Source organism: Varanus komodoensis, unplaced genomic scaffold, assembly GCF_004798865.1.
Source record: "Varanus komodoensis strain SLA01 unplaced genomic scaffold, ASM479886v1 scaffold14_3, whole genome shotgun sequence".
Classification (NCBI taxonomy): domain Eukaryota; kingdom Metazoa; phylum Chordata; class Lepidosauria; order Squamata; family Varanidae; genus Varanus; species Varanus komodoensis.
The window spans coordinates 202,412-274,500 of NW_025335439.1; the positions used below are offsets into that span (position 1 = coordinate 202,412).

General features: G+C 43.8%; 1 protein-coding gene across 1 annotated transcript; it reads right to left on the reverse strand.

Annotated features, from left to right (window-relative positions):
* Positions 1–8,666: 8,666 nt before the first annotated feature.
* WRNIP1 (WRN helicase interacting protein 1) lies at positions 8,667–58,936 on the reverse strand. Its single transcript, XM_044424565.1, has 7 exons — positions 58,158–58,936; positions 37,035–37,226; positions 35,490–35,734; positions 21,496–21,719; positions 14,558–14,713; positions 13,002–13,081; positions 8,667–9,525 (listed from the first exon to the last, which is right to left on the reverse strand). Exons 1-7 carry the CDS (start codon positions 58,779–58,781, stop codon positions 9,250–9,252), a joined length of 1,797 nt encoding a protein of 598 aa, XP_044280500.1. The 5' UTR covers positions 58,782–58,936; the 3' UTR covers positions 8,667–9,249.
* Positions 58,937–72,089: the final 13,153 nt, after the last annotated feature.

A 72,089-nucleotide genomic window follows, 5' to 3' on the forward strand; every position in this document is an offset into this window, starting at 1 on the left:
TGCTGCTCTTCAAATTTGACCCTGACCTCTTGACTCTACTTCGATAAGGGTGTTCAGGGAGTATACTTCCTTTAGCTCTAGAGCCATGACTAGCTGAATATCCTTCTATATTTATAAGCTGCACTTTTGTGCAACAACTGGAGCTATAGTGCACCATTGAGCCTTCAGACATGAGTCCATACATTAGCATGAGAACCAGAGATGGTTAGACCCATTTGGAAAACCCTTTCCACTGAAGTTCTAACTTGAGTGGGCAACATGGTGGCAACCCTACAAGACCTGAGTGACAGAAGAGTGCATTTTCCTGGTCTTTTCATGTTGATCGATAATATTTCCTTCGTCTGTGTTATTTTGTCCGCACTCCCTGCACATGAAATATGAACATTTTATGAACACCATAAAACCACATGGTGCTTCTGGATGAAAGTATGGACTCTCTTGTGGGTGCTAGGAACAGGAGCTAGTTTTGGTTCCCCAGCCTCCCAGTTCCATCTGCTACTGGCTTATGCCACCTGCCTGCATATTGCAGAACTTGGGCCTTGTTTGGTAATATGGGCAAATAAAAATACATCAATATCACATTCTGTCTGGTTTGATGCTGAATGGAGAGCAGCAAAGAAAGTGTGACCAAAAGAATAAAGAAATCATCTGAGCAATCATTAGGAATGCTTGCTAAATGCAGGTCAGAGTATACAAGACTGTTCAAATATATGAAAGAAAAATATACAGGATGGCACAGAAGGAATTAGATTAAAACATAATGCAGATACATTTTGGGAATTTGTTTCTAGGGGTTTAGATGAGGTGATCTCCATTCAGCATGTGCAATTTCAGCTCAGCTTGGGTTGATGGCTTCTCTGATACGTTTGGTGCCTAGTTTTGGCAACTATGTGAAGTAGGTGGTAAATGTGATCTCTCTAATTTTGAAGAGCATCAACCAGTCACTTGTGAGAAAAAGTCTCTTACCACATGTCCACATGTTAAAGAGAGCTCCTGGAGCAGATATACTTCCTTCCAAGCTGCCCAAAGAATATTTGGAAGAGTTAATTTCAATTGTAGCTGTTTTGTTCACGGACATAAATACCGGGAGTATTTCCCCAGATAAAAAGAGATCATTATCACCCAAATGTGTAAGAAAGGTGTCAGGAATGACCCTCAACACTGTCAGCCAATTAACTGGTAACAATTAGCTCCTTAGTTGTTTCTTCAAAGTTATATGCATGATATCTACTTCAAAAATTATTAGATTGGCTACATATGAATCAAATTATACAAAGAACACCTGGCTTACAGTACTGTAAATCTGTGCTTTATTCTAAATTACTTAATAAGGAAATATACAAAAAATGAAGAAATATTTTTATAGCTTTTGTTAATCTCTCTACTGCTATTGATTCTATTAAAGGAAATAGATTGTGGGAAAGTTACTAAGATTTAAGATTGACTGTAGACTTCTGGCACTGATAAAGGAATTATATACTAACACTTGAATCTTTAAAAACAATGCATGGGTTAAAACAAGGATGCCTTTTAGCTTCCATTCTTTTCAATATTTATGTTAATGATCTGATGCCACATATAGCACAAATAAACTGTCCTTTCCCAGTAATCATGAATAGAAAGCTTTTTATGTTGATGTACACAGATGAAACAGTACTAGTCTATCTGCCCTGCTTGGGTCTGAAAAATTGTCTTGATATACAGAGGATTTATTGTAAACATGCAGATTTGCCAATAAACTATTCTAAGACACAATTCAGTGAATTTTGGCAGCCATAGACTTAAGTATTGACGGCTTCTGAACAAGCATGCTATTGCTCAAACCCACTCATTTAGCTACTTAGGCATCTTTTTGAATGACTCTCTTTCTCTCATGGAAAGAATGCAGGGAGGCAGTGAAATCTGAAAGCATAGAAAATATAGGGGCATTAATTAATTTTTAGTATTATAAAGCATTTTATAGGGCTGGCATCTGGGGGATTAACAGCACCACCATAGATGTTTTGGAGAATGTACAGCACAATTTCTTCCCCAACCACAAACCTTACGGTGGTTTTGTGCACAAAACTAGATGGCCCTCAGTCATACCAAGAATAGATTGTGTTCACCTGAGATACTTTAAATTGCTTTAAATGAATGAATGCTTCCAAGCTGGAAATAATGAATCAGAATCATTACTGGAAGTAGATACTTCATATACTAGCAGGTAGCTAAGGCCTTCCTGAGTTGAATCTCACCTTTGCTGTGGCAGAGACAAGTGAGGGATTGGTTATTTCAGATAGATTCTAACATTATTGTCTTGTTATTTCTAGAGAATATTGAAAAGGGAAAGAACTGCTGTGCCCAGCTATATGATACAAGGAAAATACATGGCTCCCCCCCCCCTTTCATCCTCTCTCTACTGTCCTTCAAATTGGGTAAGAGAAGTAGGGCAAATGAGGCTGAGAGAAGATTGGATCCATGATTCCCTCTAGATCAACTGCTCTGGTGGGAGAAGACTTCTCTGCCCTCTGCTTCCCATGGCAGCCTTCCGGCCCCTGGAAAATGGTTCAGAGAGTGTCAGGAATCGTCATGGAAAGGGGTGAAGTGTAGAGGATCCCCACAGACTCTGCATAAAATGGAAAAAGCTTGCATGAGTGAAAGCATTTCTTGCAGAAGGTTCCTTCTCTTCATGGACAGGAACCAACCTAAGGATCTGCTTCCTGGGAGTTTACAGGCTTCACATAGATTTTCTATGCCCTTTTGACAGCTCAAGGGGTGCCAGCACAACATTGGGAGGGTAAATGCTCGCCTTCTAAAACACAGTGGATTGAGGACCTAATGGGGCTTTCAGCATTTGAATTGGTGGCATATAATTGCCACTCATACACATATATGGTGTGTTTTAGAAAACTGTTATTTTCTTCTCTCTCTCTCTCTCTCTCTTTCACACACACACACACACACACAGAGAGGGGAGATTTTCATATTTGTGTGTATAGATGTATACACACACTAGAAAGCTGGATTTTGCTATAAATGCATTGTTAGAATACTGGATTTTCATTACACACACGCACACCAGTCATCACACCTCTGCCCACCATAGCCAGAAGCCCCAGTATGAGCATACAATTGAACAATGAAACAACACGGGGACGCTCGTTTGAACAGAAAGTAAAACTCTCATTTTCCATTTAATGTCAGTGTTACCGGCACTGCTCTGATGAGCACTTTACCCCATCCAGGATTACGAGAGCTCAGGACAAAGTAATTATAAAGACAATGCTTTTCTACTGTCTTCATTCCTGGAATACGAGAGTTCAGTTGAATTGATGGGGAACTTGACATTCCATTCAAACACGTTCTTCATGGGTCTACTCTGAGTAAGAGCTTGCAGCTGCTTCAGTTCACTGCACACATCGTATTGCTGATGAAAACCCATCTCTTTCAGTGAGTTTGCTTTGACTTTCATTCCTTTCACAGAGGCCTGCCAGTTCCACGCTTCACTAGGCCAGAACACAATGCTCGACATCTTCCTTACTGAAAGTGTGTGGATGCAACTGGTTGTACTCACGTGTATCACATTTACTGACTGAAATCTTAGCCATATTTTGGTGGAAACATTTATTACTTTTTCTGTTGCACGGTTTGACTTGGCTGCTATTTACAGTGACAAATAAAAGTACCACAGTGCCACCTAGGGGCTAGGTGGCAACAAATCAGGAGAGGAATCACTCTTCTCCATAGCGCCCGCACCCCCATTTTGCCCCAAAGCCAAGCTCAGTGAATTAAACAGCGGCAAAACACCGCCAGGAGGCACTCATGGGATCAGCCCACAGCCCTGTCCCAAGGCCAGGCAGCCCTCCAGCTGATGTTGCTGGCCATGGCTGATGGGAGCTGCAGTCCGACAGCATCTGGGGGACAGCGCATTACCGCCCCGGCCTGTCCCGTCCAGCGTCCCGTTTCCCACATGGTCTATCCAGTACAGTTCATGGTGGCAAACCAGCTGTGCGCAGGATCCCTCAAGCAGGATAGGCGCAAGCTGCGCACCAACTGGGGCACACAGGTTTACTGCCTCTGATAATGGATGTCAAGCATAGATCAATTTCTGCACCACCGCAGCCTCCTCCATGTTTGTTAATAGTCTCTTCCTCCACGAAAGTGGCCTTAAATTCTTTGCAACAGGAAGAAGCGTGCTATCTCAATTGAATGAGATGATAATAACCACCAGCGTTTTATCAATACTTCCCTATTCTGCACGTTTTGAAATCACAGCATCTCTGTGCTGCGATTCTTCTAGATGGCTGTTCTCAGCACAAGAAGCTGGACCTGCTCAGCAGTCGGGGATGCTACAGCAACAGCGGTTCTGGGTGCAAAGTGGACAAGAAGGCACTGAGGACCCTTCGGATTATGGGGGCGCTAGTGGTACAAGTGTGAAATAAGCCGCTGTTCTGTTTGTCACTCATACATGCACGTAGACCACATAAGCACACCGAAGTCACCTTTATTCAGCCACCTCCAAAGGCCTGCATCCAGCTGCTCTTTCCTGCAAGTAAATATGCACCTTGCAGCTCTACTGAGAATCTGAGAGTGAAGAAGCAGTTGGTGTTCGGTTCACATTTCAGCTTCTTCTACTTCATGATGCTGGCAACAAAATTAAAACACTCCCATCCCTCTTTTGGGAGGCTGCTTATGGGTTTGTGTGTGGAATAAGTTGCATCTCATAGCCAGAATGTGATCCTGTGCATGTTTAGACAGAAAACGTCCTGCAGCCCGCAGCATGCCTGGGGCGTATCTAAGCAGGCACAGAATTGTGCCTTTATCTTTACACCACTGTGGGATAACAGACGTGTTCTGTAGCAAGACATGAACGTGGGAGAGCTTTTGCAGAACTGCAACATTTAAAAGGAGCAAACGTGTACTTTATATGTGTGCCTGTTAGATACCAAACTTTATCCCTGATGTACTTCTTAAAAAGCACTTTTGAGGCATTTTTAGCCTACCTTCCTTCCAAGGAATTCAAGGCAGCCCCCCCCCCCACCCTCACACGCACACAATTTCATGTTCATCACAGTTCTGTGAAGTAGGGCAGGGTAAAAAAGCATGACTAGCCCAAGTTCACCCAGGGTGCTATACAGGCTTAGGATCTGAACTCTGGTCACTCAAATCCCGGCTGTCCCTTTAGCTGTGACACCACACTGGCTTGGGCTTCAACAGAAGTCAACCACCAAATTCTCATGACTACCACTTAAGAGCCATCACGTTTCTGTATGTCTCACTACACATAAATACAACTCCTAGCATTTTGAACCAAACCTGACATGCCAAGATTCATGTTCAGGATTACCAATGTGATATTTGGCAGTCATCTAGGATAGGGTTTTGCTATTGTATTGAAGTGTTTTACCTTCTTAGTGCCATCACGCTGCATGTTGTTCTGCATTTCTTGAAGGCTAAGTCTGTACATTGCCCAGAAGTTTAGTCAAACTCGATTTTGTCTCCCTGCTTCACGATGGAAAGTACCCACCTATCAGATGTGATGGACTCCCAAATGGGGAGTCAACTCCCCAAAAGGAAGAGGGGAGGATGGGTTAGAGGATGGAGGAATGGTTCGCACGTCCAGTCAATGTTGGCATTTGTTGGTCTTGGGGCAGTGACATCCCTGTTGGTAACAACACACTGTCTGTTTGCGGCTCTGCTGTTGGCGAGGCTGGAACTGTTGAAGGTATGGCTGGTATCGGTATTGTGACTGGGGCCAAGGTCAGTTATGTCAGTTCTGGGTGGGAATCTCCATGAGACAAGCAGTGACATGCACTTTATAGATGTTCTCCAGCTTGTGGTCAGTCCTCGCGTTGAAGAGTCCAGAACCGTCATATGGCATGTTCTTGACATACCTCTTGGTCTCATCCGGAAATTACAAGAACATAGCCAAGCATGGTGCTACAGGGCGATGGCACCAATGAGAGCCCTCGAATCGCAGTCAACATGATGTCTTGCTGTACTTAGTTGTTGAATGGCCATCTGCATGGCTTCACGGATAAACACGCGAGCAAGGTCTCTCTGCTGTTCTGGGAGACTCGAGGTGATGGATTCCAGCCTCTGAATCAGGAAAATCTGGCTATCTTTGCCTCATAATTGGAGATGCAAAGCCCGAGTCCCATGGCAGCATAGATACGGCAAGGCATCGTGTCCATTTTGCATCCTTCCTTGTCCCGAGGAGTAGAGAGCTCCTTATTTTCCTGACCTTGGGAGGACTCGATGATGATGGAGTTTGGCTTGGAGTTTTTCAAAAGGAACAGGATGTCCTGTTCCCGAACCTTATACATCGACTTGAGCCAACGGGAAGTCGGGTGCGGTTGGTTTGGGAAGTGCCAGGTGTCAGTCATGGCTTGCTGAAGAGTTGTAATAAGTGGCAAGGAGATGGCAGAAGACAGTCGTAAAAGTTGTCAGTGTTGGGATCACAGCGATGCTGTACCTCGATCTCCAGTGACCTGGCCAGTTGGGCCATCAGTTCTCTGAAGGTGGAGTAGGACTCTTCCGGAGAGCTGGGGTCCTGTGTGGAGATGACTGCGTCCAGAGAGGTGGATGCCTGCTTCGAGTCTTCCAAATCCGAACCGTAGTGATGCGGGGGACTGGAGGATGAAGCAGCCAGAGGAGGAGGAGGCCTGGAGAGAGCAGCTGCCAATGTCGAGGAAGTGTCTCTCAGGACCGGATGAGGCATGGAGTGATGCAGACGCATATTCATACAGTGGGTAGCAGTCCCATGGGTGGTACTGGGATGGCTCGAAGCCACCACAGGACATTGGCACCCAGTGCCTAGAAGCTGACTTGGAGCATGCTGTTGCTGGCGAGTCTGCAACTGAGGCAGAGCCCTCGGAGAAGCCTCAGGAGAAGTCAGCATCGGAGTTGGCAAACATGCCAATGGCAGTCCAGTCTGGGATCAAGGGGGCAAGTCCTGGATCTCACCATCAGACATGAACCCTCTAACAACAGCCTCCAAGCGGTCTGGGCTCAACGGGGCCGAGAGGGCGATCCTCTGAGGAGACCCAGGTGGGGTCACCTGCATGACCGACAGGATATTCAGACCAGCCAGTGTCGGGATCAAGATGGTGGTCAGTACCAAGGGCATGGTCAAACCCGAGTCTCCCTGTGGCAGCTTGGCAAGCTTTTTCTGCTTGCAATTCAATTTACCAGCCTTGGCCTTCTTGGCTTTTTAGGAGCCGAAGGTTCATCAGATCGGACATGCTTCCTCTTCTCCTTTTGTTTGTGGTGAGGAGAATGAGAGGAGCATTTGGCCTCTGTAGGGATCGTACCATCAGCCAATGGATGAGAGGAGGAGCGGTCACAGACAGGCCCACCGGCGTGGTCTCAGCCGCGAGCTGAGTAGAGGTGGCCAAAGCCTGGTCCCACAGGATCTTCCATCGGTGGCTCTCCCAATTCTCACAGGCCTGCCTAATGAAAGACTGGCATGGCCATACTTATCAATCCCGTGGCCTTCCTCCAAGCAAAGAAGGCACAGGTCGTGTGGATCAGTGGGGAACATTTTGGCCCTACACTTGGAGCACTTATGAAAAGCTGCTCGCTGACCCATCGAAGAAAGATGTAACAAGAATAACGATAGGAGGTTTTTTGTTGTTGTTTTTTATATAGGGAAAAGGAAAAAGGGGGGAAAGCTTTCTAGAAATGCGAGGGATTAGGAGTTATAACTTGGAAAGGAGATCGTAACAAGAAGGAAAAGGAGCAAATGAAGGGGTTTATAGAAACAACGGTATGCATAGCTACGAGAGACAGCAAAAGGCTCGAGGCACAGCAAACAGCAGTCGCAAGAAGAATGGGGAAATGGTGGGCACTCCACCCTTTATACTATAGGGGGGAGAGGCACGGAGTTCCCACCAAAACCATCTTTCCGGCTACAGGCACTGCACAGGCGCAGCACCCATAATGCGTGATGCACAGAGGCCACAATGAAGAACAGAAGACCACTCCAAATTCAGTTTTCTGCCACTCTTTCCAGAGACTCTGGGGTAGTTGCACATCAGGTCCATGGAAACTATGAAACAAACTGTTGTCTCGTGTTGTGGGTTCCAAAGACCCAACTTACCATGTTGAAATACCACAATGGGGTTTGGAAGACATGATAGACCAACAATGGCAAAAAGCCACAATGGCTGGTCTGAACCCAGCTGATGTTACATATGCAACATTCCTGCTAGTAAAAAGAAAAAAAATAAAGTGCAATAATTTGAGCAAATAACAGCAAATGAATAACAGGGTATTAATCTAGAAACCAAGAAAAGGTAATTTCATTCATCTTCAGGACAACTGCTTCTGAGGTTCCCTGCTGAATACCTCTTTCCTCTGCCATAGAATCCTCTAACTAGATAGATCTCTAGATGATTTGGACTTCTCCAGACCAGCCATCATGCAGAATAGCCAGGGATTCTGGGAGCTGAAATCCTATAGAACATAGGAGCAGCAATCCATCATGTGGATTAAGAGACTGGAGTTCACCAACTTTCAGAGTTTGTGTGCAACGATGCCATGGCTAGCTAAGAAAAGGCTTACTTACCAACAATATGTGGCATTTGGGCTAGAAAGTGAGTATGCAGATCTCAAACACTGCTTATAACCCAAATGTCTTTTAACAAAACACAACATGCTAACAAAATGAAAATCAACTTTATTTACACTATTTAGCATATTTAACAATATGTTAAATTTCACATATATATGTTTTCCATTGTAAGGTGCACATGAAGTATTTTTCTTTTCTCATTCCTTTTCACAGTTTTGAGTAAATTACATTAACCAAGGGCATGAACAAGTCAGACTTAGGGGTGTTTTTAAACATGTTCTTAATGCTCCCAGTACAATAACTGAAACTTTAAAACGCCCAACTTTGATTAGATTTTGCTTCACGTATTTTATCTGGGAAATAATGCCTAGTATCTGACTCAGTTATGCTTGCTCCAGCCCAATAACATCAGCTAATCTTAATTTGATGAACCTGTGGGTCAACATTTTTCTATATTCTGCCCAAAACTCGACACACCTTCCTCCCTAGAATAAATGGCTTAACATCAACCAAACAGATTTTTGTCATTAAGAAATCTGAGCAATAGTTATGCCACTCTGAGCCTGTTAATTCAACAAGACCAGCCCATTAAATATGATGGACTTAAAAACAGAATTTGAGCGATAAGAAAATATTACAGAATATTAAATTGCGTGTGGCAGGACAGGAAAAGACAGCTCTATGTAAAGGCATCACATTCTTCCTTTGGTGAAAAAATTTATCCCTTTCAGTTCTTCAGGCAAGTATTCTTGCTCTACAGGGTCCTTGTACATTGGGTTATATTTATACTCTTTGCCATAGCCTAGGTCTTTCATGAGCTTGGTTGGCGCATTCCTCAAGTGCAAAGGAACAGGTGGAAGTGGTCCTTGGTGCTTTCTCAGGCATGCCTTGACTTGGCTGTAAGCGCTGTACACTTCTATAGATTTTGGTGCTCTGGCAAAATAGGTGACGCACTGTGCCAGTAAGACCTGTCCAACAAAAGGAAATTAACAGAGCCTTGCATCACATGAAAAGGCAGGCTGCTTGCCTGTAACTGTCTGCGGCCGAGTGGTCACCAGTGCATTCACACAGATGGGGCCTGCAGGCATACGTGGAGCCTGTTCGGGAAGAATCCAAACTAATTGGTATTCCACAGGAGCCCCCCACCCCCTGGAGCCACCCTGGCATGAGGGAGGGACTCCTCCCTGGTCCTCAATTCTGAAGTAATGCAACTGTCATTGTGCCCTCCTGTCCCTTGAGGGGACACCGGTGGTAGTCACAGGGTGACACTGAGAGGGGATGGTGGGCAGGTTTGTGTGAATGCACAGATGACCGCTAGAAGAACGACAGTTACGGAAGCAACTTGCCTTTCTTCTTTGTGGTCTCTGTGCACCACACATGCGGGCAACTGGCGAGCGTACCTCCTGGAGGTTACCTGAGGAGTGAAGACAGGACTGCCCTGCCAAAGGCACAATCAGTGCTGGCCCAGATGTTGAGGCAGTAGCGCCATACAAAGGTCGATGTGTTCGACCATGTTGCAGCCCTGCGGAGGTCAGGCAGGGGACTTCCGCCTAAAGGGCCATGGAGGTGGCTGTTACTCACGTGGAGTGAGTGTGGATCAGTCCAGAGGGCTGGTGCTCAGGGAGCTTGCAGGTGAGGGAGACTGTATTAATGACCCATTTTGCTAGTCTCTGGGAGGAGATAGGGAGTCTCTTGTTTGCACTGCCATAGGTGATGAAAAGCTGCTGTGAGCATCGGAAAGGTTAGTTCTAGACTTGTAAACAGCCAGGGCTCTCCGGATGTTGAGGGAGTGGAGCGCTATCTCCATCGGGTCTGGCAGCCCCGCTGGTACCAGCAACATGCTGGCAATCCATGTCGGCCTTGGCTCTGATGTCATTGGCCTGGTCCTATGATTCCCTTGGGAGGGATCTGCATGAGGTGGTACATGGCCATGGTGGCCTGGCACTTCTCCATCTTAAGGAACAGACGTGGCATCCCACTGCATCTAGGTGGTGGCCCTCTTTATTGCCTGGCATGGAGCACTCCCTCCTGGATGACCCCCACTGGAATGATGGTGTTGGGGCGAGGGTGTTGGAACAGGATTGGTGTGTCCTGCTCCTGCACCCAGTACATATTCTCTAGTCTCTTAGGAGTCAGGACTACAGAAGTGAGGGATTTCCATTCCTGCTGCACTGTGCTCATCAGTGTTGCCAGGGATGGTAGAGCCACTGGGCCTGTGGTCTCCACATAACCTGCCTTGAACACTGGGTCCTTGACTCTGCTGGGTTCCTGCTGTGGGTTCATCCCCATGCTGAGTACCATCTGCAGGATCTGGTCAGAGGACAGTCCAAGATCTTCTGACAATGAGGGTGCATCCGGGGGGGGGGGCACTTCTGCATCTGGTGAAGGCTCAGAGGGTTGGTCCAGTGAGATGGACTCTGGGTCAGATGGGCAGCTGTCAGAGTCCAAAGTTCAGGACTGAGGCTTGGAAGGCAATGGGCCCAGAATTGGCAAGGAGCATAGCAGTGGCTGGATTTGTGAAGGCAAACACTGGGTCCTGGCAGCTATCACAGGCCTGGATGCAGACAGTTTTGGCTTGGGCTTCAGGTCATCAGGGCTCTGTCAGAGTGAGTTGGGTCCCAGTATGGGTGCTCTGGATATCTAGAGTTGAAGGAAGCAGTCATGGTAGAAGCCCTTGTCATAGTCCCTCCTGTATGGGAGCATCAACCAGTTGGGTCTGCAGTCCCACTCAGAGATGGGTGAGCGGAAACAGAAGCAGAACCTGTGCTGGTCGGGTATGATAGAATGCATCTTTCTGGGATCAGTGAGGGAGGAAAAACCTGTCTCGGTCCAGAGACAACAGAAGTGCCAGCTGCCTAGGTGAAGAGGACTCCCTTATCTTGCCAGTCATAGCTGCCTGGCATATTGGTGCCACAACCTCCTGGGCAACTCTCAGTGCCAGCAGAGAATGGCACTCAGGATCAGACTCATACTCTGTGTCAAAGATATGAAGATTGGCAGCAGGGCCTGACTCGTCATAGTCTTAGAGTGATTGCTGCCATTTTTGTTTTTTGCTGTGTCGGCCATTTTGGTGGTCCTTGTCTTTTTTCCACTTTCTTGGCCTTGGCAAGCTTCAACATGTGGCCCATCAGGGGAACAGTCAAAGAGGGTCCTGGCATTGCTGGAGGGAGCGCAGGGGAAGTTTGGGTCCCCAAGGTTGATAGCTGCTCCACTGGATGAGGGGAGCCAGCCCCACAGAGGCCTCTGCTGCAGAGCTCTACTTTCAGGCATTCAGCCCTGTGCTTTCTCATTTGGTAAACACCTAGCAACAGTAGCAGGATTCTGCCACATGGCTCTGTCCCAGGCAGAAAAAGCAGAGTGAATGTTCATCAGTTAGCAGGAGTCTGTTGTCGCAGCTGAAACATTTTCCAAATGGAGCTTTGAGTGCCACTGTGGGGTTGGGAAGGCAAGACAAAGCGGAGAAGTGAGAGCACAAGGCATAGGGTAGTACAAGAAAGTGGGTCAAAAATACGTATACAACAAAGATATATATTGTTTTAGATATAGGAAAGAAATTAAAGAGGAGTTCTTTTAGATGAAGAGAGAGATTTTAGATGAAGAGGAGAGGACTCATCGAAATAGATACGAGGAGTGGAGAACTTCCCGATGCACCCACAACAGCACTCATAGAACTGAGGGCAGGCCCATGGGAGGGGGTCCCATCTAATACTAATAAATTCGCTTCCCAAACAGGCTCCAGGCATGCGTGCAGTGCCCATTTGTGTGATGCATGGAGACCATGAAGAAGAACCCAGTTGCTTTCCTGCTGCTTAGGTAACATTTGTTACCCAGTTGACCTGTTCCATATTATTGCAGAGAAGATGCCTGGGCAGGTGGCTACCAAGAAACAATGGCGCACAGGAAACATCCTTGGTTTCTAAGTACACTCTTTCACATAAAACTACTGTGAAAGCTTTTGGATGCAGCTAATGATGGATCCTATGAAAACAGAGCCGAGGACTGTAAGCTCTGCAGTTCTTTTTAAAATGGTGCTATATGCAGGCTCAGAATTAAAACATGTACACAGGAAAGTCGTGTGGTACAGCTGGCCCATGCCACTTTAGGTTGCTGGGGGGGGTGATCTCCAAATGAACTAGAGAACCTTGAAATGGTCAACAAGTATTGAAACCAACAATTACATACCACTTAAGCTTATCCTCTGAGCCAAGAAAGTACTAACTTTTGACATCAGCAGTTATACCAGTAATAAAATGTCTTTTTAAGGGATTGCATGGGATTTAATTCTGAGTAGACATGTACGAGTTGGAGGCAACCTGATGGCACATAACAAGAGCAGCAGACACATACAGGAGTGTGCTTTCAGCCCCATACGAGAAAAGGAAGCAAAAGTGTTCAAAGAACAGAACAGACACTGGTTGAAATAGTGAATTCATGACAACTTTACCTCGCATTCTGGCATTCCTATAAAGTGGCAGCCTTGATAAGCAGCCACTGCTTGAGGTAAAGCCAAAGGATCTGCCAGTCCTGCAATCAAAAATTTAAAGAATGAAAATCAGCATTAGTAACTTAGCATTTCATATGCACCTTTTCATTTTGTAGGCAGTTAGTATTGGGATCAGCATCGCTGGGCACTGGCCAAGGCCTCCTGCCACCACCTGGAGATCCCACTCCTTTCTGCCACTGTCTCCTGTGAGCAAGTGAGCCGCAAACGCAGCCAGGTGCATGCAACAGGGCTGGCGGAAATGGACTTCACTGCACATTCCTCTCCAGAGCTCCTCTGACAATGCAGCATGGGGGACGGGGATCCCGCCTGATGCACAGGAAGAGAGGAGAGAGTTCCCCAAAACTGGCTGGAGGCATGTTCTATGAGCTTCCCATCCACAGAAGGCAGATCCTGGATCCAGCCCAAGCAGCAGCAGTAAGAGCTTCTGCTCACCTGGCCCTCTCAGCAACTGTGCACTCTGGGGCCAAGAGGAGCAGGCAAGAGTAAGGAGAGCAGCAGGGGAGTCTAGTGAGGGCATCTTGCCCTCCAAATCATGGGACCAGATTTGCTTTACAGCCCTTAAGTGCTGAATGACAGGGCTGGGTTCACATATCCAACATTTTATCAAATGGATCATGATTTTGGTCAGCATGCCATTTGCACCGTATTGGGCACGGATCTCCCAGACTGTGCTATCAGTTGAGATTAACAGAGTCAAGAGTCCTGTCAAGAGTCTGTGAAAGCTAAGTGAGAGATGGCAGCAAGAGAGAGAGGGAAGTGATTCTGTTCCTTGCTGTTCTCTCCCAAGCATGTACTACAGCTTTTATTTTAGCTCTTTCCCTGCCCCTGGCGATGTTGCCCAAATACCCATGACTGACTATGGTGTTTGGGCTACACCACTCTATGCTCTGCTTGTGAAGCTCATCCAATGCCCTTGGATGCCTAAGGTGCACCAAAGCCAGAACAGGAGGCCCCTTTCAGATGAGTAATGCCCTAAATGCTGCTGTACAAACGCCTGGTGAGGCACAGCAACGGTACAGCCAATGGCCACTCCATGGTACACGGTGCTGCTAGCAGAATTAGTCTCCAGAATTGGTCTGAAAACAATAAGCATATTTTGGCAAAACCAAAGATCTATCCCAGACAAGCACAATGTAATTTTGGAAGTTATGTCTTTGCACGGTTTAAGCCACATAGGAGCAGGTACATTACAAATGTCTATGGACCAGATGCCCCTTTCATTGGGGTTGAAATTAAACAACCAGATGGCTATTGCAGTTTAGCAAGTGCAGCTCCAAATCACTTCTACATTAGCATCTTACAGTGCAAGACCCAAGTCGATACTGACCAAAGGCAATAAATTACATTTTTCAATGCACAGATAAGCAATGAGTGTGTGCAAAATGGTGTCCAGAGAATATCAGTAGGAGCATGGCCTAGATCTATACTTAAGTGACGGCAAAAAGATTTCTGAAAGCCAAGGGAAAACCGCATAGCTGTCCTTCTGAGTTACTCACCTATATCTTCACTTGCAAATCTCACCAGCCTTCTTGCCACATACAGTGGATCTTCACCACCTTCAAGCATTCGGGCAAGCCAGTAAAGGGAAGCATTTTCATCAGAGCCTCGCATAGATTTGTGGAGTGCAGAGATGCAATTGTAATGTTCTTCGCCTGTTTAGAAAAAGTCACAGCAGTGTGGATCATTCAATGCAACTGGCTGGCAGTACATTCAGGGCAGACCGAAGGAAACATCTTTACAGTGCCTAATAAGTTATGCCACTAAGTGCTCTAAGATGTGGTGATGGTTGCCGGATTAGACGCCTTTAAAAAGAGTTCCATACAAGTGTGGTCACTGGCCAGGTTCCATGGCCAGTAACAATAAGCAAGCTCTGCTCTAAGCAATAATATATGTCCAGATATTTGGAGCAAGCAGATAGAATTTGGCACCCCTTTCATGCCTTACTTTAGAGGAGAAAGACAGATGGTTGGATAGGAAGGACTCTTTGATCAAGCAAGGCAATCTATTTACTCGCAATTCTTTGTAGGCTTATCCATGTTTGTAGTTATTTAGACTAACAAGCATCTTTATCCAGATGCACATTTGGATATTACATACTAATTGTTACATTGCATCTTTCCCTCCAAGGAGCCCAAGGTGGCATATGCACCCCCGCCCCCGTTTTATCTTTGTAAGTTACATGAGAGACAACTTCATGGCAGAGAGGTACCAGAACCCAGATTTCACCAGTCTAACCACTATACTGCACTGGATCGACCAGGTATCAACTAGTATAACTTAATCAAAGCAACTGTATACATTTGCTTTTTTGCTACACATTTTTCCTCTTATTTTTCCTCTGTTTCCCAATGTGGGAAATCATAGCAAATGTTATCATTACATCAGTCTTCACAACTCCATTACCTTCCAAATTTTTTAGATTACTTCTCCCACAATCCATCACCTTGACCCTATTGATTATGGTCATGGGAGTTGTAAGCTGATATATCTGGAAGGCACCAGGTTCGGTAAGGCTGTTATTAGTGAAGTAGAGCACTATCTGGCTCCACATCCTTCAGCCTTTAAAGTCAAAGACAAAAACCTGTATTTTTATTATGCAATGAATGCAGAATTCTCCACACTCATCCCACCATTTCTGTAGGGAGGGTTGGAGCCTTCTTGTCTCCTTCAGATCCAAGAGTTGTGAACCCCAGTTTGTTATTCAGTTCAGGTCAGCAGACATGGTTTAACTGAATTTTACATTCCCCAAGGAGGCCCCAGCACTATTTAAAGAGGCTGATTTAAAGAAGCTGACCCTGATGGTTCCGAGGTGCCACCAGCAGGTGCAGAGGACGCTTCCTGCCAAGTGGCCACAGCTCACACTGTCCCTGCCATAACTAGCTGCTGGCCCTGCATTTCTGCCAAGGAAGGTGAGGAGGCCTGCATCCCTCTTAACTGGGGCTTTCTGCAAATCAACCCGCCTGTATCGCAAAAGGCCAGCCTCCCCTAGGATACCTGGGGGCTAGCAGCAGGCAGCTATTTTTAATAGTGCTCCACACAAAGTGCGCACTGGCATACCATCCTTATCAGGCCAATATAAACAGCATGTCTGTGCTCTGTCACAGCATCCAGGCTTTCAACTTGAGCCGGCAGCAATAAACCCAGCAGCTGGGAGTCTCATCACACTCCTGGGAATGGCGTCGCCTGGTCTCTTAAAACCAAGAGCGCCTTTAAATATTTAGAAAGGCAAGTGCAGCCAGTCTATTCCAGCTGGCATTTTTTTGCACGATGCTTAAGTCACTGGGTTTTTTTGCAGGGATGGGGAGGGGGTGAGAGTAGGAACAACCCCATGTCAGTGATGATATCACTACAGCCCATACACACACTCACTACAGATATACAAACATGCTTGGAAGCACAAAGATGGTCCCATGTGGGGAGAGCTGTGCGTTAAAGGGTTCTGGTGGTTAAACGTTCTGATCAGTGCCTTCAAATGCTCAGCTTTTAACTCAACCTTCATTAACATGGTGCCCTCCCAATGCTTTGGACTAGAGCCCCAGACTCTGAAAGCTGTAGTCCAAGACAAAGGGAATCCTGCACCACATTGAGGAAGGCTGCCCGAATGGTTCAAAATGTGGTATTCAATTCAGAAGGCTACAGCCTTTAACATCTTAAATAAAGAAGTTTCCAAAGCGCTTCCATATGAATCCATGTTTTTCTTTACAGCACTAACAGTGACTGTTTCCGCTTCACTGAAGTTTTTCCTCTCTGTAATTCACAATGTGATTGAATATCCAGCCTCAGGGAACGTTTTTAACTGGGGGCATTCTAGATGTTTGTGAACAAATAAACATGTTTGAGGCCCTCTATGTGTGCCATTTTATAACTCTTGGACTTCAAAATGAACCACTGAACTTGATCTGAGGAAACAGGCCAATCCATCTGGTATTCTGGTGAGGATGCTTCCAAGCTCCTGAACACCACAGTGGCTGTATGTTGTCACTTTTGCTTTAAACAGAAGAAGCAGAGGTTGGGCTGCTAGGGTACCACTGATCCAAATTCATTTTCCATGTTGAAGTAGGAACTTTGTGATGTTTCTTGCATGCATCTGTGCTGAAGGTTTGTGCTTCATGAGAAAGAAGCTTCAGAGTGAAGCCACCTTAAAAAAAAGAAGAAAAGCAGCCAAACCACCTGCCCCACAGTGGAGGACTAGGTGGAGAAGGAAGCAGAAAGCTAAGACAATGCTAATCCTGAGTAGACAGAGTAGGAAGCTAGAGGAAAGAGTTGGAACTAGCCAAAATGAGACAGCTGAAAAAAAGAAGCCAGTCAACTTGGCCCTTTTCAGATGCACTGGACCACAACCTCCACAAACTCCCATAATTCCCAGCCACTAAAACTAAAGCCATTCTGGGATTATGGGAGTTGTAGTCCAGCACATCTAGAGGGCACCAGGCTGGAGTGAGGGATGGAAATTCCACCTGGCCTGTCTTTGTCTCTTTAGCAGAAGCTTGAGCTGTGGCAATTAGCAGGTGAAAAAGCACTAAGGGCTTTTTGCAAGGAAATCACTCCATGGTTTTAAAGTTGGCAACCCTAAAAAGAACCCCCATTTATTTGGAAAGGGTCAGCCTACCCCTGCCCATTGGGAACCTTTGACTGTGGAACATGGAAACCAGCTTTTTCCCAGCTCGATACCTCCACATAAAATTCCTGCCTACAGAATTCCTGAGCACTGGCCATGCTGGCAGGGGCTCATGGGTGTTGCTGTCCAAAGCAACTGAAAGACACCAGGATGTAAGCAAGTCTTTTACAAGTAAATTGACCTTTCTGAGGTTTCCCATGTAGGTTTTGGATTGAGTACACTATTTCAAAGGGTCTGACTTTAGAAAACTAGATCATACATCACTTATGGAGAAAGACCAATAGCTCTTCATCAAATATATCTTCACCACCCATATACCAGTCTGGCTAACAGAAAGTAACAGCGGGGGTCACTTTCTGCCAGGATGGAATTGGGAAAAGGGGTAGGTACACATTGCTATAGTATCCTACTTTGTGTGTGCAGTCCTCAGCAACGATGTTAAAATCCTAAACATGCACATAACATGCACATACAAACACGTGCTAATATGAGAAGAGAATATATCTTCATGCCAAGGATTATACACAAGTATCAGGCACTTGGAAATGAGATCTAACACTACATCTGTTTAGTAGCTGGCCCTGGTCACTGCAGAGACAGGACAAGACAGATCACTGGCCGTGCTATAAGGTTATACATAGCTGTATTGGAATAATTGCCCCAGTTAATGATTAAATCTTTACATCAATGGATTAAACTGAATGTTAGTCTAACTTAAGTCTTACTTGCTGCAATCAGTATGCTATAAGTAGAACTCACACTGATACAACCCAGTTGTGTTTGGAGTAAGGTGGAAGCACGGTCCTTTCACTGCAACTCTTATCTTTCTTCATCATTGCTCAATTTATATTTTGCACAAAGCTTAGAAAAGGATTGCAGACTTGTCTCTCATCCTGGCATTTGCTCTATGCCCCGGGTGATAATCCAACACATTTTATTGGTTGACAAATGGGAAAGATGAGCCACTTCCGGCAACAGAAGAAAGCTCAGTGTTAGGAAAATGAGAAGTGCATTTGTTGGAAGACTAATTCAATATGAGTACATAACTAGTTAAATGAAGGGAGACAAATCTAATCCTCAAAGCACAATCTCCAATTCCAATCTCCTCCGCAAAGACAGACAGAAATGGCCAGCGTTTGTAACACATAATGGTGCCAAGTTACGAATTTAGCAAGTGCTGGTATCAAATTAGGAATCCGTGCACACATTTATACGCAAGTAGTCCCCCATAAGCAAATGGCAGAATTCATTTCCTTAAAAAGTAATGCCAAAAATAAAACAGATCATTGACAATTTCAACTAAATATTGACATGAGTGGCAATATTGAGGGGGAAGGCATTTCATGGAAAGATCCCCATCCATTTTGGGAAACAAATGAACATATACCAATTCCTGAAAAGAAGTTTAACCCAGCCCATCAGTAGCACAGAATCTGGAAAGGCCACAACTGTGACACTTCAGGGTAGAAATGGGATTCTCTGATCCATGATAGAGTCAGATGATTTCTCCAGATCTGAAATTGAGACTAGAAAGCACATTACTGTTTAATTTCAGATTTTACACACAGCTTCCCTTTCAAAATTAATCGCCATCACCTGCATGGGGTTTACTCCATCCTTTAACAGAAAGCATGGAATATATTAGTCCCTTTCTGAATTTTGCCTGGCCTCCTCCAACCCTGATCTTCCTCTGTTGAGCAGGAAGATGAAGAAAAACTGCAAGGCTGTTTGGCTGAATTTGGTTGCAGTTTTCTCTGGATCAGGAGCCCTAACTGAGAAGGATTCTTGACTAGTGGAAGATGGTCCCTGTGTTCAGCCAAACAGGGTGCATTGGTTCTGCATGGGTGCATAGAGGTTGAATTTTAGATTGTACTCCAGTATCAGAAACACTCTGCACATGGAAGAACAGCACATGGCAGCGAGAAGACAAAGCATAAGTGGTTTTCTAGGCACAGCAATAGCATATCCAGCAGCCCACACCCTCCTGCAGCAACCTGGAATGGCGCAGCCCTAGAGAACCCTTGTGCTTTGATTCTGCTGCTTCTACAGACTGGACATTAGAGGCTTCCCAGCTCAAGGAAAGAAAGCAGAGTTTTGTTTTGCAGAAAAAAATCTTAATATAAATGAAACTGAGGGGCACTCATGCACACACATAGCCTCAATTGCGCATTATTATATGATTTTGAAAGCAATTCTTATCCTATGAGTACAATATAGGCAATGCTCCTGAGCAATACACAAAATACCACAAGCTATTCTTGGCTACGGACAAAGCCATTTTACGCATGTGCCACATTGTCCCAAGGGAGAAGTGGTATGCGTTACCCTATCCTCTTAAAAGTTGTTCCCTTCCAGACAATAGCATAGAGTTCTCAGTATGTTCGCTGCCAGTCTCCTCTCATTAGGCTCATCTTCCCAAGTAGCACGGATGCCTAGAATTCTTCCTGCCTATTGTTGCAACAGGTGCAGTGGGTTCCAAAGAGCATTTCAGGGAGAGGGGGGCTTGCTTGGGGGTCTCTTGAAAGCAACAGTCACCTTATTAGCCAAGACCTTCTCATTGAGAAAGATCTTTGGGTCACTGAAGGTTAGTTTATTCTGTAGCATTAGTATGTTATGCTTTTAGTTTTCTGCTTCATTCTTTTAATTCATATTGTGAGTTTACTGTTGTGCTCATTTTCATGTATTATAAACTGTTCTGAAAGTAATGCTGGGTGTAACTTGTAGAAGAAAGTGCATGAATAAATGGCAATCAAACAGCAAGTTTGTTTCTGTTATTATACACCATAGTTTATTGTGATTTATGAACACAGATAGAGCCCCACACCAGGTTTGCACCCATCTGCTTAAGGAGGAATCTGGAAGATTCTGCTCCCATTATTATGTCTCTCTACCCAATGAATGGTAGTTAACTATGATTTGTTCAAAATAATTCAACTTCAAACTATAGGTTACAAAGCTAGCTTGCTTAAAACAAATCATAATTAAGATTAACCACAGATTAGTTTTTGGACATACCAAGTTGCATTTCATTTTAAAAGTTTCTGATCTCCTTATGCAGGCAGTGTAGCATGTAAACCTGAGAAGGCCCAAATGATAGTTTATTGTGATAAATCATTGTGATGTTCAAATACAGAAATAGGGTGATCAGAAGTATGCTATGCATTGGCCTAGATCTGATGTAACATTAAATTGCTAGTTAGCACTACCTGAACAAAACACAGGCTATGTAGTGATCAGGAGCAGGTGATTTTAAGGATGTCCTTGCTTTTACATAATAATAGTTAATGTCACAAAAAGGACAAATGGTAGCTAAACTATGGCTTATTGAAACAAACTAAGATCAAACTGGTTTGTACTCATGATTTATTTCAACAAACCATAGTCCAAAATTAAACAGAATTCCAGTTCACAGACAACATAAAACTGTGATCAGCTTTTACCAGGAAGCAGGAGTTTGCAATCTCTTCAGTGCAGTGATGTTGGAACAGGAGCAAGATTGATCAAATACACACGCCTGAGATTTGCTGTTATTCACATAATGCTTAAACATGACTTACTTTTATGCCCAAACTGAGTCACAGAGTTACCAGCACCTTTAAGTGATGAAATGTTTTACAATAAAAAGTAACATAGTCTCCTGTAGCACCTTAAATAATACCATCTGTTGCAAGTGACTAACACAGCTAATGAGGTTTCCTCAACAGAGCAAAGATACAAAATCCATCATTCCAAATTACAGCTGACCTGGGGATCTGGATCCACTGACTGGCATTATAACAGCCTTGCCATATTGGCTGCCTCTTATCAGCCACTTACCTGCTCGATCGTACAGAATGTGGGATCGCTGGAGACCCTCTTTCACATGATCTTCTGTGATGACCACTCCATTAACTGAACCACCATGTGCATTCCTCTGATGAGGGAGTTTAGTTAAGCTGGCCTGGACAGCCATCTGGAGTCCATTCAGTCCAGTCCTTGCATCTCCATCACAAAGGTAGGCGAGCGTGTTTATCGCTTTTCTCTCTATGTGCACACATGATCTGAAATAAAAGCACACAATATTGCTTCTCACAGGGATATGACAACTGAGTTCACTTCATATTGTTCCTGAGGCACTTTTTTGCACTGAGCACTGAAAGTCAAATGGATTTCAGCTTAATCCTTACAACATGTTTCAGGAACTTTCAGGAAGTAGATAATTTGGTGGTAGGAAACCTAGTATTCCCCAATATGAAGGTGGTTAGAGGGATTAGACGAAAGAGGAACCTCCGTAGGAAATGGGTACTGGGGCAAATAGACAAAAGGGTATACCGGGAGGAGGAGACCCGTTGCAGAAGGATTCTTCGCAAGGCGAAGGCTGATTATGAGCTGAGACTTGCCAAGAATATCAAGAGCAACAAAAAGGGCTTCTTTCAGCATGCAAATAGGAAGAAGAAGGGGAGACAAGTTGTGGGACCACTAAACAAGGAGGAAGGAGATCCAGTGACTGATATGAGGGAACAGGCACAGATGCTAAATGACTATTTTGCCTCTGTGTTCCCCCCAAAGCAGGATGGGAAAGATCCGCATAGGAGATTAGATGAGGCTGGGGATTTAGGGGCACAGATTAGAGTCACCCCCCCCCCCTTGAAGTCAAGGGGCTCCACAGGGCATTGGACACCAGGCCCTGAAGGGTTACACCTGAGAGTACTTAGAGAGTTGGCAGGGGTTCTCTCACGCCCGCTGGCCTCCATTTTTGAGGCCTCATGGAGAACAGGTGAAGTTCCAGAGGACTGGAGGGTGGCATCAGTGATCCCAATTTTCAAAAAGGGTAGTAGAAGGGACATGGGGAATTACAGACCTGTTAGCCTTACATCCATTGTAGGAAAAACAATGGAAAGACTCATAATGGAGAGAAATCTAGCAATGCTAGATAGAGAAGGGAGGCTGGCAGCCACACAACACGGCTTCCGCAAAAACAGGTCCTGCCAGACAAACCTTGTGGAATTCTATGACAAGGTTTCGAGATGGCTAGATGGAGGGGATGCAGTGGATGTGGTTTACCTGGATTTCAGCAAGGCCTTTGACAAAGTGCCCCATGATATCCTGGTGGAGAAACTGAGGAGTTTTGGGATACACCAAAGCACTGACCGGTGGATTAGGGGATGGTTGACTGACCAAAAGCAGAGGGTAACCATTAGTGGGGAATCATTGGGATGGTGGCCAGTGACAAGCAGGGTCCCCCAGGGCTCTGTCCTGGGGCTGATCCTGTTCAATCTTTTCATCAATGACATGGAAGAAGGGGTAACAGTCTGCTGATCAAATTTGCAGTTGACACTAAAACTGGAGAGTGGCCACAACTGAAGAGCAGGTACTCCAGATCCAAAAGGATCTGGACAGACTATGGAAGTGGGCAGGAGACAACAGTAAGTACAAGGTCTTAAGTACAAGGATAAGTACAAGGTCTTGCACTTGGGGCACAGAATAGGTTCTCCACCTAAGAAAAAGAAAGCAAATGCATCAATACAAGATGGGGAATATGTGGCTCAACAGAACTGAAAAAGAAAAAAGATCTCGGAGTAATTGTGGACAATAGGCTAAATATGAACCAACAATGTGATGCAGCCACAAAAGGGGCAAAAGCTATTTTGGGATGTATTGATAGAAGTATTACTTCCAAATCATAAGAAGTAGTTCCCCTATACTTCTCACTGGTCAGACCTCATCTGGAATACTGTGTCTAGTTCTGGGCACCAAAATTTAAGAAAGATGCAGAAACATTAGAAAGGGTCCGAAGGAGGGCAAGAAAAATGATCTATGGTCTGGAAACACTGCCCTGTGAGGGGAGACTGAGAGAACTGGGGATATTCAGCCTTGAGAAGAGTAGACTGAGAGGGAGACACGATATTACTCTATAAGTACCTCAAAGGCTGTCACAAAGAGGAAGGTCAAGATTCTCACTGATACCAGAGTGTAGGACATGGCATAATCAATTCAAGTTTCAACAACCCAGAGCAATATGACAGTGGAACCAGAGAGGTCATGGGCTCTCCCACACTGGAGACATTCAAAAAGAAACTGAACTGTCATTTGAATGGGATGGTGTAAATTGGTCTCCTGCAACAGCAGGGGTGAGCCTGATGACCTTCTTGGACCCTTCCAACTCTACTATTCTATGATTCTACTAGATTGGGGAAAGTAGACAACTAATTATTTGAATTACCTAATGATTCTGAACAGAAACTTTAAAATAGCATACCAATCAGATTATAGGTTCAAAGTAATGTTTGAAAAGCAGCACCACCACTATCCATAAATTGAAATTCTAACTCACTTAAACAAAATGCAACAAGAACAAGTAAGTCTTAGAGGAGTTTTAATAATTGCAAATACAACCTATTTTGTGACTGTCTTCTTCAATAACTAGGACCTGCTCCTTTCAAGGCAAAAATATCTGTATCTTACTTGCCCAGTAACAGCATTCTCTATGGCAAGTGTACTCTGATAAAACCTGAAAATACAGTTGATCAGCAAAACAATAAAAAGAAATCTAAAAATGACTGTGGCAGATTTGTGAAGAAAAGTGCCACACGAGGATGACACGTTACATGCATCCCTAGACACAACAAGAAAGGAAGGAAAGAGTAGCCACAGATCTGCTGCTTTTGGCAGCACCGTGATGTTCTCCACAAGGCCCCCTGTATAGCCCCCCACTTATATAGAGAAAACCCACAAAGATCAGTATCTTTGAAAGTTAAATGCAGTTTGTTCAGTAGTTATATACTGACCACCAATTCCATAGAAGCTACAGGTTTGAAACAAACAAAACAAAAAACAAAAACCCAAGCTTGACTGAGCAAATGCTGTGTAAAAGGGAGAGTGATTAAGAGATAACAGAAGAGACAGAGCAAGAGATGAGAAAGGTAAAGGTCTCCCTGGCCCTTACCAAATAACACAGAACATATTGGCAGTGAACTGAACTAGAATATGGTCTGCTATTGATTAAGAAATGCTGCCCTTTCTTCTGGATGCGCTGAAGTATTCTAATTTGTATATGTAAAGCCAAGAGTAGGTATGCAAATGTGATCTAAAGATTCAGCTATCCTTGTTTAATTACAATTTCTTTATTTATTTATTCCATTTAATCCCATCCTTCCTCCCCGGCCCCATTCTGCATGTTATCCTCAGTTACAACAGCCCTGTGAGGGAGGGTGGGGTGAAGGTCACCCAGTTAGCTTTGTGCAGCTCAAATGGGGGACTGTACTTGGGGTGTCCCTCGTCCTCATCCCGCACTCCAACCAGTACTCCACGTGCTTTACTAATAGAGCAACAAGCCAATTTGGCTTTGAAGGCACAAATTGCCATGCTTAGGAATGGGCATGTAGAACTTTTCAATGTGAGCTGTTTCCAGCTATTGACTCATTGCATTTAGCTAACGGGATTACTGTGGGGAGACTGGAATAAGCAGCAATTCCTTACAGAGTATGTTGGGGCCACAAATAAATCCTGGATCACCAGCAGTTCTGCACTTCATTCATTGAGTGATTTACAATCATTTTCTTTAAATGGGCTGCAAGCAACTATAGTCACTGACCTGTTCATCTGTTTATTGTTTCAATTTATATTCTGCTATCATAGCCCATGATTGGGTTCCCTGTGCAGCTAACAACACTTAAAACAACAATATTCTAAAATCAGTGATATGAAAGACATAAACAAAACATCAATAATGCAAAAACATAGCCCAACAAACTAAGATCATTACAAAAAAGATTTAAATGAGCAACCATGAATAAATAATATGAATGAAAATAAAATTATAAACCAGGGTCTTGTTAAAAAAAGATCATTTTAAATCAACTGTTAAAATAGCTGGATGGAAGATAAGTCTTCACGTGGCACCAAAATGGTAACAATTATGGCGCCAGCAAGAAAGCCCTTCTTCTTGCCCCCATCCCCCTCACATCCCTGACAGATGGTTCCTTATCTTAACAGACAGGTAAGGACATATGGGAGAAGGCAGTCCTTCAGGGAAAAAAGGGCCCAAGCTTTTTACAGCTTTAAATATAAGTACAAACACTTTAAACTGGGCCTGGACTAACTGGTAGCCAATGTAGATGATATAAAACTGGAGTAATATGAACCTTTGGACTGGTTCTTGTTGAACAGATTAAATTATACCCTCGATTAAATCAATTATTTAAGCAAATCTGTATATTACTTCCAATATGGGTGCCTTTGGAAGTTATGAAAGGGCAGCCAACCCTTCCTCATTCTATTCCTTTGCTCCACTTATGACTAGATTTGAGAAAGAGCAGAATGGAAATCACAGGGTTGTTCTGCAGAAGAACCCAAGCAACAAGGTGACTTACTTAGCTTCACTTTATTCTCACAACAACGCCCCGTGAAGTAGGTTAAGCGGAGAGTGACTGGCCCCCAGTCACCCACTGAGCTTCATGCCCCAGTGGGGACCTGAACCCAGACTTTTTGAGTCTTCAGTCCAACATCCTAACCACCATACCATGGTGGCTCACTCTGAAGAAATATCCTTGCCATGAGAGATAGGAAAATGACCAACAGGTCTATATGCCCACTGGAATTCCCATCTCAGTGTCCCAGAGAAAAAGTGTCAAGTTAAAAATAAATAGAGGACCATGCATCTGCTTTGCCACCTCCAATCAGCTGTCCCAGCGTGCCCCATGGAGAACAGCTTCAGATGAGGTATCAAGCGATGTACCACACTAAACAGACACAATTTCCTGATTTGAAATATTTCTCAGGCAATGCTAAAAGTGTTATTGACCATCCCACCCTGGGAGCTTTCCCTTCACCCTGTCCATTGAAAGGGAAGTCTGCTATGATCCTAGAGCTGTCACCTTTTGGGGAGAACAGATTTTCCTTAAATTACCAGACTTTCCTATCTGGTAATTTAAACCCTTTAAAATTGTTCATTTCCAGCACAAAAGCCAAGTGAAAAATTAACACAGTGCAATGCAACTGTGTGAGGCGCAGGTTTAAAGCAAATTACCTTCATTTCATTCCACAAGTATCTGAGAAAATTCCCAATAACCACAAAGGACTGTTTTGTTTCAGCTCTATGGCTTATATTTAAATATATTTTAGCCTTCACCTTCATTCCTTCACGTCCCATGGACAACTGCCATCCCTTTATCCTACATAATACAACAATTGTCAGGCAGGAAACGTACTTACTTTCCAAAGTCTGACGATACCTACACTCTCATCTTACACTTGCACCGTTTCATATTTTTGCCAGTCTCCAAAATTAAACACAGAACATATTGGACACCAAGCCTTGCTGTTTGTACCTTGTAACCAGTGATACTTGGAGACAAAAATATAAACACCCAGGCAGAGAGGGCACCCCAGGTCCAAACCCTGCCTGACCTTGGCACGTTATGTCAGCTAAAAGGTAAAGGAAAAGTACAGCTAGCTCGCAAGTGACCACAACGAGGAAATCCAGGCTAGTATTGGCCTAAATGGTAAGGGCACAATTCTACACACGTTTAGCCAGTTAAGTCCTCTAAGATCCAGCACTCCTCATCCTGCCATGCATGAAAATTGCATATCTTTTGTTTAAATATTCATTGGATCGCCCCTTGAATCTTTCGGTAAAGAGAGAAGAGATAAGTTATTAGACCACCATGAAAACAATGGTGGTTGGTTCCAACTTTGTGTGAGAATCCTGGAGGAGTGATCATCAGTCATGTGCCTTAAATTTTGCCCATCTATCCCAGTAAGTATCTTATGGGGCACGAAATTTTCCAGTTCTTTTCGTAAGTACATTAGTAAAAATGCATGTATGCCAATTGCAAATACAAAGGGCAATATATAAACAGGGCACTTATGTTCCCACCAAGTCTCCTGAACCCCACCAATTCCTCTCCACAAGTAATTTGTAATTCTCACTTGCTAAATCTCTGGTTTGCATTAGGAGAGGCGACTGGAAATGAGCAAAAATGGAACAGGAAGCTCACCAGAGTTCTTTTAAGGGAACTTCACCCTGTTTACACTTGTTTCAGAGCTTCTTCTGGAAAGTCTTATATTTCTGTTGCACAAGCAGTGTGTCTAGCTTGCTCAACAGAATCAGCGGAACCTGCCTGTGAATCTGTGAGGCATAAGATTATTTATTTATTTAAAATATTTTTACCCCATCTATATCCGCACTGGGTCTCAAGACGGCTCACAGATCAGTAACAGCAAGCTAAAGTAGAATGTATAAAGTTAAAATCCCAATATAAAAACCCACCAACCTTTAAAATACTAGGAAAGTAAGAAGGTTTTGTCCTGGCACCAAAAAGAATAAAAGCAGGTGCACCTCTCTGGGAAGCGGATTCCAAAGGCACCGACTACCACAGAAAAGGCCCTTCTCCAGGTAGCCACTCTTCTGACCTCCTTCAAGGATGGCTCCCAAAGAACCTCAGTGGAAGATTTTAACATTCAGGCAGGTGTATATGGAAGGAGATGCTCCTTCAAATAACCAGGCCCTAAACTGATGAAGCAGCTTGCCTATTGCAACTTCCATGAGGCACACCACTTATGATGTTTTTATTCTATTTCCATTTTGTTGTGCTCCATGAATGGATGTAAAGCACTCAGGTACAGAAATGAAATGAAATGAATTATATTGCACAGATCAATTTTGTACTGGAACAGCCTTTAACATTTGGTACACACTCCTTTAAATTGTTTACCTGCTTCATGGAGATTAGCATGCAGAGGGAGCAACACATTCTCTGGACTCCTCAAGGATTGATAGCACAACACTGGAAGGACAAACACTGACCTTGCACAAACAACAGTTTCTGGACATTGCATCCCTGGCCATATTTGAGCAAGGAGCACATAGGCACCAACTTATAAGGTATAATTGGCTGGGGCCTATGTACTGTTGGTCCAGCCCAGTATTAGGCAAACATAGCAAAGCTGCAATCAATGTTTCCCTACAATTACTCCTAGCAAATACGTGAGAGAATAGATATATGTGATTGAAATATATATATCAGAGTGAAAGAAACCAAGAATGATAATGAAGTGCCCCAACAACCTCAGGGGAAGCCAGTTGTGCTCTGTTGAGCAGATGAGTAGCTGTCAGGATCCCATGTTCTTGGATTGCAAAAAATCATTAAGTGTTTACTATGCTGGATATTTGAAGGGGTTTTCCCTTATATTCAAACTATGTAAGGAAAGCACATACTGTTGTCTTCACATTTTTACAAGTATTCCAATACAAATTTCTATATAACATTGAAATCCTATTAAATGTGTTTTCATTTTCCTATTCAAGCATTTCAAATATGTTCATGTACTAACACAAAAACATATCATGATGTACTCTTTGGGGGGTTTGTTTATGAAATAGAAGTACAAGAAACTTAATTAGATCTCTCCAGGGCAGCAGAACATTTTCCAATGCAAACTAGAAATGACCCTTTCCATGTGACCCTCAGTCTAATTTGCATGGGAAGCTTACCTAATACAAACAGAAATTTTCAATGCAAATTATCCTTAATTGCAGTGGATTTTATTTTTTGGTACAAAAGGTTTTCCTGTGAAAATGTCTCCATGCATATGAACTTAATTTGCACCGGAAAATCTTCTGGAAATGCTTTCAGCTCAAAAGTTTTCCTGAAAACACACAGTGCTGTCGGCACGGACCACCAGCAGCTATCCAGGATTTCAGGCACAGGTCTTCCCAGGGTGACCTTCAGATTCCAGAGATCAAACCTCTGTATGCAAGCCTGTGTTTTTCCACTGAGTTATAGCTACTCTCTGCCATTTCAAGTCCCTGTACCCCACTGGCTTTTAACCACAGTGACACACAGAACGAAAGGCTATTGACACAACTCAGTGTACCCTGCTTCTATTAAAGGATTTTCATCATATTCTTCTCCCACTCAAGGGAGCTCTGAGCAGCATGTACCTTCACAGGTGTTATCCTAAGCTAGCATACAGGTTAGCCAGTGGAGAGCGCAACGGTAATGGTAGACCTGTGTCTTCCAACACAGCTAGGTGGCACAACAGCTTTAAAATGAAGGAGGGGAAAGTGATCATATCAAGCAGCAAAGGGGTCAGGGGATGGTGTCCGGTTCTTCTGCCTGCTTCTTTTCCTACTAGAGAAGCCCTCCTGCAGTTTGAGGTTCAAAATTGAAAGCAAGAAAAGTGGCTGGGGATGGAGAAGATGCGGCAGGGAAAGGTCCAATGAATAACAAGGCGGGAAGGTCTGATGGGATTGGTTTTACCCAGGTGGTGCCCAGCATACTGTAGCAGGAATTGTGGGATGAAGCCATAGCAAAGCGGCTGCTATGCCAGTAGTCTGGCATATAAAGGGCACTTATAAAGTCTTGCCATGTCTTGGCTCTGTTTTTTGTTTATGTGACCTTCAGAAACCCAATTAACCTTTCTGTGCTTCATGTTTACTCAACCCGCAGAGCTGAGAGGATAAAATATAAATGGACCTCATGCACTTCAACTTCTTTTGACCAGCAATATTATACAGGAATTATATGCTAGTCAACTCATTATTTATAAGACATGAAATGAATCGCTTCAACTCCTAGCTCTGGTTGGTGGACATCCAGATTCTGGGAGTGAGTGTGGTGCACTGGTTAGAAGGCAGGACTGTGACTCAGAAGATCCAGGTTCTTGTCTCCACTTGGCCACAAAATTCATTGGGTAACTTTGGCCCAGTCACCACTCTCAGCCTAACCTACCTTGCAGGGTTTTTGTGATGATAAAATGGAACAGAGGAAGAGGGCTATGTAAGCTGCCCTTGGTTCCTTACAAGAGGAAAACAGGAAAGATGTTGTTGTTAGTCGTGAAGTCGTGTCCGACCCATCACGACCCCAAGGACAACACTCCTCCAGGCCTTCCTGTCCTCCACCATCCCCTGGAGTCCACTTAAGCTCACATCGACTGCTTTACTGACTCCATCTAGCCACCTCATCCTCTGCCGTCCCATTCTTCTTTTGCCATCTATTGTTCCCAGCATTAGGCTCTTCTCCAGGGAGTCCTTCCTTCTCATTAGGTGACCAAAGTATTTGAGTTTCATCTTCAGTATCTGGCCTTCTAAAGAGCAGTCAGGGTTGATCTCCTCTAGGACTGACCGGTTTGATCGCCTTGCAGTCCAAGGGACTCACAAGAGTCTTCTCCAGCACCACAATTCAAAGGCCTCAGTCCTTTGGCGCTCAGCCTTCCTTATGGTCCAGCTTTCACAGCCATACATTGCAACTGGGAAAACCATAGCCTTGACTATATGCACTTTTGTTGGCAGGGTGATGTCTCTGCTTTTTAGTATGCTGTCTAGATTGGCCATAGCTTTCCTCCCAAAGAGCAAGCGTCTTTTAATTTCTTGGATGCAGTCCCCATCTGAGGTGATCTTGGAGCCCAGGAAAATAAAATCTGTCACTACCTCCATTTCTTCCCCATCCATTTGCCAGGAAGTGATAGGACCGGATGCCATGATCTTAGTTTTCTTAATGTTGAGTTTCAAGCCAACTTTTGTGCTCTCCTCTTTCACCCACATCAAGAGGCTCTGTCATGAGAGTGGTATCATCTGCATATCTGAGGTTGTTGATATTTCTCCCAGCAATCTTAATTCCAACTGGTGATTCATCTAGCCCGCCTTTCTCATGATGTGCTCTGCATATAAGTTACATAGGCAGGGCGACAGTATACAGCCTTACCAAACTTTTTTCTCAGTTTTGAACCAATCAGTGGTTCTGTGTCCAGTTCTCACTGTTGCTTCTTGACCTGCATATAGGTTTCTCAAGAGACAAATAAGATGGTCTGGTACTCCCATCTCTTTAAAAACTTGCCACAATTTGTTATGATCCACACAATCAAAGGCTTTAGCATAGTCAATGAAGCAGAAGTAGATGTTTTTCTGGAATTCCCTAGCTTTCTCCATGATCCAGCGTATGTTGGCAATTTGATCTCTGGTTCCTCTCCCTCTTCGAAATCCTGCCTGTACTTCTGGTAGTTCTCAGTCCACATACTGCTGGAGCCTAGCTTGTAGGATTTGGAGCATCACTTTGCTAGCATGTGAAATGAGTGCAATGGTGTGGTAGTTTGAACATCCTTTGACATTGCCCATCTTTGGGATGGGAATGTAAACTGACCTTTTCCAATCCTATGGCCACTGTTGAGTTTTCCAAATTTGCTGGCATAGTGAGTGTAGCACTTTTACTGCATCGTCTTTTAGGATTTTGAATAGCTCAGCTGGAATACTGTCACCTCCACTAGCTTTGTTGTTGCTCAGACTTCCTAAGGCCCATTTGACTTCACATTCCAGGATGTCTGGCTCGAGGTCAGTGACCACCCCATCATGGTTATCAGGGACATTAAGCTCTTTCTTGTATAGTTTCTCTGTGTAATCTTGCCACCTCTTCTTAATCTCTTCTGCCTCTGTTAGGTCCCCACCATTTTGGTCCTTTATCATGCCCATCTTTGCATGAAACGTTCCCTTCATATCTCCAATTTTCTTGAAGAGATCTCTGGTCCTCCCTATACTATTGTTTTCTTCTATTTCTTTGCACTGTTCATTTAAGAAGGCATTCTTATCTCTTCTAGCTGTTCTCTGGAACGCTGCATTCAATTGGGTGTATCTTTCTCTTTCTCCCTTGCCTTTCGCTTCCCTTCTTTCCTCAAGCTATTTGTAAAGCCTCCTCTGACAGCCATTTTGCTTTCTAGCATTTCTTTTTCTTTGGGATGGTTTTAGTTGCTACCTCATGCACAATGTTGCGAACCTCCGTCCATATTTCTTCAGGCACTCTCTCTATCAGATCTAATTCCTGAAATCTATTTGTCACCTCTAATGTATATTCATCAGGGATATGATTTAGGTCATACCTGAGTGGCCTAGTGCTTTTCCCTACTTTCTTCAACTTAAGCCTAAATTTTGCAACGAGAAGCTCATGATCTGAGCCACAGTCGGCTCCCAGTCTAGTTTTTACTGACTGTATAGAGCTTCTCCATCTTTGGCTGCAGAGCACATAGTCAATCTGATTTCTGTGTTGACCGTGTGGTGATGTCCATGTGTACAGTCGTCTCTTAGGTTGTTGGAAAAGAGTGTTTGCTATGACCAGCTGTTCTCTTGACTAAATTCTACCAGCCTGTGCCCTGCTTCATTTTGTACTCCAAGGCCAAACTTGCCTGTTACTCCAGTTATCTTTTGGCTTCCTACTTTAGCATTCCAATCCCCCATGATGATAAGGACATCATTTTTGGGTGTTAATTCTAGAAGGTGTTGTAGGCCTTCATAGAACTGATCAACCAGCCTCTTCAGCACCAGTGGTTGGGGCATAGACTTGGACTATTGTGATGTTGAATGGTTTGCCTTGGATTCGAACTGAGATCATTCTGTCATTTTGGAGATTGTATCCCAGTACTGCTTTTCCTACTCTTTTATTGACTATGAAGGCTACTCCATTCCTTCTGAGGGATTCTTGCCCGCAGTAGTATACCTGATGGTCATCTGAATTAAATTCACCCATTCCTGCCCATTTTAGTTCACTGATTCCTAAGATGTCGATGCTCAGTCTTGTCATCTCTTGTTTGACCATATCCAGCTTGCCTTGATTCATGGATCTTACATTCCAGGTTCCTATGGAGTATAGATCTTTGCAGCATCGAACTTTCCTTTCACCACCAGATACATCTGCAACTGAGTGTCCTTTCGGCTTTGACCCAGTCGCTTCATCCTTTCTGGCGTACTAGTATTAGCCCTCTGCTCTTCCCCAGTAGCATATTGGACACCTTCCGACCTGAGGGGCTCATCTTCCGGCGTCATATCTTTTTGCCTTTTGGCACTGTCCATGGGGTTTTCATGGCAAAGATACTGGAGCGGGTTGCCATTTCCTTCTCCAGTGGATCACCGTTTTGTCAGAGCTCTCTGCTATGACCTGTCCGTCTTAGGTGGCCCTGTATGGCATAGCTCATAGCTTCATTGAGCTACACAAGCCCCTTCGCCACAACAAGGCAGTGATCCATGAAGGAAAGATATAAATGCAACTTAATGATAGTAACCATAACGAGCACATACAACCTGCATACCTGAAAGCCTGGCAACCACCTATGTAAGTAATATTTACTCAGTGCATACCTAGGAAGCCAAAATGATTATAGTGAAACACATAACCCTGGATGGAGACAGGAGAGGATTTCCTTTCAATACGATTCATCCAGAAACAAAAACCGCCCAAACTTGCCCGATGAATGATTGTAAACACAGCAGCAACTTTACAGCACACCTGTCAAACAGTGATGCTTCTGCCTGACCCGTCTAATCACAGCTGTGTTCATTGCCACAAGAAGAACAACTGTTATTTAGGATGCTGCACCTATTGTTCCCTCAACACAAGGCAACTTAGGCAACCATTCTTCTGATACATATAGAGAGGCGGTGTGGTGTAGAGGTTAAGAGCGTGTGCCTGGGACTCAAGCGGTCTGGGTTCAAGTCCCCACTCAGACGTGGAGCCAACTGGGTGGCTTTGGGCCAGGCACAGACTCCCAGCCCAACCTACTTCACAGGGTTGTTGTGGGGATAAGATGGAGAGCAAGAGGAGGGAAAATGATGTAAGCTGCTTTGAGTTTTTTAAAAGAGAAAAGGCCAGGATATAAATATAATTAATGTATTAATTGGTTAAAATACATGTACTGGAATATAATTTCCCATTAAAAACAACAAAATTAACAATTAACAAATTAAAATTGAACAAGGGGGAATCTTAAAGCCAGTGGTCCCACTGGGTTTGCGCTTTCCCTACAAGGGAATTCTTGAGATACTGTGAATACCGCCTGTGCATGAGACACAAAAAATGGCTCCCATGAAAGAAAGTGACTTACAGATTTATTTATTTATTATTTATATCCTGTCTTTTTCCTACAAAGGGCTCAAGGCAGCTTACATCTCCTCCATCTCCTCCTCCAGCTCTCAGTGAAACCAACAGGACTTTGAGGTGGTCACAAGCAACGGAAGTCTCCCTGACTGCATGGGGCTTGAGCACTAGGAAGCTGTCCTGGACTGGATTCCTGGAATGCCTGGAAACAGGGGCACAGAGTTGACACAGTGTGTGGACTTCTCACCTCCAGGCACTTCACTATACAAAACAAATCCACAATACTGAATTTGGTTTGGAATATGAAATGGACCATGACATATTGTTTCTCAGATGTTGGCCACAGGCTCCCAAGTCTGTACTTTGAATCAAAAGTAGCCCTTTTTTCTTATATTTAGGCTATAAATTTAGGAATCAGAAAAAGAACAGTTGGGTTTAATATGTTTCAGCTGGACACCTCTTTCTGCCTTTTTTTATTTCCCCAGAGTGCTTGGTTGTCAGCATTTTTAAGTGGACAGTAACATACAACACTGGTACAAGGAAATAGTAAATGCTATGTCTATTCTCCACTTGCAGTCAAAGAAGGAACCCAGTGCCCCAAGGCATTCTCAACTGACAGAATTGGCTAGCACTTTGCTGCAAGAAGATGAATTTGCAACCAGCACAAATCACTGCATACCAATGGGGCAGGGAAGCAAAGCAAATCTCGAGCTGCAGTATGAATATAAATATCCTATGGGCAATCCAGAAGTCATAATAGCTAGAATAAACATAGGCGTATCATCTCAAAAAGCTAAGACTAACGATGGCTTCGCATTTCCCTCTCATCGCCTCTATCTAACATAGTCTAACACCGCTTCCCTCTTTTGTTAAGGCAGTTTAATTTTCCTCATCCTTTCCCACTGCTGTTCTGGCAGTCAGTCAATGGATTCCTTGGGTGGTGTGCGTTAACATGCTGTGCAGCATACTTACTCAAGGCTCTTGCTGTTGCTGCCATTCACAGAGCCAGCCTGTTGCTCCTCTTGGCTTAGAATCTGGATCCCTAAGGACTTGACAGCTCGCATCAGAATAGCTTCCATCGCCTCAACTGAGAGCTTCTCAAGAACAATAACGCGGCAGCGACTCAGGAGAGCAGAATTGACTTGGAAAGAAGGATTTTCTGTGGTTGCACCGATCAAAGTGACAGTTCCACACTCAACGTGAGGCAGGAACGTATCCTGAACATGGGAGGAAAACAGAAGAAACTGGTCCCGGTCAATGACAACTTCAGGCACCTTGCGTGAGTACATATTTTAAACCCAGAATTGCGTTTTTGTGCCTTTTTTTGTGGAGGGGGATTAGGGGGTGCCTGGTGAACATTTTACTGACTACCCATCCTGTTTAGCTGCATAGCAACTGAAGATCCTTCACTCTATCCATCACCAATACTGAGCTGGACAGTAAAAAGGACCATGTACTCTGAAGGTGAAGTTTGCTTTTGTAATGTGTGTCTCACTGTTTGGGCCGGTACAAAGGAGACTTCAACTATTGTTATAAGATTACATCCTTGGCATCTCCCTTGCTCCCCAGAAAGAGTACTTAGAGAGATTGTGAAGTACAACATAAAACTCTTACATACTCTTTCAAAAACATTTTTCACTCTGAATGCTACTTTATGAATTTTTGGAATGCTTAAGTAAATCCTTCCTTCATAGCAATCCTTCATTCCATGCACACTTTAAAACATTCAGTGCCTACTCATACCCAAATTTCTCACATGCCCTTTCAGTTGCAGAAGTGGAACTGTAAAGGAGAAAATGTAAGTAAATTCATGGAAGAATTGAGGAACAATATCTCTAAAGGGATTGCCAGGTCCATCCTGCCCCCATACTTCAGAAATATGCTTCCACTGTTTGCTAGTGGGATAGGAAGGTATTTTAAAATATTCGAGTGCTTGCCAAATTCTTGATCCAATGACTATGGCTTAAACTTGACCACAATGTTCTTATTACTGCAAATCTCAATTCAGGAAGCAAACCAAGATCAGGTTTGCATTTTATGCAGTCTAGAAGTTCTAGGGACAATACTTTACCTACTTTCCTTGGAGAATCCCCACATTGAAATGAATGGAACAGTTATGTGTGTGTGTGTGTGTGTGTGTGTGTGTGTGTGCGCGCACTCTTAGCTTCTATTTTAAAAACCAAATGCATATAAACATACAATATGCCAGTGTGGTTATACTAGATCAAGCGTAGGACTTGGATGGGGGAAACTGGAGGATAAATCCCTGCTTATCTGGGCACTTTGTGCCCATTACTTTCTTTTGGCCTCATCTGTCTCCGGAGGTTGAGAGGGTAATAAGGGATAATATCCCTCTCCCCATGCACTGGAAACTCTTTAGAGAAAAAGCAGGACTAGGCTGGAACAGACAAATCCTTGATAATAGCTGCTTCAGAGCAACAGTGGGCCAAACACACAAGACAAAAGCCAATCTCTTCCAAGGGGAAGGCTTCAGGGCAGATGCAGAACAATCCATACCTGCTGAGACTTGTTGAAACGATGAATCTCATCAATGAAAAGGATGGTTTTCCTCTTGAAGAGCCTCTTCTCATTTTGGGCTTGGGCAATGACATCTCGGACATCATTGGTTTTGGCACTTGTTGCCGACAATGTCACAAAGCGGGTGCCATTCTTTTTACTGCTGTTTGCTATTATGTGCGCCAAAGTGGTCTGAAACAAAGAAATGCAGCTAGCAGGTTGATTCTGCTTTACTTGGTCAAAAGATGTAGAAGCGTGGAAAAATCATTTCAGGATATTAACAAGGGAACAGTTGTGTATTTGCACTGCAGAAAGGAGAACGTCTTCCCCTTTTCAATTTTAGTCTTACTTAAAATGGAACCCCCCCCCCCCCCCCCTTGCCATTTGTTTAAAATGAACTATCTTCCTGGGAAGGGTGGGAGGAAAAAACCTTCAGTCCCCTGGCTGGGATTCCAAGAGCTATTTTAGCCCCTGGGCATGCTCAGTGGGAGTTTGGAGGGTTTCCCTTTGGGCAGCAGACCCTCCCGGCATCCCACACACTGATTTTGAAAGTTCCCTCTGTCCCAAAAACAGTCTGTCCTGTGGTTTGAGAAGCTTAAGCCCAAAGCCCTCATTTGAAGGGCTGTTGAAGTAATGTACACAAATGTACTATAAAAGTATTAAAATGTACTGATACTATGTTTAGTACAGATTAATTCTATACATACGGTAATGTGCATTGCCTAAGGTGACTTCCTGGTTTACAAATGAAAGAAGTAAACATTATTGCCTGCCAGTCAAACTGTTCATTCATCCTAAGCTGTGAGGTGACTTGAATACTTCAGGAACATGTTTTGTATTGTAATCACTTTCTACTGTAATTTAGCCTACCAACTTTTACAATATTCTCACAAAGTGTCTGGTCTAAACCACCCCCAAATTTCAGCCCTCTACTCTTTATTTATTTACTTAAATAAGAGCAAATGACTAGGTGACAAAGTTGCCCTGAAAATTCCATAGGAATGGTGAGACCAGGATGATTTTGCAATTCCAAATAAAAGGCTCTGAAAAAAAAGACACAAACCAAGATTCAGTTCAGATTATCTTGGTCTCCTTTTAAAGCTAGGATTCTAAGGTAAAACCTCCAGCAGACAGAATGAAAATGCACTGCAGGAAAGCCATGCTAAGATTTTTGAAGATCAGTATGCCAAAGCCATTGTTACGCAAAAAAGTTGTTTTTTTTTTGTTCTCGGCTTTATTTATGGGTGAATTTTGTTCTTCCTTGCAGCAGGTCCATAGAATTTGTGGCTTGCCAAGAAAAATGTAGCTACCAGCTTGGCAGTGGCAGCTACCAGGTCGCTCGGTGATTCTCCTTATTTTGCCATTCCAAGGCAAGATACACATGTGCATGCACAAATGTGATTTAGTAGTCTCCTGGTGGAGCAAGCTAGATTTGCTGGGTCACATGTTATACATTGTCCTTTAGTGAGCTATCTAAACATCTTTAACAAATGGAAGAATGGATGTGGCTGGTCCTTTTGCAAGAAATGGAACCATTAAACTACAAGCCTCACAATTTTACAGAAGGAGGAAGAAAAGGCAGTCTCAGATAATTCCGATACTTAAGTCACTCCCTCAAATTCAGCAGTGCTTGGCTTTCAAAATGGCACATGCTCCATATTAATAAAGGTGTGCTTCAAATCAGTGTTGGCACACATGGTAACATCATACTTTAAAAGTGAACTGCCCGGGCTTTTCAGAAGATCATGAAGGGTAGAAGGGATAATGACAAAAATGGCAGAGCGACAGGCAAGGAGACAAGAGGCAGTGCCCACACTTGGGCAAAGGATCAAAACTCAGTGGCAGAGCATATGATTTCCATGTAGACGGTTCATGGTCATCAGGAAGGAGGAAAGATCTCTGCCTGAAACAATGAAACACCATGGTCAGATGCTACAGAATTCCTGCTGAAACATGGGTTATTGGGTTGTATGGAACTAGACATGTTAACAAGCCATGGTTTCTTAACAATGAATAACCCACAAAGAGAATCAATGGTTTATCATCATGGTTTGTTAGTGCTGCTAGTTCACATAACACAGTAACACAAGCTTCAACTATAAACCATGGTTCAGCAACAAGCTGCACTGAACTGATATTCAATCTTGAGAGTGTGTTATTATACTGCGTAATCCCAGTCAGTGTTGAACTAGGTGGAACAATTTGTATTGTTAAACCATTCCGAGACTTTGGTAATGGGACGATCTAAAAAAGTTTTAAAGAAACAAACAAACAAACAAACAATGGTCTAAGCTTAACATAAGGAAGCTTCCTATATTCCACAGTCACTAACCAGATCGCAAGCATGCCTCCAAGCCAGGTGAGACAACAGATCACATCTATAAATGTCACACTGAAACTGAACTGGAAGTGAAGTAAACAAAAAACAAAAAAACTTCTAGGTAATGTGGGGAGGCAACAGGCAAAACACTGACATGCCATGATTTAGGCCAGCCTTCTCCATTGTGGTATCCTCCAAATAAGTTGAAATGCAGAGAGCCAGTGTGGTATAGTGGTTAAGAACATGGGACTGGGGCTCAGACGACCTGGGTTCTAGTCCTCGCTCAGCCATGGAGCCAACTGGATGACTTTGGGCCAGTCACAGACTCTAAGCCCAACCTACCTCACAGGGTTGTTGTTGTGGGGATGAGATGGAGGAGGATGTAAGCTGCCTTGAGCCCTTTGTAGGCAAAAGGTAGGATATAAACTGAAAAAATAAATAAATAAATTTCAGCCACTGCCTGCCCATGATGGGATGTATAGGCAACACATTTGGAGAATGCGAGGTCAGGGAACACTGATTCAAGAGAAAGTGAGCAAATGGTTGTAATTACCAAGAGGAACATCCCATTGTAGAAGCACCAGAATTACTATGTCCAGCCACCAGCCAAACATTTTCTCACCTATTCTGGAGCCTGCTGTCAGATAAGCAATTAAAAAAAAAAGACTACTGTCATACCACTGTTGGCATCCCAATGTGGAGACAGCCCATGTGATCCAAGCTGAACAAAGCAGAGGTATCAGGGAGCAGACCAGAATAATGTGGACACACATCCTAACTCAGCAATGGGCTCAACTAAGTGGCCTTAGTCATCAAGCTGCATTTTCTCAGGCTTACACTCTCCCACAGAACAGGTTACAAAATATATAAGGGTCGCAAAGCTTTCATCAGTGGATAACAGTAATCAGCTAATGCAAATTTAATGATGCTTCACAATTAATAGGTACAATCGAGAAGAAGAACACACTGCTCTGCTCTATAAATTCAGCATCCTTTTCCCTTGTGAAAAATCAGATTTTGTTTTTTTAAAAAACATGCCCCTTAGATGTAGATGTAAGTGTGCCCCTTTCAATTTGGTTGTGTTTCCTCCTGTGTTGGGTGACATACGCAATTAATCCCTTAACTAAACACTGCCACACTGCCTCTGACTTTTCAGATCTGGCTGCACATTTTTGTGAGATGAAATTGTTTCTGGAGTGTCTGTCAGTAAGTGCAAGGAGTGCTTTTTTAAAACACGTGGTCCCATTAAGAACTGGGTTCCCCACAACTTTATCCTTCAGTAGCTGCACTGGCCTAGAAGGATGAAGGCAAAAGATCCCAGCAGCTGGTGCCAGCAGGTGGTGGGAAGCTTAAACACTGATCAGAAAAATATTCCAGAGATCCGGATTACTGAAGCAGGTGCTCTGAACTTGATCCTCTTCAAGATAGGGATTCTGGGTTTTATTTCTTCAAGACTTGCACTGACAGCAGGATACTCCTATTTGCTTCTTCAATGGCAACTTGTTTTCTCTCTCCCCCCTCTGTTGGTCCTTCTCCAGACCCTTCTGGGCATCCTGGGGGAAGACTGGCCCAAAGGAGGAAAGTTTGACTGAAAAACCTAACCAGGGCACTAAGTCACCCTCATCCACACCTACAAAATAAAGGACAGCTCACACATATGGGCTCTTCACTTGTTGGCCAGAGGATTAAGTGGTAATTTGTATGTGTATCAGCAAGCCAGCACAGAGCAGGTCAATCACCATGGACAGAGCTTTCCCATTACCCCAGAGAGAGGGCCATTTCCAGATCCAGGAGAGGGGCATCCAGTGATGGGGCATCCAGTGCAGCACATGCATTGGGAACCAGCCACAGGTACCCAAGGAGAAAAGGAAAGGAAACAGCAGAAATGTTCTAGTGCAGGTTATGGCAGACTGTTTCTAGTTTTGCAGTGTGATGCTCAGGAGGCACAGTAGGTTGAACTTAGATTAATGAAAGGCTCTGACTCATTGGTCTAGTGTAGGAATAGGCAACTTGTTGACCTCTCTCTCTCTCTATTTATATATTCTTTATTTAGAATATTTATATGCCATCCTGTCACGAAGGCCTCAGGACGGCTTACATAAATAAAATAATATAAAACATAATACAAATGAAATTACAGATCCACCCTGGCTGCAGTTAAAAACATATATAAACCAATATTAAAAGTTATTAAAATATTGTTGGAATAAAAAGGTCTTAACCGGGCGCCGAAAAACAAATAACGACTGCGCCAGGCAGACCTCTCTGGGGAGCACATTCCATAGGCAGGGCACCACTACAGAGAAAACCTTCCTCCGGGTACTTTGCCTTCTAGTATCTTTCACAGAGGGTTCCCGGAGGAGGGCCTCTGCTTCCGATCTCAGGGGGCGGGAGGGCAAATATGGAAAAAGGCGTTCCTTTACGTATCCAGGTCCCAAGCCATTAAGGACTTTATAGGTGATAATCAGCACCTTGAATTGAGCCCGGACTTCAATGGGAAGCCAATGGAGCTGATAGAGGACTGGGGTTATACGATAATAATGCCCAGTCCCCATCAGCAACCTGGCTGCTCTATTTTGCACCATCTGAAGTATCCAGACTGTCTTAAAGGGCAGCCCCACGTAGCACACGTTACAGAAATCCAACCAGGAAGTAACCAATGCATGTGTCACTGTCGCTAGGCAATCGTCCTCCAGGTAGGGACGCAGCTGATGGATTAACCGAAGCTGAAGGAAAGCGTTCCTCGCCACCACGGTCATCTGAGCTTCCAGGGACAGCTCAGGGTCAAGGAGCACTCCCAAGCTGCGGACCCTGTCCTTTAGAGGGAGTGCAACCCCATTCAGGACAAGGCCCAAGTCACCTACCCAGGAGCTCGATCCTCCCACCAACAGGACCTCCATCTTGTCTGGATTGAGCTTCAGTTTATTGGCCCTCATGTATCCCATTACCTCGGCCAGGCACCAGTTCAGTACAGGCACTGCCTCACCTGGATCGGTTGAAAAAGAGAGGTAGAGCTGGGTGTCATCAGCATACTGATGACTCTGCAGCCCAAACCTCCTGATGACCTCTCCCAGCAGTTTCATGTAGATATTAAATAGCAAGGGGGACAAAATGGACCCCTGCGGTACTCCATGGTATAACTGCCATGGTGCAGAGCCAAAGTCCCCCAGCACCACCTTCTGGAATCGGCCATCGAGGTAGGAGCGGAACCACTGCCAAACAGTGTCTCCTACTCCAAGTCCTGCCAGCCTATCCAGAAGGATGCCATGGTCGATCGAAAGCCGCTGAGAGGTCCAGGAGGACCAACAGGGACACACTCTCCCATCTCTGTCCTGCACAGGTCATCATACAGGGCGACCAAGGCAGATTCAGTACCATACCAGGGACTGAAGCCAGACTGAAATGGGTTCAGATAATCAGTTTCTTCCAAGAGTGCTTGGAGTTGTCCCGCCACCACCCATTCCAACACCTTGCCCAGAAACAGGAGGTTGGCCACCGATCTATAACTGGTGGCCATCTCTGGATCCAGAGATGCCTTCTTTAGGACAGGCCTGATTACCGCCTCCTTTAAAGGAGCGGGCACCCGGCCGTCCCTCAGAGAGGCATTAATAACCTCCAGGATCCAGGAACCAATCCTGTGTTTGGCTTTGGTCAGCAGCCACGAAGGGAAAGGGTCGAGTAAGCAGGTGGTAGGACGTACTTGTCCAAGCACCTTGTCCACATCATCAGACCGCAATAACTGAAATTCATCCATTAATACCTGACCAGACGGGGTTATTGGTGTCTCCCCTAAGGGATCTGAATCAATTGTGGATTCCAGCTCATGACAAATCTGAGCGATTTTCTCCTTGAAGTGCTGGGCAATGTCATCACAGCAGGCCACTGAAGGTGGTACAGGATCTTTCTTAGGGCCAGGATGTATCAGCCCATGTACCACTTGAAAGAGCTCTGCTGGCTGGCACTGTGAGGAGGCAATGGAAGTGAAGAAGAATTTCTTCTTTGCTGCCCTCACCGCCACAGCATAGGCTCAAAAATGAGCACGTAAGCGTGTTTAATCAGATTCATCCCATGATTTCCTTCACTTACACTCTAGACGTCTCCCAACCCACTTCATCATCTGTAGTTCAGACGTGTCCCATGGGGATGAACGGGTTCTGCTGGGCAGAAGAGGACACTTAAGAGCGATCGTGTCAATAGCTCTGGCCATTTCCCCATTCCACAGTTCAACCAGAGCATCAACAGAAGCGCCAGCTTTATCAACCAGAAAATCCCCCAGAGCCTTCAGGAATCTATCCGGTTCCATCAGGCTCTGAGGGAGGACCAACACAATAGGGTCCGCACCCTTACAGAGGGAAAAGACAGTATTGAGCTCAACCTCACGAGGAAGTGATCTGACCATGACAAGGGAATCAGACACAAATTCCTCACCCTCAAATCACCCTCTTCCTGCCCCATCGAGAAAACCAGGTTCAGCGTGTGTCCACGTTCATGGGTTGGGCCTATGACATGTTGAAACAGCCCCATGGCTGTCATGGAGGCCATGAAGTCCTGAGCCGCCCCGGTCAGAACAGCCTCAGCATGGAGACTGATGTCCCCCAGGACCAACATCCTAGGGGTCTTCAACACCAGGTCCGAGACGATCTCCATCAGCTCAGGCAGGGAGTCTGATGGGCAGAAGGGTGCACGGTACACCAGCGAACTTCCCAATCTGTCTTGGTCGCCCAACACCAGGTATAAGCACTGGTCTCGAGAGAACAGGAAGCCCCGCAAGGGAAATAGAAGCTCGATAGATTAAAGCGACCCACCCCTCCCCTCCCCTCCGGGTGTGGCCGGTGCTGGACCAGATACCCAGGCAGGCATAGTTGAGAGAGGGATACATCCCCCCAACTCTCCCACCCAGGTCTCTGTAATGCAAGCCAGGTCAGCCCCCTCATCCACAATTAAGTCATGGATGAGAGATGTTTTGTTATGGACCAACCAAGCATTAAGCAGCAGCACCGTCAGGTCCAAGGGGCGGTTGATAAGCATACCCAGAACCTTCCAGTTGGGGGAATAACCATCTGTCCCTCCTTCTTCTATGCTGCCATGTTAATCCCCCAACGCCATATCAACCATTGCCCAACACCACCCCAATGGTGGCGCCCACGCGCTCCCCAGGCAACCCCATAGTAGCAGCCAGATGTGAGTCCATTAAAACAATCTAATAAAATACAATTAAAATATAATTAAAACCCTCCAACTCACCCAATTACATAACATGCGCACACACGGACAGTCTCTGGCCAGCCCAGCCCCTGCACGGCCTTGAACGGCCCCAAACTGCAGCAACGCCCTTGGGCAGTCGCCCTTCAGTCACCAGCCCAAGGCCACCAGCCATGGCCACGGCCGACGAGTTAATCCAGAGGCCCCTCCCTGTGCCCCGCCCCCAATCTGGCGCAGATGCCACCCATGCCGGGGGGGGGGCAAGGGCATGGTCCGCAGAGAACTCGCCGGCAAGATGGAGGGCCCACAGGCCCGCAGCAACCCGGTCCCCGGTCCCGCCGTGGCCGCTGTCCATCCATCGGGGCAGCAGCGGCATCAGCAGGCGGGTCAGCATCTGCGGCGGTGGTAAGCGGGCAGAGGCCATTTAGAAGGAATGGTGAGGAATAATGAGAATTGTCAACTGAAACACCTGAAGAGCCACAAATTCTGGTTCCTGACAGATCAGAGGAAGTTGCCCCAGCTGGCCTGGGGACTCTGGGATACACGCAACCAAGCTCAGAGAGTCTCACTTGGCGCTGCTGGTTGAAGTTTTATAAATCAAATAAATAAAACAGGGAGAGCAAACAGATGTTTGGCTCTGGACTTGTGGTAGAAGAAGAGACAAAGGCAGACCTGAAGGCAAAAAGGACTGTATGGATAACCTTCAGGAAAGATGGGATAAAGCACTGACTGTTACAACAGGCCCACCATGCTAGAATCAAAATGGTAGCAGAAAGAACGGACTGCGACGACTCCCCAGTTGTGGTGACCTGCAACATCTGAGTTATCTTTGTTTTCCTGCCTGAGGTCAACATAGCCTATATGGCATCAAGTGTGAGCTAGTAGCCCTGTTAGAAGAACACATGAAAGCAGTAGAACAGTGAGTATCCGCCCTCAAGGCAATAAAAGAAGATGAAAAGTTTTTAGACAGAGCAGTGGGACTGTAACAGCCAAAAGTAGTACAGAAACTAGAAATGCAACAGCAAGCTGAGGCAGAAGAGGAGAGTCCTGAGGCAAGGGAAAATAAGGAGGAAACTCCCTGGAGAAGGGTGACTGGTACAGAAGAACTAGGAGACACTCTACCCCAGTCGAAGCAGTGGAAACATCAAACCACTTTCAGTTACTCAAGGATGAGCCTGGAGGGCAGAACTGCAAGTCATCCCATGCAACAATGAACAAGAAAAGTACTGGCAATGATACAAGGGCTTGCAAGAATAAAAAAGAAGAGTGTTAGCTGTGGGAGACTCCCTGTTCCATTGGATAGAAACAAGTGTATGTCAGGAAGACCCATGGACTTATCTAATTGGGTTGAATGAGTTCAAATTTCCAGGGCATGATTAACGCCCTCCTAGAGTTACACAGGGGCTGGGGGAAGAACTCTCAGAACAACTATTATCTTTGAGGAAATCATGGAGGACAGAGGAAGTACCAGATGACTGGAGAAGGACTAATGTTGTCCCTATCGTCAAGAAAGGGAAAAAAATGTTAAACCTGGGAACTACAGACCAGTCAGCCTGACATCAACCTCTGGAAGATTCTGGAGCAGATTATAAAGCAGGCAGTGTGCAAACACCTTGAAAACAATGCAGTGATTACTAGAAGCCAACATGGATTCTTCAAGAACAAATCTTGACAGACTAATCTAGATTTTTTGTTTAGGAATGGGCTGTGGGAATTCTGTGGTCATAAGCTATCTTGATTTCAACAAAGCTTTTGACAAAGTAGCCCATGTTGTCCTGATTAGTAAACTAGCAAAACGTGGGCTAGATGGAACTGGACTCAAACTGAGGGGAGGTAACAAGTGGGTACCGGAAGACTAAGTCCTGGGCCCAGTGCTCCTCCACATTTTTACTAATGATTTAGATAAGGAAGTGTGGGGAACCATTATCACAATTGCAGATGACACAAAACTGGATGGAATAATACCTTGGAAGCAGAAACAAGATTCAAGGTGATTTTGATAGGATGGAGCACTGGACTGAAAACAACAGAAGGAAATTCAGAAGGGACAAATGCAAAGGTTTATACTTATGAAAAAGGAATCAAAAGCATTGTTACAAGATGGGGAATACTTGGCTCAAACATATTGCGAATGAGAAGGATCCTGGAATTGTTGTAGATAACAATGTATGAGTCAACAATGTGATGCAGCTGCAAAAAGGGTAAATGCTATTTCAAGGCTGTATTAATAGAAATATCACTTCCAGATCCCATGAAGTACTAGTTTCATTTAATTCAGCACTGATTAGTGCTCATCTGGAGCACTGTATTCAGTTCTGGGCACCACAGTTTCCAAAAGATGCACACAAGCAGGAAAGGGTTCAAGCCCCATGACTACAGATGAAAGAACTCAGCCTATTTAGCTTTGAAAAGAGAAGGCTGAGGAGAGCTATGATAGCATTCTGCGAGTCCTTGAAAGGCTGTCATAAAGAAGGACAGGATACCTTCTTGATCATCCCAGAGTGCAGGTTCAGAATAACAGGAGCCTTACACCGAGTTTATCATATTCAGATCTCAACATCAAACTAAATAATTGTAAATCTTCATTTGAATCATTATTAACTCAAAACACAGAATTCCAAAACATTTGCAAAAATACATACACACTCAGGAAAATTAACTAGAAAATGTTTTCCAGAAAGGCACAGATCTCCAGTATCTCTTCATAAATGTCAAGTTAACTGATTTAATTAGCGGTACTGGAGAACCTTCAACTCTAGTGATATAGTGAAAAAACAGCTATCTTTTTCTTCTGAGTGTCTGAGAGATTTAATGAAGGGGAAGAGTCCTGAAAGATGCTGACCTGGCTTAGATATGAGTGTGTCAAATAGATAAACTGTGGCTTATCAACCAAGTGCATGCAGGCTCCCATCTTGCCCTTCTAAACCATGCCTTCCTATAACACACAAACCAGGCAACTTTGATTTAATCACTGTTTATGAACAGGATATGAACCTAGCATCTGATCATTGCATTTGAAACAGGTGGAAGCATGCCTATTTTTAGAGATGTTTTTGTCTGTCCAATCCATTTTAACTTCTCACATATTTCCCTATTGCATACATGATGCTCCAATTCACAGTATGCACATGCCTGAGGAACACAGAAAGTTGCCTTATACTGAGTTAGACCATTTAGCCTGATACAGATTGGCAGTGGTTTTCTGGCATTTCAGGCATATTTTCCAGCCCTACGTGCAGCTGCAGGGGACTGAGCCTGGGGATGTCTACAGGCTCAACACTGAGTTCTGCATGCTGTTCCTTGGCGTTCACTTCCTTCCCCTGAGTGAGGCCTGTACCACTGAACATCAGCGCCAACCCCCATTATTCTGCCATTTGTCCCCACATCTCATTCACATATAACTCCCATCCACCTGTAATATTCACATACTAAGGATCAGTCAGATATAATGAAACCTTATCTCCAAACCATGATTTGGAGATGGGCAATATATGGTGGACTCACACACTCTCCAGTTTGCACTCCTGCCTATCATTTCCCACTATGATGGTTTGCTATGATGACTAATTATGATGGCAGCGAACAGGATTACCCGGAAAGCAGGTTCTGAGGTAGGTTTTCTGAGTATGGTCTTGGGCAATCCAAATTAGCTCCAGCCACAGCAATTCACAGCTTGGATGCTATGGCAATCTATGGCCATGGCAAACCATCAGGAAAAGTGATGCCTGAACTGAGCCACAGTCCAAGGATTAAATGCTGCTCCACTCATGCTCCTATCAATTTTCTGCTTCATTCCTTTCCACCAGCTGCACATTGCCCATCTGTTACTACTCTCACAGCTGAGAATGGGAGGAGATAGCTTACTACAATTAACTGAAGTCAAAATACTCAGAGCCAACAATCATAATGGTTTTGAAGTCTGCAGCTTACATTGATCCCCCTTTTAATTTTTCTTTTGTGCTACAAACCCTAAGAGCACACCATTCCTGAAAATCTACATCATCTGTGCTCTGAACACCTCATTTGGCTCAAAGTAAGGCACAGGAAGCTCTCTAATAAGATATAATATTATACAACTTCATAAAAGTAGGCATTTCTGACCAGCAAAAGGCTGTCTTCGGAATGCCCAGAACACAAAAGTACATAATATAGTACAGACCCACAAACTTACACAAAAAGCAGCCGCTGACATGTTGGTTGACTAGGAATAAAATCCAAAATCCATGATCAGACAATACCTTTATTAGGCCCAAAATACCTTTATTTTGCAACTAAGCTCTCAAATTTGAACAAATCAAACATTCTGCTAATTTCACCTAAAAGAAAGTATAGGGGGTTGTCAAGTTGCTGACAGCTGTGCCATGCTCTTTGCCATCCTGATGAGCCTCTTGGGGGTATGCTGTGGAACGGCATTTAGTATAAAAGCTTGTTGCCAGTTGAGAAGAAGGCATGGGGTGTGTGAAAAGCTACCTTAGTAGAACTGCATTCATTTCACAACCCTTACTGCAAACATTCCTGGGAGATCAACTGAGAAAGCAATCCTGCAGGATGCAGCTCTTCAAAACCATGGGCCACTCAACTAAATTGGGAGCATTCAACACTATACTGCAAGCTTATATGCTATGAGCACGCATCCTGTTTCCAAAAAAAAAAAAAAAAAAAAAAAGTCACAATAACTGTGCAGCTGTTCTGACAATATTTATTAAATTTCTTTCATGTACATACCATGGAAATATCTAGGCAGCTTTATATAGGCAATTTGTAGCATTACCTACCAGAGATGCTAGACCCAAGATATGCTTGGGGATTAGACCCATTGAAATCAGCCACGCTTACTTCTGAGTACACATGCATAAGATTGCATTGTGAATTTCCTAAATGTGAAAGAGCTTCACATATATACTGTTTTTCAAGAAGCTCGAGGCAGCCCACAACATGGTCATCTAGACAAGTTCAATGCACTCTACATGAACATATCCTGAAGAGTACCCCGAATTTTCAAACTGGTACTAGGCGCAGGAGACAGACTGTGAACTGGTGCCCAGTATCAGGATCCTATTATACCTGTCCTGAAAGTTAACTTATACCTGCCAGTTACTTTCCAAGCATGTGAGACAAGGCTTTCTCAGCTAACTATGGATTAGCTGCTACTTTCTTGATCTTTAGAAAAAGGTATAAAGATTATTTTTCCCCATTTAGCTTTCCAAATTGTGCAGTTTTAGTTTCCAAATTGTGTTTTAGCCATTTTAAGGTTTATGGAATGAGCCCATCCATATTAAACCATACACTCAGCAATATATTCATGGCTGCACCAGTCTGTACTGACTTCAAGTTTGGAAACTGTGGAAATCAGCGATGAGAGATCCCTAAGTAGATTTCTCTCTCAGCAAAAATTTTACCAGGGAACTTACTGGCTCATAGCACCTCCTCTGAAAAGGTTTCTGCAGAGAAATCCATCAAACTGTACTTTACACCTTCAAGTAAGATTCTATTACCCTTACTCAAGCTGCCTTATATCAATAAAGAAGGCTCAAAAAGATGTTTCGTAATCTATTGACTATTTCACACAACATCAATTCTAACCTCATTAACATAAGGAACAGGCCAGCTACTTCTGAACAAGTGACACTTTCCACAGAATGTGCTCAGCCCCTGAAGCTACAGGACTGGTTGAAGGGCCACTTTGAGAACAAAGCCCAAAGCCCCATGCTCAAGTGGCCTGTTGCAATGCCCCTTTCACACAGATGCCACTTATCTACATCCCACTTCCAAGACAGGCAACTGGTACACCAGGTCCTACCCAATCTGGAGGTGGGAAATGACACAGGGGCTACCAGTTGCTGACCCTCATGCTGAGGCTTCCAGCTGGCTGCTTCTGTGTTTCCAGCTGCATCTTTGCAGTGGTAAGGTTTGTTCTACACAAACTAGCAACTGAGAGGGTTGAAAGACACACTTTGTCCCCTGAAGAGCTGTAAAAAATTAGCCTTGTGGCATTTACTCTTCACTTACTCATTACATTCTATATTGCCCAATAGCTAAAGCTCTCTGGACAGGTATTTTTTTTAAGTTTTTATATGCTGTCTCAATACTAAAAGTCTCTGGACAGCTCTGAACAGTTCATTAAAACTATCAAATACAACATGTCAAAACATAATATGAGCCGTTTAGACTTTTAAAACAAAACAAACCACAATTAATGAAGAAAAACTAGTAGCACGGTAAAGATCTAAAAAGACAGCAACACTTTTAAGAATAAAACTGAGGAAATAAAAAAGTCTTCTCCTGGTATGGGAAAAAACTATGATGTGGGTGCCAGACAAACTTCTTTGGAGAGGGTATTTCAAAACTGGGTGCCACCACTGAAAAGCCCTCTTCTTTATCAGCTACCTGCTTCAGCTTAACATTAGCACCTGCAGGACAGCCTTTAAAGATGACCTTAGGGCCAGGGTAGGATTCCAACTTTTGGTTAAATACTCATTGGTATATCCTATTGAGCAATAAAGCTTGTGAAAATCACTGTTATGTTCTGGGTTTCAGTTATGAGTTACCCTAGAAGTAATATCTGTCTGCATGTCTCCAGAAGAGATAGGACTTAGGGGTATATTCTGTGATATATGAACTATAATGATCTTGGACTCTTCACATGGACATAATTTGGTTAGTTCTGTTTTTGTTTAAATCAGCTACATAACATGGGCTACTTTTGTACTCTTTCAGAACTTCTATACAAGATATTAATACATCTCATTTCCCAGCTACCCATCCCCTTAACACTAGAAGGACATCAGTTGAAGTCTAGGGATCTGCCTTATTGTGGTGTTTCCCATAATTCATGCAGATTCTGTTTGTACTCAGTTCATATACCAGTAAGAAATAGATGAATTGACCAGAGCCTACATTCCCAGTACTATACTGTAAAACCCAATGTCTGCCATGGTGGGCATTCTGTCTTCTGTGAGTTGAAATCACTGTACAACTGCACTGGCAAATAAGACGGGAAGCCCATTCAATTTAAAATCAGAAATGCCAGTAAGAGCTGCACCTAAGGACAGTCAGAGAAGCACCCAGGGAAGGGATAGAGGACATTGACAATTTGCTGAAGAACAAGCAGTTCAGGAGATGGACTATACAGAAAGGACCAAAATGCCACCGTGCTTTCAAAAAAAACATTAAAGCTCTTATAGAGTAAGTTCAAAGATAACACACACACACACAAAGGCAAACACACTCCAGGGCCAAATGACAAATACTTTTGCCATGTCATGGTGGAGGTTTGGAATAAAACATAAGGAAAGCTAAAGGATAAAAATAAGCCTCCTGAAACTGAATACCAACTGCAAGGAGAGCATATTGCTTTGAAGTTAATACATTTCCATCATCCATTACCCGCATGAAGGTCCCATAAGGCTGCAAATGTGAAATTAAGAACAGTTGGTCTGTGGTCTTCACTGTCAATTTCCTATGTAACAGCATGCCCAGTGTTCACCTTCTGAGCTCTTACACAGGTGTGTTAAAACAACACTTATAGAAATAAGGTTAGCCCTCTGCAAGTACTGAACTTGCGGAATGTCAGCCTCCAAGTTTATTTGTAACACTGAAGTTATGCTGTGCTTGGATTACAGCAGTGGCTGTTCTCCTGGTCACACTTGCTCTCGCTCTCTTGCAACAAAAATTGGGAACACCATGACAGATGAGCAAAAATCTAAATCTCACCCATTAAAGGGTCATAAATCACAGCACAGCTTACTCGGATTGCAAGCTTGCATTTTAAGCAGCTGGATCATGAGAGACACAGCCACAAACCCTTTTAAAATTTTTAATTTTCACTCTGAACAAATTGATGCCTGCTAGTTCAACCCCTGGATGGTAGTCTTGAGGTTCAAATGTGATTTGATAGCACTTCCATATTCTGCAGAGTTCAGATATTCTGGTTGTGTCAGCCCAAACTGACTGCGTTCAGATAACGCTCAAAGTCTGAGCATGGGTTGTTCCTGAAACATGGGTTACATGTTGTCTGAGCCCAGCTCCTGTTTCCTGGGTCCCACATGGCTGACATCCAGTCCATGCTTGGCATTTGGGCTCCTAGAGCGACTGCAAAGTTTGTGTGTGCGGGTGCATTCCATGCTCTGTTCAGGATTACTCTCCCTGTTAACCTCAACATGGAACCAAATCTCTCACATGGTTTCTGTGAAAGCTGAAGTTCTGACAGTCTGCTCAATGGACAGCAAAGCTGAGGGAGTAGTGACAGATCTTGCAGAAATCTAGTCAGTCAGTTTGGGGTAGTGGCCAGAGTGTTGGACGGGGACACAGGCGATCTGGGTTCTAGTCCCTACTCAGCCATGGAGCCAAGTGAGCAACTTTGGGCCAGAGACAAGACTCTCAGCCCAGTCAACCCCATGGAATTGTTTTTGTGGGGATAAGATTGAGAGCAGGAGAATTGTGTAAACCACCTTGAGTTCCCAGAGAAGAAAAAAAGAGTGATATAACTACAATAAATAAATAAAAGTATCTACAACTGCATCTTCTCTTTTTTCTATTAGAGAAATAGCCAAGAAGTTTTAAAGTTTAGCATTCCTCTTGCAATGACTGTGAAAAGAGGCGATACCTATCTTTAGCAATTCTTCCTCCACTGCAATTAACTAATGCTTATCATATTGATGTTTTCACTTCACATTAAGAGGAACTGATGCCATTTTATCACTGTCAGCATTGTGATGGTAGGGTGACCTAGTCTGACTCTTTAAGTATTCCAGTGGGGAACTGATACAATGTATTACCAGCCCCAGGGTCAAGGGTCCATACAAAAGTGGACCTGAGAGAGAAAGAGCAGCTACCTTCTGATGCTTACTCACACACATGCTAAAGCCCTGGATTTCTCCATTGTTTGGTATGGGTAGTTGTAGCTCTCACCTCCACTGTGTGGAGAATACCAAAATGCTGCATTCAGTGTTCCTGCTCTTGAAAATGAGGTAAGTCACTTCAGTATTTTGTTATCTGTATGCCTTTAACTTTCCATAGTCCCTGGAAGTTCACAGGACTATTAAATAATATTTCATTTGCAAACCCACACATGCCAAACCAGAGAGCCTTCCAAGTAGGTACAAGCCATTCTATTATTTTTGGGTAGTCACATTTTGTTTCCAGCAGATAGGCATGCTAGTAACCAAGTTTGCTATTAGAGGGAATGATTTTATTTCATTGCATTGAACATCAGTATCATTTTATGGAGTAATTCTAAACTGGAAATGTCTCGAATGGTAGACATAGATAACTCTTCCACACATTCCCCAAGGATCACCTAACAAATTATTCAATGCTTCCTTTACACCACAAGATTAACACCCTTTATTTAGATTTTTATTTAGTCTTACACCACTGGGACAGAACACAACTGCTTGAGTATCATCTAAGAAAACCAATCAAATAAAAGCCCCATAAAAATACTGTATAGAACAAACACAAACTTATCTTAAACCAGTTTGGCCATCTAAAGCCAAGGCAAAGAAGAACTTCTTAGGGTGCAATCTGATGCATGCTTTGACCAAGTCCAACAACTCCCTGCATGGCACAGCCAGATGTCAGTTGCAGGTCATCCTGCGTTTGTCCTCTCATGAGTATAAAGGCAGAAAAAATAGTGGGGCTTTCACATGTTATGTGAGTACAAATATACAGACATGTATTTGCTTCCCCAGAAGACAGCCAAAAATGCCTTTCCACGTGATTCCCAATGTAGATTTGATGCTGACTCTATCTGGATATTTCTTCCAATGTCAGTAGAATCTAAATATTGTGACTTTGCAGTAATCAGTATGCCCAGATACTTCCTATCACAGAAATAAGCAGTTCCATTTCTTTTGTCTCAACTTATTTGATTCATTTGAGGCTCGATCCAATATGGTTTCCTGGAACCTTCCACACTCGAAAGGATAACAGGCATCTAGCCAAAGATGGGGGAGTGTAGCGATGCAGACTGCCTCTGCTATTCAGCTGATTTCAGCTACCTAAATGTCTTGCCCCTCCTTGTGAGGAGCAGAGGCCATGGCACCACCAGGATTCTTGGCAGGATGGTGACGCCTCACCCTCCCCTCTTCCCAGCATGCCCACTGCCATCTCCAGCCCACTGTCTTTGCAGCCCAACTGGTGCGGCAAGAGCTGTATGAGCTTTGAGAACAAGGGGCCCCTCCATGGTCAAGGTCCCAGCTCAGACCACAGAAGGCATTTTTAAGGTCATGTATGGGATTATGAACCATCCTATGGCCCCCTCAACGATTTCAGGAGGTCACAGGTTTCAGTACTTAAAAACTTACACATTTTTTCTTAAAGGTAAGGAATAAAATGCAAGGCCTGGATTATTATGTACAGTATTATGTTTTGAGCAATTTGGTGAGGCAGAAAATATATGTTCAAAATGTATTTTTCCCTAGTGCTTTATTTTTCTGTAGAAGGTTTAATTAGTACCAAGGAATGGATATTCACTATAAATGAGTATTAGGCAATTTTCGCCATTTCAAATTGTAATTAATTTGTTTCAGGCAACCAACCCTAGTAAATACATAGAAGGATACATATATGTTTAATGTGAAATGGAATTAATAAATTGTGACTGAAAAATTTATGGTGCCCCAACAACTGTAGTGGAAGAGAGCTGAACTCTGTTGAAATGCATGAGTTGTTGCCAACATACCATGCAGTTATCTGGCTGCTTAAAGATTCTTGGTTTGTTCTTGTTTTCAGTACTCTTTTCCCTTAAATTGAAACACTGTACGAGTAATAGAATGTGGTGCAGAATACAGCAGCCAGATTAATAACGGGAACCCACCAGTCCAAAAATGTAAGACCAGTTCAGGTTCTCTTGCATTGGCTGACTGCAAGCTTCTGGTCCCAATTCAAAGTGCTGGGTTTAACCTATAACCTATATGGATTAGGACCACAGTATCCGTTGGAGCACCTCTCCCAACCATAATCAAATGCTACATTCAGCCTCTGAGACCCTCCTCTGACTGCTAACTGCAAGAATGGAATGGGAAGGCTTTTTCTGTGATGCACCTCCCACCCCAACCTTATAAAACAGTCTCCCCACCACGGCTCATCTGGTGCCAGATTTGTCATCTTTTTCACACCAGTTTAAGAAGACCCTTTATGCTGAGGCTTTTACAGACTTATCTGGATACCCAGGGGCATGTACATTCCAAATGTTTTACAGAGTTTTTCTTTGTTATTGTTTGGTTTTAGCTGTTTTAATGTCTTCCTGATTTCATTGTATTATTTGTTTTATGGCCTGTTGTAAACTGCCTAGACAGCTTTAGCTGTGGAGAGGTATAGAAATGAAATAAATTAATAAAGTAATCATACTGCAAATACACACTGACTACTGAGACACACTAAAGAATTTCAGAAAAGCCACCTATGCTTTATAAGACTACAACAAAGCCTTTGACTGTGTGGATCACAAGAAGCTATAGATGGTCTGGAAACAAACAGGTGTTCTTCAGCACCTGTAGGTCAGAATACAGATATCTGCCTATCTTTCAATTTGTGCACAGAATATATCATAAGGAAAGATGGAGTAGGATCAGAGGAAGAAGGTGCAGAAACTGGTAGAAGATGCATTGGTACCATATTATTGGCAGAAAGCAGCAATGAATTGAAATGACTCCTGATGAAAGTGAATGAAGGAAGCACAAAAGCAGTACTGCAGCTGGACATTAAGAATACAAAAACCATGACTACAGACTACACAATTTTAAGGTCAACAATGAAGAAATTGAAACTGTAAAGATTTTGCAGACCTTAGCTCAATCATCAATTCAAAGACTACAGTCAATAAATTCTAAGAAAACTGAGAAGGAAGCGAAGGAATTAAAAACATCATCATGTAAGGATGTTTCACTGGAGAGCAAGGCAAAAATCATTTCTAATTTTGTATTCCCATTCACTATATGGTCATGAAAGCTGGACAGTGAAGAAAGCTGGCAGGAAGAAAATTCAAGATATTGTGCTGGAGAAGATCTTTGTGAATACCCTGTGTAAAAGAAAGACAAACAAGTAGATTCTAGATCAAATCAAGCCACAGATTTCCCTGGAAGTGAAAATGATGGCACTTCAGGCACATCATGAGAATGCAAGACTCACTGGAGAAAACAATCATGCTAGGGAAAGTCAAAGGCAACAGAAGAAGGGAAAGACCAAGTAGGAGATGGATTGATTCCATCAAGGAAGCTACAGCCTTGTGTTTGGAGGGCATTCATTTACAGGGTTGCCATAAGTCAGAGATAACTTGACAGCATTTTACAACAACAAGGGAAGTACATGTTGTTGCCTTTAGATGTTTACAGGAATTGTAATACAAATGCTAACTTTCATATTTAAATCACATTCAGTGTGATTTAATTTTTCCCTCAAATATTTCAGGTTAAACGTTTGGTTCAAACGGTGTGTTGAACCAAAACTTTAATATGCTCAGTTGTTTACTAAACAGAAGTAAAAAAATGCTAAATTATATTATTCTCTAGTACATCCCCTAATGCAAAAAGAACATTTTTAAAAAAACTCAGATCACTAGTTTTTAGTGAGACTACTTTTTAGGTAAGAAAGAAGGCAGGTGCTTGGTTGGCTTATGCCTTCATATATCTTAGAATGTGGCCTCCCTTCTAAACTTACACATGGGCTGAGCTGAAGTAATGTTTGCAAAATGGATATTTTTTCAGCCTTTCAGATCTGGAAATTCTAATCTATGTTTCCAACCAAGCCAGATGCAAAGCAGACCAATGTATACAAAGAACAAACAGAACAAGAACCAAACATGCAAGTCCTTTCAGATCCCTACCCCTGCCCTCACATATTCTTTTCAGCAACCTAATTGGATGGGGGAGGGGGGAGTGATTGCTGCTATTGTTAAACAATTAGATGTCAGAAATCTATAGCAAATCACCTTATGTTACCACCTTATGAGTTTCATTTCTAAAAGAGGTGCAGTTGAAGCTTCTAGATCACTTTTCCTGCAAGACCTGCTCCTAATTCCTAAGAAAATGTGAGGATGGGCTGTGATCACTCCAGGGCCCCTCTGTCCTTTGGCCTACAAATCCAATCAAGCCTTCCTACTGTTTAGGCTAAGTAGGACTCATGGATATTGTAAACCAAAACATTAGTGGACCACAAATTAACCACCCTGGTATTACTTGGTGACATTTACTGGGGAAAACTCTTACATATGTTCAAGACTTTTCTTTATATTATAAATCCTCTAAACTCACTGAATAAAGAATCTGAATGAAGCAGTCACAGATTAAACTTTATAAGGTGGGTCTCCAGATGTTTTGCCCAACTCTTACCATGACACACCACTGGCTGTGCTTGCTAGGGCTGATGGGAGGTGTTGGCCCATACAACTGGAGGGCACAAGTTAATACTCCACCATGCAGCCTTCCCCATGGTACCCTCCATATAGCCATGGTGGTGGAGATGGGAGTTGTAGTCTTAGCCATCTGGGGGGCAACCCGTCCAGAAAGGCTGTGTGGTTACATGTGACACTGAGCCTGCTGCAAGGCATTAAAAAAAAGACAGACAGACAGTGGTGGAGGCAGCACTGGCGGGTAACTCACCTTGCCGCAGCCCGGAGGCCCCCAAAGAATGACGGAAGGGATCTCGTGGGCTTCCAGCAGGGACCTCAAGAGCGTGTGCTCGCCTAGCACCTGCGTTTGCCCCATGTAATCTCCCAGGTAGTTTGGCCGCAGCTTATCTGCCAGGGGCTTCCCCTCCAGCTTTTGCGCCAGGGTTGCCCCACGCAGCTCGGGCACCGATGCGTTCACTCCTGCGGCTAGAGTCTCCCCGTCCAACTGCTTCTCTTCCCCCTTTCCCCGGGCTGGAGATGCAGCAGCGTCGTACGGAGCCCCCGACTTCTCCCCTCCAGAGTTTCTCCCTTTGTGGAAAAGGGAGAATACCGGAGCGAGACTGGGGCTGCTGCTCCCCGGCTCCTCTTCTTTGTGGCTCCTTTCCGGAGACTTGGACAGGCGCATTTTCTTATTGCAAGGCTGCTTCATCGGCAGGCCCATCGCCGTGGCCTCTGGGCTGCTGCTACTGCCCCAGCGCTCTGGGGTTGGGTCGTCTGTCCCTTCCTCCTGCTGCAAACACCTATCCAGATGTGCATTAATACTAGCGGCTGGGAGCTCAAGCAGGCAAACCGGGCAGCTCACGAGGGCTTCTTCCGGGGCTTGAGCGCCTTCCATTTCCCGGAATCCCACTGGGTTCAGCCTGATCAGCCGCTTCTGATTGCGCCTCCCCTCACGGGAAGGGGGTCTGCTGGGGAAACGCACTCTGCAAACACTCCCCGAGGGGCAAGATGAAAAATAATAATAATACGAAGGAAGGAAAAATTGCAGCGGTAGCCCGAAGAACTATTACACATGTCCGGGCGGGAAAAGAAAGGGAAATTAACTCCACCTCCTCCGGCGGGCTCTCGCAAGTGTACAGACCTTCGGGAGTTGTAGTTCTTCTGCGGCCCTGCAGCAGGATTAGCGTTTTACAGAATGTACTGTCGGGTTCAAGATCCCGGGAGCGACTCATGCGTTGCGCGACCTTCATCACCCCAGCATTTCCTGAGGGAAATACAAACGCTGGCGGGTACATGTGGCGCGCAGCTTCCTTTCAGTCTTCCCCAGACTACCTCTGGGGCAATTGTGCGGGTGGGGGGCAGCGGGATAATGCGCCTTAGCAAAAAGATTTTCTCCCCGCTGCTCTGCGTTAACCAGCTACTGTGACTGCTGGCAAGTAATCCGCGTTGAAGATTAGTGGAACTCCCAAGGAAGGATGTGCTGCAGGGCCAGGCCACGGGCGAGCGTGCAGGCGTCCTCCCAGCATGAGCAGCTGTGCGGGGAGTATTAGACCGAAACATCTGGAAAGCAGCAAGTTGCCCACCTGGACTGCTGCCTTACAGTATGGGCATGCTCTTACTAAGAGCAACCAAAATGCCGTAAAAGTCTGGTTTTCCAGTTGTCCGGAATGGAAAGGTGACAATAACTGCCCCAAGACAGGGGTGGTAAACATGTGGCCCTCCAATGCAACTCTCACCACTTTTCCAGCTTCGCCAAGAGTGAGGGATGATGAGAGTTGTAGTCAACAATATCACAAAGCCCAAACTCCGCACATTGTAGCCTATATTTTTCTAAGGCAGATTCTAAAAATGTACGAATGCTTAACAGGTGTCACACAAGGGAGCTGGTTGTGCACTTGTGTGAATCCTGAACACATTCTGCAACATTTTTCCATCCAAAGGCTATCCTGGCTGGGGAATGGTGGGAGGTGTGGGGTATTTTTCTGACTAACTCCACATAGGAGAGGTCCTAAGGCCATTAGGAGGAAACAGCGAGGAGGCTGCGCTCTGGCATTGGGTATGAATGCTCATGCATCTGAGTGGATGTGCCAGACCAAGCCATACCTGAGACTCATTATAAGCAGCTGCATGACACAAAGAACTCATTTTAATTTCTGTAATTTCTGATTACCAAAACAGCCAAGCCGAAGGGTCCTCCAGATGAAGCAGTCGCCAACCTACATTCATGGAATGTTATGCAGAAGAACATGTGAAAACAACATTGATTTCCATTTGTAATTTTCCCATGCTTTCCCATGATCTCCTTTTCTGACATCTGATTGTTTATTTATTTATTTTTGGAAATCTGTTCAGGAAGATAGGACAGAATAGCAACATAATGTTTTTTGGTTATTATTCTTATGATTATTACATTTCTCTACCATCCATACCTGAAGCTCTCTAGGAGGTTCACAACATTTAAGTTACCCATCTAGATTTCAACCAGACCCAACCCTACTTAGCTTCCAAGACTGGGCAGGATCGGGCACTTCAGGCTATAGGAGCTGTCTGTCCATTAGCATACTAAAACAGAAACTGGTAGTGACATCGTTAGCGGAGCCCTCCTTGTAATAAGAGGTTATTTTCTTACTGATGGGACAAGAATCTACTGAAGTTAATAGGGCTTATTTCTGTGTAAACATGTTGACAATTTCATTGCGTGTTGACAATTTCATTGCGTTTGGCCTGAAATCCTAATAGTGAAGCAGTGCAATTTACATGATATGCCAGTTACTTTAAAGAATTTGAATGTGCTTCTGTCTTGTCTGTTTCCCTTCTCCAGTATATATATATTTAGTATTAATAGGATGTATTATGCCAAGTTGACTTCTGCGTACTGTTATTTTCTTGCGCTGGCCACTGTGAACTGCCAAGAGCCTCTTTCTTTGATGCTATCACAGATCAAATGGGAGAGCCAGTGTGTGTAGTGGTTAGAGCAGCCTTTCCCAACATGGAGCTTTTCAGAAGTTCTAACTACTTCTCCCATCCTTCCCAGTCAGGGTCCCTGATCATGTTGTAGTCCAACTTATCTGGAGCATGCCATGTTGAGCAAGTTTAGTTAAATCTGCATTCAGCTGTGTGTGTCCTTGCACCAATTGGCTTATTTATTTCACACTCTGTCTGTGTGTGTGTGTGTGTGTGTGTGTGTGTGTGTGAGAGAGAGAGAGAGAGAGAGAGAGAGAGAGAGAGAGAGAGAGAGATCATGTATGTTGCCTTGAAGTCCCTGGATAAAAGGTAGCTTATAAGTGTTGCAATTACATATTTAGGATGATGATAACTATTATTCCCAAAATCAAGGTACATCATTGCATACACAGAACAACAGTATCAGAGTTAGTGAATATTTAAAAAATATTCTATAACTTGCTAAGGGTTTAGTATGGGGCTTTTGAAAATCTCATATCTCACATTCCTGCTTCAGTGTCTGCTCCACAGGGCTTCTTTATATGTTGTTTTCATATTTGACTGTGTCCAACCTCAGTATTACTTTCTCAGTTTCTTATTATATTGTATTTTATTTGCCTTGCCTTATCAGCGTAATGTTTTTTGTTAGCCATTGAGCCCTTTATTTGTAGTCTGCACACACAGAGATCAGTACAGGGATACCCAGCAGTGGATGCTTCAGACCAATGCTAGTAACAAGCTGTGCTGTTTCTTAAAAATGTGTCTTGAGGCATAACTGTACATCATCCAGGAAATCTGGGCCCCCTGGTTTACAAAGATTTGGCAGTGATGAAAGCTTTTTAGGAACCATCTTCCTGGGACAATTAGGGAAGAAGCTCAAAATGGTGATGCAGTTGTGCAAGGTTTTGGAACGTTGTATTATATGGTGAACTAAAACTGCACAACTCTTATATATGCACAACCTTATCTCTTACTGTATTCATGCCTTTTCCGGGTTCCAAATTCACCCTCTTATCCACATTTTCTATTGCTTTCCCTTTTTTGCAGACAACAAACAGGAGAAATTGGAGACCATGCCTATTCGATGATTTATGGAACCACAATGAATAAACGTGAAGTAGGATTGCATTCCAAATTTTATAAGCTTAACCGGCTAGATGAAATAAACATACGATATTACAACAGCAGGGAAGACAAAATGACATTCCTGCAAAGCTTGGAAACAGTGAAGACTTTCACCAGTGATGAAGAGGTATGTGACGGTTATATGTGGTGTTCCCATCGTCTTACTCTCTCTGTTTCTCCAAACCACCCACTCCATCCATACATGCATGAATGTAGGACCTGCTTTGATGCCACACAAACAGTGCTTTTTTTGTAAAAAAAAAAAAAAAAAAAAAAGGTGCCAGGTGCCGGAACTCACGTCCCGCCTGCAGTAAGCACACACACCAATCCCAAGCCCAGCAGCTTCCCAAGCAGCTATCTCTCACTATCAGATAGCAGTTAGCAGACACAATAGCAGCCTGCAGGCACTATGGTAATGATGTTTGCTGCTGATCTGCTACTCCTTTCAAAATCACTTCTTAAAATCCATTGAAAAAAAGGTGCCTGAACGCTGTTCCAGTGCGTTCTATGACAAAAAAGCCGCGTTCCATGACAAAAAAGCCCTGCACACAAGAATGTTCACATACCTCCTTACTGCTACAGTAGATGGAGGAGTTGTGGCATTTCTGAAGCCTATGCTAGTCGATCTATTTTATTTTGAAGAGCTAGGAGCTGGCTTTCAATCAAAATATTTTCACCTTACTACAGCTTATTTTTATTCTGTACATAAAGTCCCCCTTCCTCAGGCATACATACACATGCAGACACCAGTAGTTCTCCATCTGAATGGTGGGAACAGAGCATGCTTTTCCTTGTTTCTGCAAAGATGAGTGAGAAATTTGTGTGGTTCTTTTTCATGCATAGCAAAATGTACAAATTGCTTCATAAGCAGAATGCAAAGAATTTGAGTATTAAAAATACAAATGTGGGAAGAGGGTAATCTGGCATACCTGTTCATTCTTGCGAGGGTAATTGAGTGCTTTGCTCTTACAAGATCAGGTTTGTATCACTGTATCACGTGTATTTAACTATGTGCTGCTGAAGTAGGACTGCCATCTCTTTCTACTAAAAAGCTCCTCAGTTTTATCAGCTGTGTGGCCACTAGGTATCACATGGTCTTCTCAAAATTTGGCAGAACTGTACCTATTGAATTATGCTGGTGCTGATAAATAAGAATTTTGCTTTGTTTGTTTGTTTGTTTGAGGAACTTCCCAAAAGTTGCAAATTTCTTCAAATGAGATGGAAAATGGATTTTTATAAATTAGGGGCAAGTGAAATGGACAGAATAATCATTTCTTACTTCCTGGCAGCTGAAATTTAGTTTTCTTTCTGGCAGGGAAGGAAGAGCAAACTTTGTGCAGATGATCCTTCTCAGGCCAGTGGACAGGACCTGGCTGGCTTGCCCCTTGCTGGGAAGCTCTTCCTGGTCGTTTGGTTGCACTGGCTCCAAATAGGCTTTGGCCTCCTGGTGGATGGACAGGGCCACAGGGGGCTTCCCTTCTGCTCCCTTTGTTGATTTTGGGAGATCCAGAGGTTCATTTCACTAGGGAGAAAGCCTTTACAGGACTCTGACATAAAGGGGTTGTGTCTGTGGGCAGTTGAGGAGTTAAGGAAGCCAAAGGTATATGGGGACCAAGATAATAAGAAGGAAGTGGGGATCTGGCAGGATTCAGATGTTTTGTAACAACAATGAGGAGTGCTCCTTTGCACAAACTTGCCAGATTATATTCTCCATATAAATCTTGAAATTTGAAAATTTAAATCATCAAAAAAATTTCTATCAATTTTTATGGGAATTATTTGGAATAAAAACAAAAGCTTTGGTAATATAGTCATTTTAACCAGTGCTATTCTTCCCAGCAAGGATAATTGCAAATTAGCCCATTTTTCCAAATCACTCTTAACATCCTTCAATAGTTTATCATAATTGTCTTCAAAATCACCAAGTATCTTTGGTGATACTTTAGCTTGAAGTGAGCTCTTGTGGACACTGTCCATTTCATCAGCTGCAATGGTGAATTTCTGTGCGAGGCTGATAAATTTCCACCCCATGCAGTTAAATCTGGAGCTTTCCGTGTCTGCAAAGGCCCATGCCAAAATCAACACTATCTGTTCATGGACTGTGTTCAGGTTTGAATTATCATTGGTCATTACACTAAGGTGCAGCACTGAGCTCTCCTTTGTTTCTGCAGTGATCTAGTTATCAAAGAGCCCATCTGTTGAAGAAAGGTATTTATCCTGTGCCGGCTTCCATTCCACAGTTGATTGTGAGGTGCTGTTCTTGTTTGTGTTTGAAATACCAGAAGCTTGAGGAGCACAAAGCACACCACCGCCTGGCTGTTAAGCCATACTTCATCCTGGGATTAGAAAGATAGTGGTTGGGTGCCTAGCAGCATAGTGGCTGCTTAGCATTTATTCAGTGCAAATTCAGTATGTTAGGTGCTATAATATAGAAAGGACATGGCCACTGCCCCTACTGCTTTCAGTCTGGGTAAAAGAGGCAGGGCAAAAGCACAAGAAGATGATAAAGGGTGAACTTAATGAGTTGGCAGCAGAATTAATTAATTAATTAAATTTATTACACGCGAGCACCGGTGTGGGACTTGTGGTTAACAGCGTGGGACTAGGACTCAGGTGATGGGGGTTCTAGTCCCGACTCCATCATGGAGCCAGCTGGGTGACTTTGGGCCAGTCCCAAGCTCACAGCCCAACCTACCTCACAGGGTTGTTGTGAATATAAGATTGAGAGGAGGAGGAGAATGATGTAAGCCACCTTGAGTTCTGTGAAAGGAAAAAAGGCAGGATAAAAATATAATAAAATAAATATAACCCACCTTTTCTCCAAGAGGCTGAAAGCAACTTTATACACACACACTCTTACCCTAATAGCATAACATACACAACAATTTTGTGACGTAGGTTTGGTTGAGATATGTCCTGCAGCAATAACCTCTTCCTTTCCATGTAGCCCTCTTGGCTCCAGGTTAAGTTTAGAAGGGGCGAGAGGATCCAATATCCCTGAGAGAACCTGGATTGCTGATCTCTAAGGAAGAAGATTCCAATTTACTCGGATGTTAAAAAACTCAGTGGAAAGTTCCAGTTGTGGGGATGGAATGGCAGAGGGAGAAGGTGAACTGAAGATAGAGCAAGGCTGTTCCAGGTTTGGGAAAACTGTTTTGAAGATGGGATGTATAAGCATCAGCGTGTTGTGCTGGCAAGAGCACAGGACGAGGGACCTGGGAGATTGCAGTTCTGGTTTGCACTTAGTCATGAAGCTCACTGGGTAACTTTGCGCCCATCACTCTTAGCCTAATTCACCTCACAGAGTTGTTGTTGTGAGGATAAAATGGAGCTATGTAAGCCATCTTGGGAAAGAGGAAAAAAGACAGAATATTAATGCAGTGCAGTGTAATGATAATATAAATAATGTGAATCAATTGTGTAGAAGGACAGTACTAATATCCAGTGGTTCCCACGTTACGTGTGAGAAGTGGCAGAGGAGTCAATAAAAGGGTAATATAGGCCCTTGGGATGACACACAACATAAGGTTTGTTTCGGTTCTTTAGTGCAGAACTGGTTGCGGGTCTGTTTTAAAATCTTCAGTGCTGCTTCTACATATGGGGCTTCTGTTGAAAATAGTTCAGTTTATAAAGTGAAGAGCACATCTGTTTATCCTAGATTAGGATTGGGAACATATCAATCCTAACTGATTGCAAAGCCAAAAGTATCCATCACACCTTTTCCTACCTTTTCTTCCAGTCTGATTCCAGTTGGGGGTTACATTAATATTTTGCCTTGAAAAGTTACCATGTGTTTTGGGCTACTACCATGCAACAGAGCTGGAGATGATGGAGCAGGAGAGTTGATAGGCATTTAAGAGAGACAAAGGTTAGATACGATCCTGCATAAAATGTCCATATGCTAATTTATATCTACATGTGGAAATTTAAAAAATAAATGTAAAATACTTTATGATATTTATTTATCTTTCACAGTAGCTAAAACCATTTATTAATTTCTCATTCAAATGATCTGAAATAATATTCAAGTAATTTGCACCCAGAACAAGAAAAACACAAACCAGTGGAAAAATGCCCCCCCCGCCCCCGCATTGCCATGCAGAAAATTATGCATGGGAGGGTTGTGACATGTGGGAAGGGGGAAATTAACCCTTCTTTCCCACAGCAATCCCCTTTGAAATTAGCCCTCTGCATAGCAATTAAGTTGAGGAAAAAAGCCTTCCATTGGCACCAATGGAATTCAGGACCCTGTGGAATCAATCCAGGGCCCCAAGAAATGAATGGAGCTGAGATCCCCTGGGATCAACTGCACAAATCCATCAGCGTAAATTTGGTGTATAAATCTGGAAAGCATCAAGAGTTGCTGACATGATGTGTATTTTGTACACACTGGACTCTTTCAGATGGCAGCAAAACTTTCCTTTAAAAAAACCCTTCACATTCAACTAGTGATTAGGGTTTCTCATTCCCGTGACAGTTGCACCAATTCCCGCTGGGTGGCGCTCTCCAGCTTATGTGTTCCACAAACCCAGCTTCTGACGCTTCCTTTCAATCTCCCTTAATTATGGAACTGTTCCCTGTGAGCGGTGAGCGCAAGGCTGGGATGGTAATTAGCACAGCAGTCTGCAGATTTCTTTATATCAGGCAGAAAGGACTTGAGGTTGAGTTTTGCAGGAAAAAGTGAAACTGGGATGAAAAAGGAGGAGCTGTTGATAGCTCGACTTGACAAGATGGCTTAGGAATATACACTTTAAAGGGAAAGTTTAAATATGTCCTTATTGGACTCCTTCAAAATGCCTTTGCACAGCACAAGTGGACATTACACTGTGCTACAAATGTTGGAAGAGTCCAGTGTTCTCTCCCACCCCAGGTGGGCATTCTATTGTATTAGATATTTCTATATTCTAAAACAACTCTGATGGCATCTGTGAAAGTAATCATATGGTCTGGAAGCAGCAAATGCTGTTCAGAGCTGCTCCTTCCTTTGGACACCATGTGGCTTGCAATATTAATCGTGGGAGCTTTGGCTATATACCATTGCTGGGGAACCTCTTTGGCCCAAGGGCCAGATTGGCATCAGGCAAGCTTGCTGGAGATGCCAGCAGGGACAAGGACATCTCTGGCATGGCCTTCTGACGTGCTTGTCTAGAGTCAATTTGCACACATTTACATATACACACAGATACGCCCCATAAATCCCTATTTGCATAAACACATACACACACTTTCACTCACATGCATAACATTCCACCAGTTCTCAATATTGGGACTGAATTCAGCTTACAACAATCAAAGACTTGAACATCTAAAACAGAAATTAATAGAAATATGAAAAAATAAAAATATACATATATTAACTACAATAGGAAAATTATATAAAGTGTCAAAATTAAAACAATAATAAAGCAAATTTAACAACAGAGCTAGCAGAACTAGTCCAACACAATTTCACAGGTCCAAACTATTCCTGAAGGCCTGCTGGAACACAAGAATTTTTGCCTGCAACCAACAACTTAACAGGGAAGCACCAATCAGGCTGCTTGGACAGGGAGTTCCAGAGCCTTGGGGCAGCCACCAAGAAGGTCCTCTCCCATATTCCCACCAAGCATGCCTGTGAAGGAGGTGGGACCCAGAGAAGGCCCTTCTCTGGGTTCCAGTGTAGCTGTACAGTGTATTTGCTCAGCCCAGCAACCTGTGGCTGCTTTTATGAACCAGGAAGGGCAAGGATCAAAACACACATGGCAGCTCTCACCTCTCTAAAGATCTGGTCCATATCCTCAGGCTGTACAAATTGAAAAGTCTCCAATAATAAGGGACAAGCAGGAATCAAAATTATGCCCAGTGGGACTATGTCAAAAACTGCAACATTCAAGTTGGAGTGGATCCAAGCAATTTTGTCTGAAGAAATTGTTCACAGTGGGTTGTTGAAAGGTTGAAAACACACTTGGCCACCCAAAACAGCTCAACAGAACAGGTCTTTTCAGACACAGTAGCAACAGAAAAACATTGTCATCTTTGCTGCCTTTACTGTGACAGAGTAGGCTTCAAACAGACTCTAGGCTTTGTTTAAGCAGATTCACTCCAAGTCTTCAGCCAGTGCCACTCTAACTATTATCTCATTGGTTTCATCACCACCACTCCCTGGATCACCAGGGTGCAGGGGTGCCTGTGCTTAATTGTGAAAGCGCACTCAGGAGTGACTAGGTCTACTATCCTGGCCAGTTCTCCATACCAGAGTTTGGCTATGCCTTTAACAATGTCACCTTCCTGGTCTGTAATATCTTTTGGAGAGGCCCTTTTTTTGGTACTACCATCCTCAGAGGTGCATTTGGTAGCAGTGCAGAAGAGGCCATGGAAACCCTGCCGAGGTAGGCTAGCTTCACTCCTCTTCGACTGTCCTTCCATCATCAGGCAAAAGTCACTTCATCCAAGCACTCAGCTCAATAGGCCTGTTGTTGTTTAGCGAAGTTGTGTCCAACCCATCGTGACCCCATGGACAACATTCCTCCATGCTCTCCTGTCCTCCACCATCTCCTGGAGTCCACTCAAGCTCACACCAACTGCTTCAGTGACTCCATCTAGCCACCTCATCCTCTGCCGTCCCCTTCTTCTTTTGCTGTCAATTGTTCCCAGCATTAGGCTCTTCTCTAGTGAGTCCTTCCTTCTCATTTGGTGGCCAAAGTATTTGAATTTCATCTTCAGTATCTGGCCTTCTAAAGAGCAGTCAGGGTTGATTTCCTCTAAGACTGCAGTCCAAGGGACTCGCAGGAGTCTTCTCCAGCATCACAATTCAAAGGCCTCAATTCTTCGGCGCCAAGCCTTCCTTATGGTCCAACTTTTACAGCCTTACAAAAGGCAGACCTGTTATTGTTGCTCCTGGCATTTAATATTTTAATGTATGCATTTGGTTTTGTTACTATCAAGTTTTATTAGAGATTATAAAGTGGATTTGGTGTTGTTGATAGAAAGATAGGGGACAAATCCAATAAATAAAAATAACATGCACCATTTGCTTACATGCAGAAGCACCCTTTTAGGCCCACACTTGATTTTCTCTCACTTACACAAAGAGGGAGAAATAATGTGTGTGAGTGTTTAGCTTTTGTGCTCTGTGGAGGAGGAGGACTCCTTTCCTCACCCTGCAGCGTGAAAGCCAATGCATCCTAAAGAAAACATGGAAGACTGTGCAGTTCACCACCACCTAGATAGAAAACCTTCTCATACAGCTTGAATGATGGGTGTTGCTTCAGAACCAGGTCTTTTCTGGGCATAAAGTGATGGCTGTTGCAGTTTATAAAGATCAGGGAAGAAGTCTAGAACTCTCTTTGGAGGATGAGTAGAAGGACCATGAAAAGCAAGTGGGACTAACATACCACATTTGGTAGGAAGAGAAGCAATACCCAGTGGCATCTAAAGAAGGAAGCCCCTAAAAGGTTAATAGGTCCAGAGTCTAAACTTACTTAATCAAAGTCCTTCCTGAACAGTCCTAAATAGTTAAAGGCCAATATGACTGAAGGACTAACTTTTTTGTCCACATCATGGTCTCTGTGATGCCCCTAGGGCACCCTTTTAATTATATCATCCATTCAGCAAGCATGTCATTCTTTCTTGCTGTTCCCACATAAAGTAGTTTCTACTCACTGCAGCCTTGCAGAGGTCAAGGCTTAAGAACCTACAGGAAGTATAGTAAGACTGTGTGTTGATTGGTTTTTGCTTGCTTTTGTCGTTCAACCCAGAATGACAGGATGAATCTAAGCTGAGAGACAAATACATGGTGAATTTCCCTTTGAATAAGCATGAACTTCCATAGGAGGCACTCACAGCATCAAATATATGAAGAAGACGATCAACTGGTGCATAAGAGCATAAGAACATAGGAAAAGCCACTTTGGACCAGGCCAAGGGTCCATCTACCAAAGATCTCTGGTAACAAGATGACTTGAGACCTTGCTAAGCAGAGCTCATTTCCAATTGGCTGGAGAAGGTCAGTGCCTTCACAGGGCTCCATTTCCAGTTTTAACTGGAAATTCTATTGGTAACTTGAGATAAGTGAGAAAGCCTAAGAGCAGAATTGATATTTGCCGAGAGCTGATGCTCAAACCAGCTTTCCCCAGCTTGCTGCCTTCTAGAAGTGTTGGACAAAAACTCACATCACCATCAGGCTGGAGGTGATGGGAATTGTAGTCCAGATGTATCTGAAAATTGCCAGTCTGTGGATGACTAACCCTCAGACTTCCCTGTTTAATATTAGAGTGCCCCACTGTACCATGGTACCTCTCCTTGTATCCTTCTTTCTTTTCCCCGTCTTGACCATTAGAGAGACTAAAAAGGAGCCAGCAGTTGACTTGCACAGCAGTTATTCTCTGTGGAACTCTGGCAGGGATGCTCAGCCCTGGCCCGTGTGAGAATGTCAGCATTAATTATCTCCCCAGCGATGCTCAGTACATCATATCCGTGGGCTTCAGCACCTGTTTTGCGCTTGTCATTGGGCCATCACATTGCTTCCCTTATCGGTGCAGGTGAGCATGTTCGAGGTGGTGGGAGAACTGCTTTCATCTGGTGCATGGCCACCTCTTCCGTCTCTGGATAGCACTGGCAGAACTCGGTTAAAGCCACTGAACGTGCCCAGCCAGTTTCTTTTAGCAATGCCAAGAAAGCAAAGCTAACCCTAAAATATCCCCCAAATGGGTCCCCTTTGGAAAAGAAAAACTCTGGATTGCTGGTGGCTGCAGCACCTTAGCCTCATTCTTTGTTACTTGCTGTGGGCTATGCTGTTCGGCGGAAGTAAGAAAAGGACTGATTCATCTGGAGACACAATGGTAGCAGACATGATTTTGCAGAGGGGAGAGTTATTTTATTTCATGGGGCTTGCTTGTTCATTGGGAATCCAGTGCTGGCTAATTATGGCAAGAGAGTTAGCTGGGGTGGGGATCATGGGAGTTGGACTCCACCACAACTGGAAGCCTACAGGTTGGGGTGGTGTGGCTTCCAAGCAAGCAGTGCATGCATTTTTGCTAGCAGTGCATGCATTTTCCTAAATATATTTGTTCTTAAAAAAAAACCCAAAAAAGTTATTTTTTTAAAAGAAGGGACAAAGAGAGAATGTCAAGATGGCATTTTTCCTGAACCAGCAGCTCAGATAGTGCAAAATTCTTGCCTAATCTCTTCTTATGGTTTCCTACTTAATATGTTGCATCTTCTCACTTGCATGGTAGTCCTAAACTCTGATTGATCCATGTTATAGCCTCTAGTGACCTCTACCGTGAAAGGCAAAATTAGTAGCTATCAAAGGATTACTTTTCCTATTGACAGATGACTACCTGGACCTGGCTTGCTTGACATTCATGTTAAGATCTGGTCTACCCCATGCTTTTCACTGAACCATTTTTTAAAAACATGTCTCCTTCTAAGTAGGCAAACATTCATTATTTCCCCTGTTTGGTAGCCATGTTACCACATCCCTACCCACGTTAACTTTCCCCAACAATTCAGAAACAGCAGATTAATCTGCATTTTTCTGCAGCAAAGCACAATATGGTTTTAGAGATTATTTGTTTTGATTCAGTGGTTTTGCATGTTTTGCATGCTCAGGATGAATTCATTTAAAACATAATTGGAAGCAACATTTCACTAAGGAGACAATAGATCTAGTGGGCAGGGGTCTTGGATGCTGGATGGTTGCTATGCTGTGGTCAAAATCTTTTGTTCATCCAGAAGTGGGACCAGTACCACCTCCACAGCTTCAGAAATGAGCTAACACTACCTGTAATGTCAACCTGTCTGAAATGCCCAGAATCCCTGGAAACTCCAGAGCCATCCATTCATCATGGCATTGCACACCGATATCCACTGTCCCCTCTACAAATGCATGGCAGACACCAGTCAAAACTCAGAGATGGCCGAATTGCTCCATGATGTCAGCCATCCCAATACACACACACACACGTCACATGTGATCAGGCATCCACAAAGAGGCAACAGAAGCTGCCATGTGAGACATCTCAGAAGGGGTGGATGCCACTGTAGGAATAGGGCCTCCATGTTTGGATTGCTGTATCCCTGTTAGAGGAACCACAGTTTGGCTGGGAAGACAGATGGGCTCCTTGTACACAAGGAACGATGCTTCAGCACTAAG

Coding starts and splice junctions, on each gene's coding strand:
- WRNIP1 (XM_044424565.1), bottom strand. CDS start 58,781: ATGGAAGGCGCTCAAGCCCCGGAAGAAGCCCTCGTGAGCTGCCCGGTT. Junction 37,227..58,157: donor GGCCTCCGGGCTGCGGCAAG/GTGAGTTACCCG, acceptor TCTTTGTTTCAG/ACCACTTTGGCGCACATAAT. Junction 14,714..21,495: donor CATTCTGTACGATCGAGCAG/GTAAGTGGCTGA, acceptor TTTTCTAAACAG/GCGAAGAACATTACAATTGC.